General features: G+C 39.9%; 2 protein-coding genes across 7 annotated transcripts; one reads left to right on the top strand and one right to left on the bottom strand.

Moving 5' to 3' along the window:
- Positions 1-15,475: 15,475 nt before the first annotated feature.
- On the bottom strand, positions 15,476-34,459 carry LOC132480641 (zinc finger protein 543-like). Of its 4 annotated transcripts, none has more exons than XM_060085025.1 (5): positions 34,228-34,459; positions 33,737-33,862; positions 32,103-32,198; positions 17,723-17,823; positions 15,476-16,159 (listed from the first exon to the last, which is right to left on the bottom strand). In XM_060085025.1, the coding sequence occupies exons 2-5, from the start codon at positions 33,768-33,770 to the stop codon at positions 16,079-16,081; spliced, it is 312 nt and encodes a 103-aa protein (XP_059941008.1). In that variant the 5' UTR covers positions 33,771-33,862; positions 34,228-34,459; the 3' UTR covers positions 15,476-16,078. The 4 variants fall into 4 exon arrangements, 2 of the variants coding, with proteins under 2 accessions (XP_059941008.1, XP_059941007.1); XM_060085024.1 differs by lacking the exons at positions 15,476-16,159; positions 17,723-17,823 and adding exons at positions 24,233-24,397; positions 27,373-27,509; XR_009530661.1 differs by lacking the exon at positions 17,723-17,823 and having other exon boundaries at positions 16,072-16,159.
- An 18,035-nt stretch (positions 34,460-52,494) lies between these two features.
- LOC132480640 (zinc finger protein 181) lies at positions 52,495-61,945 on the top strand. 3 transcript variants are annotated; one of them, XM_060085022.1, is made up of 6 exons: positions 52,495-52,575; positions 53,306-53,381; positions 54,484-54,601; positions 57,904-58,024; positions 58,273-58,368; positions 59,709-61,945. In XM_060085022.1, the coding sequence occupies exons 3-6, from the start codon at positions 54,554-54,556 to the stop codon at positions 61,193-61,195; spliced, it is 1,752 nt and encodes a 583-aa protein (XP_059941005.1). In that variant the 5' UTR covers positions 52,495-52,575; positions 53,306-53,381; positions 54,484-54,553; the 3' UTR covers positions 61,196-61,945. The 3 variants fall into 3 exon arrangements, with proteins under 3 accessions (XP_059941005.1, XP_059941004.1, XP_059941006.1); XM_060085021.1 differs by having other exon boundaries at positions 58,270-58,368; XM_060085023.1 differs by lacking the exon at positions 54,484-54,601 and having other exon boundaries at positions 52,501-52,575; positions 58,270-58,368.
- Positions 61,946-72,089: the final 10,144 nt, after the last annotated feature.

The following is a 72,089-nucleotide window of genomic DNA, read 5'->3' as shown; positions in this document are numbered from 1 at the left end:
TTGTGTTTCTTGCCTAGAGAAGTTCCTTTAGTATTTGTTGTAAAGGTGGTTTGGTGGTGCTGAACTCTCTCAGCTTTTGCTTGTCTGTAAAGGTTTTAATTTCTCCATCAAATCTGAATGAGATCCTTGCTGGGTAGAGTAATCTTGGTTGTAGGTTTTTCTCCTTCATCACTTAAAATATGTCCTGCCAGTCCCCTCTGGCTTGCCGAGTTTCTGCTGAAAGATCAGCTGTTAACCTTATGGGGATTCCCTTGTGTGATATTTGTTGTTTTTCCCTTGCTGCTTTTAATATGTTTTCTTTGTATTTAATTTTTGACAGTTTGATTAATATGTGTCTTGGTGTGTTTCTTCTTGGATATCCTGTATGGGACTCTCTGTGTTTCCTGAACTTGATTAACTATTTCCTTTCCCACATTAGGGAAGTTTTCAACTATAATCTCTTCAAATATTTTCTCAGTCCCTTTCTTTTTCCCTTCTTCTTCTGGAACCCCTATAATTCGAATGTTGGTGCAGTTAATGTTGTCCCAGAGGTCTCTGAGACTGTCCTCAGTTCTTTTCATTCTTTTTTCTTTATTCTGCTCTGCAGTTGTTATTTCCACTATTTTATCTTCCACGTCACTTATCTCTTCTTCTGCCTCAGTTATTCTGTTATTGATCCCATCTAGAATATTTTAAATTTCATTTATTGTGTTGTTGATCGTTGCTTGTTTCATCTTTAATTCTTCTAGGTCCTTGTTAAATGTTTCTTGCATTTTCTCTATTCTATTTCCAAGATTTTGGATCATCTTTACTATTTGAATTCTTTTTCAGGTAGACTGCCTATTTCCTCTTCATTTGTTAGGTCAGGTGGGTTTTTATCTGCTGTGTGTTTTTCTGTCTTCTCATTTTGCTTATCTTACTGTGTTTGGGGTCTCCTTTTTGCAGGCTGCAGGTTCGTAGTTCCCATTGTTTTTGGTGTCTGTCCTCAGTGGCTAAAATTGGTTCAGTGGGTTGTGTAGGCTTCCTGGTTGAGGGGACTAGTGCCTGTGTTCTGGTGGATGAGGCTCAATCTTGTCTTTCTGGTGGGCAGGTCCACGTCGGGTGGTGTGTTTTGGGTGTCTTTTTTTTTTTGTGGTACACGGGCCTCTCAGTGTTGTGGCCTCTCCCAATGCGGAGCACAGGCTCCGGATGCACAGGCTCAGCGGCCATGGCTCATGGGCCCAGCCGCTCCGCGGCATGTGGGATCTTTCCAGACCGGGGCACGAACCCGCGTCCCCTACATCGGCAGGCGGACTCTCAACCACTGCGCCACCAGGGAAGCCCCGAGGATTTTTTTTGGGGGGTGTCTTTTTATGATTTTAGGCAGCCTCTCTGCTAATGGGTGGGGTTGTGTTCCTGTCTTGCTAGTTGTCTGGCATAGGGTGTCCAGCTCTGTAGCTTGCTGGTCGTTGATTGAAGCTGGGTGCTGGTGTTGAGATGGAGATCTCTGGGAGATTTTCGCCATTTGACATTATGTGGAGCTGGGAGGTCTCTTGTGGACCAGTGTCCTGAAGTTGGCTCTCCCACCTCAGAGGCACAGCACTGACTCCTGGCTGCAGCACCAAGAGCCTTTCATCCACACGGCTCAGAATAAAAGGGAGAAAAAGTAGAAGGAAAGAAAGAAAGAGGATAAAATAAAATAAAGTAAGATAAAATAAAATAAGATAAAATAAAATAAAGTTATTAAAATAAAAAATAATTATTAAGAAGAAGAAGAAAAAAAGGATGGACAGAACCCTAGGACAAATGGTGGAAGCAAAGCTCTACAGACAAAATCTCACACAGAAGCATACACATACACACTCACAAAAAGAGGAAAAGGGGAAAAAATAATAAATCTTGCTCTCAAAGTCCACCTCCTCAATTTGGGATGATTCGTTGTCTAGTCATGTATTCCACAGATGCAGGGTATATCAAGTTGATTGTGGAGCTTTAATCCACTGCTTCTGTAGCTGCTGGGAGAGATTTCCCTTTCTCTTCTTTGTTCGCACAGCTCCCAGGGCTCAACTTTGGATTTGGCCCTGCCTCTGTGTGTAGGTCACCGGAGGGTGTCTGTTCTTCGCTCAGACAGGACGGGGTTAAAGGAGCAGCTGATTCGGGGGCTCTGGCTCACTCAGGGCGGGGGGAGGGAGGGGTGCGGATGCGGGGCGAGCCTGTGGCAGCAGAGGCCAGCAGGACATTGCACCAGCCTGGGGCGCGCTGTGCATTCTCCTGGGGAGATCTCGGGACCTCGATCCCGGGACCCTGGCAGTGGCGGGCTGCACAGTCTCCCAGGAAGGGAGGTGTGGATAGTGACCTGCACACAGGGTCCTTGGTGGCGGCAGCAACAGCCTTAGAATCTCATGCCCATCTCTGGGGTCCGTGGTGTTAGCCATGGCTTGCGCCCGTGCTGGAGCTCCTTTAAGCAGTGCTCTTAATCCCCTCTCCTCGCACACCAGGAAACAAAGAGGGAAGAAGAAGTCTCTTGCCTCTTCGGCAGGTCCAGACTTTTCTCCTCTGTGGGGGAATCTCTCCGCTTTGCGCTACGCACCCCTGTTGCTGCGCTCTCCTCCGCGGCTCTGAAGCTTCCCCCGTCCGCCACCCGCAGTCTCCGCCCACGAAGGGGCTTCTAGTGTGTGGAAACCTTTCCTCCTTCACAGCTCCCTCCCACTGGTGCAGGTCCCGTCCCTATTCTTTTGTCTCTGTTTATTCTTTTTTCTTTTGCCCTACCCAGATACGTGGGGAGTTTCTTGACTTTTGGGAGGTCTGAGGTCTTCTGCCAGCGTTCAGTAGGTGTTCTGTAGGAGTTGTTCCATGTGTAGATGTATTTCTGATGTATCTGTGGGGAGGAAGGTGATCTCCGCATCTTACTCTTCCGCCATCTTCCTGAAAATCCTCTTATATGTTGATTTTGTATTCTGAAACTATCCTGAATTTGTATCTTAGTTTTGATAGTAAGGATTTTCTATACAAGATCATGTCATTAGCAAAGAAAGACAATTTTACTTCTTCCTTTCAAATTTTTAAATACATTTATTTATTAGTTTATTATTATGTTTTGGCTGCATTGGGTTTTCGTTACTGTTCGCGGGCTTTCTCTAGTTGTAATGAGTGGGGGCTACTCTTTGTTGCAGTGCACAGGCTTCTCATTGTGGTGGCTTCTCTTGTTGTGGAGCACGGGCTCTGGGCACATGGGCTTCAGTGGTTGTGGCTTGCGGGCTCTAGAGCACAGGCTGAGTAGTTGTGGCACACAGGCTTTCTTTCTCCGTGGCATGTGGGATCCTCCCAGACCAGGGCTCAAACTCATGTCCTCTGCATTGGCAGGGAGATTCTTAACCACTGTGCCACAAGGGAAGTCCCCTTCCTTTCCAATTTAAATACCTTTATTTTTTCCTTGCCAAATCACTCTGCTTGGACATCCAGTAGTATGTTAAAGAGGAATGATGATCATGTCTTTTCCCCTGATCTTAGAGCGATAGCTTTTAACCTTTCACCATCGTGTATAATGTTAGATGTGGGTTTGTCATATATTGCCTTTACTATGTTGAGGTATGTTCCTTCTGTATGCAATTTGTTGAGAGTTCTTATCATGAAAAGATGTTGATTTTGTCAAATGCTTTTTCTCCATCTATTGAGATGATCATAGAATTCTTTTCTTTCATTCTGTCAATGTGGTGTATTACATTTATTGATTTGTGTATATTGAATCATCCTTATATCCCAGGGATAAATCCTACTTGATCATGATATATGGTCCTTTTACTGTGCTCTTGAATTCAGAGGCTAATATTTTGAGAATTTTTGCATTTATATTCATCAGGGATATAGGCCTGTAGTTTTCTTTTCTTGTAGTGTCCTTATCTGGCTCTGGTATCAGAATAATGCTGGCCTTGTAAAAATGAGTTTGGATATATTCCCTTCTCTTCAGTTTTTTGGAATAGTTTGAAAAAGATTGTCATTAATTCTTTAAATGTTTAGTAGAATTCACCAATGACATAATTTGGTCCTGGGCTTTTATTTTGGGCGAGTATTTTGATTACTGCTTCAATATCCTTACTCACTTCTAGTCTCCTCATATTTTCTATTTCTTCTTGATTCAGACTTAATAGCTTGTATGTTTCTAAGAACTTATTCATTTCATAATTTGTTGGCACAGAATTCTTCATAGTAGTCTCTTAAACGTAGTAGTATATTCCTAAGAATTTATTCGTTTCACAATTTGTTGGCATATAATTTTTCACTGTAGTCTTCATAGTATTTTGTGGAATCAGTTGTAATGTCTCCTCTATCGTTTTTAATTAATTTGAAGTCCTCTTCCGTTTTTCCTTGTTAAGTCTACGTAAAAGTTGGTCAGTTTTATCTTTCAAAAAAATCGACTCTTGGTTTCATTGATTCTCCATTTTCTGTATTTTACATATTCACTCTGTTCTTTATCTACTTCCTTTTGCTAACTTTGGGTTTAGTTTGTTCTTTTTCTAGTTCTTAGAGGTGAAAAGTTAGATTGTTTATTTGAGATCTTTTTTTCTAGTGCAGGCATTACTCACTATAAAGTTCCCTCTTAGCACTGCTTTTGCTGCATCCCTGTTTTGGTATGTTGTGTTTTTATTTTCCTCTGTTTCAAGGTATTTTTTCAAATTTCCGTTTTGTTTTCATCTTTGGTTATTTTAGATTATATGTTTAACTTCCACGTTTTTGAACTTTTCAGTTTTCTTTCTGTTATTGATTTCTAGTTGATACCTTTGTAGTTAGAAAAGGTACTTGGGGTGATTTCAATCTTTCTGAATTTGTTGAAACTTGTTTTATGACCTAATATGTTATCCTGGAGAACATTCCATGTGCACTTGTGTATACACATTCCGTGTGTACAGTTCAAGTCCAATGTTTTGTTACTGATTTTCTCTCTGGATTTTCTATTCACTGTTGAAAGTGGGGTTGAAGTCCCCTTCTATTATTGTATTGTTGTCTATTACTCTCTTCAGTCTGTTACTATTTGCCTAATATATTTAGGTTCTCCAATGTTGGGTGCATATATATTTACAATTATTATATCTGCTTAATGAATGAACTGTTTACTATTACATAATGAACTTCTTTGATGTTAAACTTTTTGAATTAACGTCTGTTTTGTCTGATATAAGCATAGTTACCTGTGCTTTTAGTTTTCATTTTCATGGAATATCCTTTTCCATCCCTTCACTTTGAGTCTGTGTGTGTCCCTGAAGATGAAGTGAATCTCCTCTCTGCAGCACCTAGTTGGATCTTGATTTTTTTTTTATCCACTCAGCCTTTCTGTGCCTCTTGATTACAGAATTTAATATTTATATTTAAGTAATTATTGATAGGGACTTGCAATTGCCATCTTGCTTGCAATTGTTTTCTGGCTGTATTGTAGTCCCTTTGTTTCCTTTTTCCTCTCTGTTGTCACCCTTTGTGAATTTATGATTTTCTATAGTGGTATAGTTTGAGTCCCTTCTCTTTATCTTGTGTTTATCTACTATAAGTCTTTATTTTGTTACCTTGAGTGTCATGTGAAATATCTTATTGCCGTAACAGTCTGTTTTAAGCCAATGACAACTTAACTTTGATTGCATAAAAAAACTCTACCCTTTTACTCCACCCACCCATCATTATGCTTTTGATGTCACAATTTGTATCTTTTAATATTGTGTATCCATTACCAAATTTTTGTAGCTATAGCTATTTTTAATGTTTTTGTCATGTAACCTTTATACTACAGTTAAGTGTTTAACACACCACCATGATACAATATTAGAGTATTGTGACTCTTAACTATATACTTACCTTTACCAGTGTGTAATACTATTTTCATATGTTTCTGTTTCTACTTAGCAACTTTTTGTTTCAGCTTGAAGAACTCACTTCAGCAGTTCTTGTAAGGCAGGTCTAGTGGTCATGAACTCCCTCAGCTCTTCTTTTTTTGGGAAAGTCTATCTTACCTTCGTTTCTGCAGGACAGTTTTGCTGGGTAAAGTATTCTTGGTTGGCAGTTTTTTTCTTTCAGCACTTTGAATATATCATCTCATTATCTCCTGGGCTGAAAAACTCTGCTTAGATATTATTGATAGACTTATGGGGGTTCCTTTTTTTTTTAAGTGTTATATCCTTTTAAAAATATCTATCTATCTTCTATCTCTATTTGGCTGCACCAGGTCCTAGCCGGGGCACGCAGAATCCTCACTGCTGCGTGTGGGGTCTTCTTTGCAGCATGCGGGATCCTAAGTTGTGGTATGTAGCATCTTTTAGTTGTGCCATGTGGGATCTTTAGTTGTGGTATGAGAACTCTTAGTCGTGGCATGTGGGATCTAGTTCCCCGACCAGGGGTAGGACCCAGGCCCCCTGCATTGGTAGTGTGGAGTCCCAGCCACTGGACCACCAGGGAAGTCCCTGGGGGTTCCTTTGTATGAGAGAAAATTTTTTTCTCTTGATGCTTTGAAAATTCTCACTTAGTCTTTGATTTTACACAATTTTATGGTATTTTGGAGATGACTGTTTTAGAGTGAAATGTTTTGGTTTATCTATTAGCTTCATGAACTTGGATGCCAGTATTTCTCCCCAGGTTTGGGAAGCTCTTAAGACATTCTTTCTTTCTTTTTTTTTTTGCGGGACGCGGGCCTCTCACTGTTGTGGCCTCTCCCGTTGTGGAGCACAGGCTCCGGACGCACAGGCTCAGTGGCCATGGCTCACGGGCCTAGACGCTCCGTGGCATGTGGGATCTTCCCAGATTGGGGCATGAACCTGTGTTCCCTGCATCGGCAGGCGGACTCTCAACCACTGCCCCACCAGGGAAGCCGCTAGACATTCTTTCTTTTAAAGAGTCTTACTTTCTCTCTCTCTTCTCCTGGTATTCCAGTGATGCATGGATTGCTTCTCTTAATGGTGTCCCATACGTTCTGTAGTTCTCAATCTTCTTCTTCATCCTTTTTTTCTCTTTCTCCTTCTGATAGGATAATTTTAAATAATCTTCCTTTGAGCTCACCAGTTCTTTCTTCTCCTTATGCTATTTTGATGTTAAAGCTCTCTATTGAATTCTTCAGTTCAGTCATTATATTATTCAGCTCCAAAACTGTTTGGTCTTTTTATTTAAAGCTCTCTATCTTTGTTGAACTTCTCATTTTGTTCTTGTATTGTTTTACTGATTTTGTTAAACTGTTTAGCTGTTCTCTTGTAGCTCTCTGAGCATCTTTAAATCAACTATTTTGAATTATTTGTCAGGCAATTCATGTAGCGCCTTTTTGGTGTGAGTCAGTTATAGGATACTTACTGTGTTCCTTTGGTGGTATCATGTTTCCCTGATTCTTCATGATCTCTGTAGCTTTGCATGGGTGTCTGTCCACTCGAAGAAGAAGTCACTTCTTCCAGACTTTATGGACTGACTTTGGAAGGGAAAGAACTTCACCTGCAGGTGGAGGCATGCTGGAACATGTTGAGACCCTGGTTCTAGTGCTGCAAGGCATGAAGCGTGAATATGTGTGTTGTCTCTGGGTCTGGGTGGGAGTGGTGACTCTGGCTCAGGCTGCTGGGGTACAAGGCATCAACAACTTCATGGTCATTGGTGAGTGATGTAGGGGGTCCACAGAGGCTGCAAGGATTTTTGGGGTCCTTAGCAGCACCTCCAGGTCCAGTGGCTAGGGAACAAGGCATGGAGAAGTGGTAGCCAGAGCTGGTGGTGTGTATATGCTCACCTGTGGGGGCCAGCTGCAGGTGCATGTAAACTGTCAGGGGCCAGTTCCAGACACATGCATAGCGGTGGGGGCCGGGGTAAACTGTAAAGGCCAGGGTCAACTGTGAGTGCACTGGCAGTGTGCACAACCAGGGTGGTTGTGTCTTGCCATGGGTGCATGTAGTAGAGGCCTGGGGTTAAGAGTTAGGCTGGGGGTATGCAGGCATACAGCTAGAGGGGCTAGTTGAAGGTGAATCCAGTAGTGCAGGTCAGTGACATGAGATAGGGTCAAATCTGAGGCCACAAGGAGCTGTGGAGGCCCTGGCTGTTGACATGCACTACTGTGGCTGCAGGATCTCCCCAGCCATGTGCCACAGCACTGGAGGCCAGTAATGGGGGTTTGGGCCAGGCAGTGCATGTACATAGCTTCAGGAGGGTAGTTGTAAGTAAGCCCAGTGGTGTAGGCCTGTAACAGGAGATAGGGCTTAATTCAGGCCTACAAGCAACTGTGGGGGCCTTGGCTGTTAGCATGCCCTTTGGTAGCTGCAGGATCTTGCTACAGGTGTGCACAAAGCAATGGAGACTATTGATAGGTTTCAGGCAGGCAGTGTGTAAGTGCACAGGAAAGGCTAGCCCTGTGCATGTCACAATACTCTGATATTGTATCATGGTGGTGTGTTAAACACTTAACTGTAGTATAAAGGTTACATGACAAAAGCATTAAAATTCATTTTTACTTACCTGATTGGACCCCTTCATTAGCCTATAATTTTTCTTAAAACAAACTTCAGAATTCTTGGTCTGTCCCAAGTGCTTATCCAGAACCATCTGTCGATTTTCTTTCCAGTTTCATATCGTGCTGTCCTACCCATGTCTCTATTATTCTCAAAACATCAGATTTCTACCATTACCCTGAGGCTGCACAAGACTTCCATGAGATTCTTCCAGTTGGTTGTCCTAATGTCAGAAGCACCTGAACTATGCTTAGAAAATCCATCACAAACTTTCATAGTGAGAGGCTTCTTTCAGATCTCCAAACAAAAAAATTTCCTCTACCACACTATTTCAGAATTTCGTGAATTTCTTCATTGAAGAACCTAGCATAGTTAATTTGAGTAGTCTTTATATAATTAATTGTATGCATAATGTTAACGTGTACATCTGTTATAGGATTTATGAGTTCTGGGACATTATTTCTCCATCCACTGTTCGTTGAATCACAAATCCCTAGGGAGAATCTGAAACTCCTAAATATTAACAGATGATGGGAAGAATGATTGAATGCCCTTTAGAGAACAGAGTCATACAGTTACAGTTTCACTGTCCAGGAAGCAAAGCAAAACTGAGAGACATGGGTATCACTGACAATGACTATAAAAGGGCCAAATGTTGAGAAGCATGAAGCAACAAACAAGGTATGTTCACCACTCACTGGCCTAAAATAACAACAGAGTCCTCTAAACAGTCAAAATGAAAGAGTGTGAGGAAAAGGAAGCAACACCTCACTAGGTATAACATGATGTATGTGGCTCTGGTTTCATGGTTAGGACTGGGGGAAGGGCTGTTTTTTTGTGACTGGATTGGACTCATGGCTTCAACCTATGTAGGACGAAGACCATGTGGTGACACTACCCCAGACGATGGGGCCCAAACACATAGTCAACTGTAGGACTATAATTGTAAGTAGAGGGCTTAGAAATCTGTCTGGAAAGAGTAAGGAATATACCCATAATTTATTATTACACTTAAGCTTTGGCTGTTCAATGTACTACTTTCATAGGAACACAGGTATTACCAAGAGATTAAAGATCCAGAAAATAGAGGAAGCCAATGCACTTTTGGGAGCCAGTCTGAGCTCCATCCTCCCCGACTTACTGGGGAAAAGCTTAATGCCCTGGGAGCCACTCATGAGGCTGGTCGTGCTGAGGGGCACCCCTGTGCCCACTCTGTGAAAATACAAGTTGTCATCCTGTGTCATCCTGGAAATATTTCGATCCAAATGCTGCCACTCTCTGAGGCTACCTTGCCTTGTGTTCATGTCACATATATTCTTTCCCCATTCCTTTTTCTGCCTCTTAAAGTACTGACTTAGGTCTTTTTTAATATTGCATTTTATCAAAAAATTTTTGATACACTGTTTTTTAAAAATGAAGTGGTTCTCAACAGGTGACTGTGTTGCCCCAAGGGGACATTATCAATGTCTGTTGAAATATTTATTTACTTATTTAAAATTTAAAATTATATTGTGGTAAGGCTATTTAACATGAGATACACCTTCTTAACAAATTTTTAACTCTTAACAAATTTTTAACTGTATAATACAGTATTGTTGGCTCTAGGTACAATGATGTATATAGTAGATCCCAAGAATTAATTCATCTTGATGAACTGAAACTTTATGCTCATTGATTAGTAACTCTTCGTTTCCCCCTCCCCCCAGCCTCTGGCAACCATGGTTACACTCTTTGATTGTATGGATTTGACTATTTTAGATACCTCATACAATAGTGGAGTCATATAGTTTGTTTTTCTGTGATTGGCTTATTTCACTTAGCATAATATTCTCAAGGTTCATCCACGTTGGCACATACTGCAGAATTTGCTTGCATATATGTATATTTTCTTTATCCATTCATCTGTCAATAGGTTTTCACATCTTGAATATTGTGAATAATGCTATAATGAACATGGGAGTGAAGATATCTCAATACCCTGATTTTGACCCTTTGGGATAAATACCCAGAAGTAGGATTGCTGGATCGTATGGTAATTCTATTTTTCCTTTTTTGAGGAACCTCCACATTGTTTTCCATAGCTGCTCCAACACTTTGAATTCCCGCCAACAGTGTACAAGGGTTTCAATTTCTCCACATCCTCACCAGCTCACCAGCTCTTCTTGTCTTGTGGTTTTTTGATAATAGTCATCCTGACATTTGTGAGGTGGTATCTCCTTGTAGTTTTTATTTGCATTCCCTGATGATTAGTGATGTTGAGCACCTTTTCATATATACCTGTTGGCCATTTGTATGTCTTCTTTGGAGAAATATCTATTCAAGTCTTTAGCTATTTTTTATTTTTAGTGCTTTTTCTATGCTTTTTCAGGTGGATTGAATACCCTGTAAGACACTTTTTGAGTCTTTCCATGGCAACAGCAAGTCACATTTATTTATTTATTTATTTATTTTTGGCTGTGTTGGGTCATTTCTGTGCCTGGGCTTTCTTCTAGTTGCAGCGAGTGGGGGCCACTCTTCATTGCGGTGCACAGGCCTCTCGCTGTTGCAGCCTCTCTTGCTGCAGAGCACAAGCTCCAGACGCGCAGGCTCAGGAGTTGTGGCTCACAGGCCTAGCTGCTCCGCGGCATGTGGGATCTTCCCAGACCAGGGCTCGAACCCGTGTCCCCTGCATTGGCAGGCAGATTCTCAACCACTGTGCCACCAGGGAAACCCTTTAGCTAATTTTTAAATCAAGTTATTAATTTTTTAAAACTGTTGCTCTGTATATATTTTGGATATTAACCTCTTATCAGATATATGATTTGCAAATATTTTCTCTTCTGTAGGTTGCCTTTTCATTCTATTGATTGTTTCCTTTGCTGTACAGAACTTTAGTTTGAAGTAGTCCCACTTACTATTTTTGCTTTTGTCACCCATGCTTTTAGTGTCATATCAATGAAATCATTGTCTAGACTAATGTTGTGAATCTATCCCCCTTTTTCTTTAGGAGTTTTACAGTTTCAGGTCTTATGTTTAGGGGTTTGTGTTTGTTTCTATAGTGGATCTCCAGAACTTACTTATCTTGTATATCTGAAACTCTGTACCCTTTGACCAACATCACCCCATTTCTAAGCCCCTGGAAACCACCATTCTGTTCTCTGCTTTGGGCTATTTTATCTTTTTTCCCCAGGTTTACTGAGGTATAATTGATAAAAATTTTGTATATTTAAGGTATACAATGTGATGTTTTGATATATGTATACATGTGAAATGTTTACAAAATCAAGCTAATATTTTCCTCATCTCACAGAGTTACCATTTTAGTGTGTGTGGTGAGAACACTTAAGCTTTACTCTTAGCAACTTTCAAGTACACAATATTATTAACTGTAGTCACCATGGTGTACATTAGATCTCTAGCACTTATTCATACTGCATAACTGAAAATGTACCGTTGACCATTATGTCTTCATTACCCCCAAACTCCAGCACCTGGCAACCACAATTCTACCCCCTTCTTTTATAAGTTTGACTTTTTTAGATTCAACATATAAGTGATATTATACAGTATTTATCTTTCTCATTCTGGCTTATTTCACTTAACTAAATGTCCTCCTGTTTCATCCACGTTGTACCAAATGGAAGGATTTCCTTAGTCCTTAAGGCTGAATAATATTCCATTATATACAGGTTATATATTGGAACTGATTTTTTATATTGTGTGAAACTTCCTTATTCTGCACGTGGATACCCAGTATTCCCAACACCATTTATTGAAGAGTCTGTCCTTTTGCCATTTTGTGTTCTTGGCACCACTGGCAAAGATCAGTTGCCTGTAAATGCATACATTTATTTCTGGGCTCTCTATTCTGTTCCTTTAATCTATATGTCTGTTTTAATTCCAGAACTATACTGTTTTTATTAGTATAGCTTTGTAGTGTATTTTGAAATCAAGAAGTATGATGCCATCAGCTTTGTTCTTGTACAAGATTATTTTGGCTATTCAGGGTCTTTATGATTCCATATTAATTTTAAAATTGTTTCTTCTATTTCTATAAAAAATGCTATTGGAATTTTGATAGGGATTGCATTAAATCTAGGCATTTTAATAATATTAATTCTTCCAATCCATGAACACAGGATAAATTTCCACTTGTTTGTGTCTTCAATCTTTCACTTAGTTTTTAATTTATTTTTTAGAAAGTTTTTTTTTTTTTTTTTTTTTTTTTGCGGTATGCGGGCCTCTCACTGCTGTGGCCTCTCCCGCTGCGGAGCACAGGCTCTGGACGCGCAGGCTCAGCGGCCACAGCTCACGGGCCCAGCCGCTCCGCAGCACCCGGGATCCTCCCGGACCGGGGCACGAACCCACGTCCCCTGCATCGGCAGGCGGACTCCCAACCACTGCGCCACCAGGGAAGCCCTTTCACTTAGTTTTTACTTTCACTCTATAGTTTTCAGTGCACAGATCTTTCACCTCCTTGGTTAAATTTATTCTAGGTATCTTTTGGTTTTGATGCTATTGTAAATAGGATTTTCTTTTTCAGAATGTTCATTGGTGTACAGAAATTGAACTAATTTTTGTATATTAATTTTGTATCCTGCAACTTTACTGAATTTGTTTATTAGTTCTAACAGTTTTTTGGTGGAGTCTTTAGGATTTCTATGTATCATGTCAACTGCAGAGACAGTTTTTCTTCTTTTCCAATTTGGATGCCTTTTATTTCTTTTTCTTGCCTAATTGCTCTGGCAAGGACTTCCACTACTTTGTTGACTAGAAGTGGTGAGAGTTGACTAGAAGTGGTGACAGTGAGCACCCTTGTCTTCTTCCTGATCTTAGAGGAAAAACTTTCAGCTTTTCTAACTGAGTATGTTGTTAATGGTGGACTTGTCACATAGGGCATTTACTATGTTGAAGTAAGTTCCTTCTATACCTAATTTGTTTAATCTTTATCATGAAAGAATGTTAAATTTCATCAAATGCTTTTTCTGCATCTATTCAGATGATCATATGCTTTTTATCACTCATTTTAATGTGGTATATCACATTTATTAATTTGCATAGGTTGAACATCATTGCGTCCTAGGAACTGCCAGGGAAGTCCTGTAGTTTTCTTGTAGTAGCCTTATTTGGCTTTGGTATCAGTTTAAAACACTGGCCTCATAAAATGTATTTGGAAGTGTTTCTCCTCTTCAGTTTTTTGGGAGAGGTTGAGAAGGATTGGCATTCTTTAAATGTTTGGTAGAATTCACTAGTGAAGCCATCTGGTCCTGGGATTTTGATTACTGATTCAATCTCCTTACTCATTGGTCTGTTCAGATTTACTGTCTCCATGATTTAGTCATGGTACATGGTATGCTTCCCCAAATTTGTCCACTTCTTGTAGCTTATCCATAATAGTTGGCATACAGTTGTTCACAGTAGTCTCTTTTGATCCTTTTCATTTCATTGGCATCAGTTGTAATGTCTCCTCTTTCATGTACAATTTTCTTAATTGAGTCTTCTCTCCTATGTTCATGGTTAGTCTAGCTTAAGATTTGTCAATTTTGTTTATCCTTTCAAAAAGTCAACTCTTAGTTTTGTTGATCTTTTGTTGTTTTTCTAGTTTCTATTTATTTCTTCTCTAATAATTATTTCCTTCCTTCTGCTAACTTTGGCCTGTGTTCTTTTTTTTTAGTTCCTTGAGGTATGAAGTTAGACTTTTGAGATCTTTTTTCTTAATGTAGGCATTTATTGGTATAAACATCCCTCTTAGAACTGCTTTTGCTGCATCTCATAAGACTTGGTATGTTACATTTCCATTTTCATTTGTTTCAAGGTATTTTTAAATTGTCTTTTTGATTTCTTCTTTGATTGATTTTTCTCAACAGTATATTGTTTAAATTCTCCATTTTTCATTTTCTTTCTGTTACTAATTTCTAGTTTCATACAATTGTGGTCAGAAAAGATACTTGATATGATTTTAATCTTATTAAATTTCTTAAGACTTGTATTTTGGCCTAACATATGATCTATCTTGAAGAATGTTCTGTATGTATTTAAGAAGACTGTGTATTCTGCTGCTTGGATGGAATGTTCTGTATATGTCTCTTAGGTTTAACTGGACTGATAGTTCAAATCTGCTGTTTCTAATTGATGAGATTAGGATCATTAGATCATTTCTCTCTGAATGATCTGTCCATAATTGTAAGTGAGGTATTGAAGTCCCCCAACTATTATTGTATGGCTGTCTATTTCTCCCTTCAAACCTGTGAAAGATTGCCTATATTTTTAGGAGCTCTGATGTTGGCTATATATAAATTTTAAATTTTTATATTTTTCTTGATAAACTGACCCCTTCATCATTATGCAGTGACAAACTTTGTCTCTCTGACAGTTTCTGACTTAAAGCCTATTTTGTCTTATATAAGTGTAGCTACCCTCTGACCATTTTTGGTTACCATTTGCATGGAATATCTTTTTCCAATCATTCATTTTCAGCCTATGTCTGAGAGTAATTATTGATAGTAAGGAGTTACCATTGTGATTTTGTTGTTTTCTGACTTTTTTTTTTTTTTTTTTTTTTTTTTTTTTTTTGCGGTATGCGGGCCTCTCACTGTTGTGGCCTCCCCCGTTGCGGAGCACAGGCTCCGGACGCGCAGGCTCCGGACGCGCAGGCTCAGCGGCCATGGCTCACGGGCCCAGCCGCTCCGCGGCATATGGGATCCTCCCAGACCGGGGCACGAACCCGTATCCCCTGCATCGGCAGGCGGACTCTCAACCACTTGCGCCACCAGGGAGGCCCTGTTTTCTGACTTTTTAAAAGTCATTTTTTACTTCCTTTCTTCCTGTGTTCCTTTGTGACTTTTTTCTTGATTGTGGTATGCTGTGATTCCTTTCCCTTCATGTTTTGAATTGACTAGAGGTTTTTTTCTTTGTATTTACTATGAGGCATACATAAAACATAGATATAACATCTATTTTAAGCTAATGATGACAACTTCAGTTGCATGCAAAATTTGTAACATTTCACTTCTCCAACCCACATATTATTGATTTCACAATTTACATTTTAATATTGTTTATCCATATCAAATTACAGTAGTCAGTTATTTTAATAGTTTTGTCTTTTACCTTTTATACTAGACTTAAAAGTGATTTATGCATACCACTACTATATTGGCATATTCTTTTTTCCAGTTTTATTGAGATATAATCGACATACAGCACTGTATAAGTTTAAGGTATACAGCTTAATAACCTGGCTTTCATATATTGTGAAATGATTACCACATAAGCTTAGTTAATACCCATCATCTTACATAGATACAAAAAAAAGTTTTTTCCCTTGTGATGAGGACTCTCAGGATTTACTCTTTCAAATATACCATACAGCAGTGTTAACTACAGTCATCATGTTGTACATTTCCAGTACCTATCTAATAACTGGAAATTTGTAGCTTTCTGTATTAGAGTATTCCGAATTTGACTATATATGTGCCTTTACAGTATGATTTATACTTCCATGTTTTTATATTATTTTAAAAAATTTAACATTTATTTATTTATTTTTGGCTGTGTCGAGTCTGTTGCAACACATGGGATCTTCATTGTGGCACGTGGGATCTTTCATTGTGGCGTGCAGGCTTCTCTGTAGTTGAGGCGCATGAGCTCAGTAGTTGTGGCATGCAGGCTTAGTTGCATGTGGGATGTTAGTTCCCCGACCAGGGATCGAACCCGCGTCCCCTGCACTGGAAGGTGGATTCTTTACCACTGGACCACGAGGGAAATCCCTAAAATTTTTATTGAAGAATTCCATTAGGACTTCCTGTGAAGCAGTTCTAGAGGCGATAAACTACTCAGGGTTTTTTTGTTGTTTTGTTTTTTCCTCCTGGAAAAATCTGATCTTGCCTTCATTAAAAATTTTCTGACATATAACTCACAAAAAATAAATTTATATATATTATATACTTTAAATATAAATGTTTAAATTATACAAAATGATTATTTGATATAAGTATACACTGTGAAAATATAACTACAATCAACTTAATTAACACATCCATCACTTTTTTTTTTACAACTTTATTGTGGAGTATAATTGCTTCAAAATGGTGTATTAGTTTCTGCTTTATAACAAAGTGAATCAGTTATACATATACATCTGTTCCCATATCCCTTACCTCTTGCATCTACCTCCCTCCCACCCTCCCTATCCCACCCCTCCAGTCCATCACTTTTTTTGGTAAGAATGCTTAAAATCTCCTCTCCTAGCAAATTTCATGTATGTGATACAATACTATTAACTATAATCACTGTGCTGTACATTAGATCCTCAGAGTTTATAACGGAAAGGGTACAAACGTTTCTGAGAAGAAACCCACGACACTCCTCCAGAATCTCTTGTGTATAACAAACTGCTTTTTCTTTGCTGCTTTCAAAAATCTCTGTCTTTGATTTTGACAGTTTGATTATAAAGTGTCCTGTTGAAGTCTTCTCTGTGTTGAAACTGACTGGGGAACTCTGAGATTCATTTATCTGGATGGTCCATATCTCTCTATATATTTGGGATGTTTTCACCCATTATTTCATTAACTTAAGTTTATTGCCACTTCTCTTATCCTTCTAGAAGGACTCCCATAATGCATATATTGGTTCTTAAAAGTCTCATAGGCTTTCTTCACTCTTTATCATTCTCTTTTCTTCCCCTCCCCCAACTGTATGATTTCAAATGATCTGTCTTTAAATTCAGTGGTTCTACTGCATGATCAAATCTGTTAAAGCTCTCTATGGAATTTTTGATTCATCATTGTATTCTCAGCTCCAGAATATATGTTTGGTTGTATGTTAAAGTTTCTGTCTCTTCATTTAACTTATTTTGATCATGTATTGTTTTCCTGATTTTGTTGAGTTGTCTGTTTTAGCTCATACAGTTTTTTTGAAATGATTATTTTTCAATTCTTTGTTCATCTATTCATAGATCTCAATTTCTTTTTGACTGGTAACTGGAAAATTATTGTCTTCCTTTGGGGATATCATTTTCCTATTTTACTGTCTCTGCCTATACTCTGCATCCCACCCTTTTCCATCCATTCATTCATCTATCTTCCCATTTGTCAGATAGAAGCAATCCCGAGCTGCATTATCTTCCTGGCTCTCTACTGTAAAACCTCAAGATGACACTTGGCTATATGTCTGGCCCACATCTGGGCTGCTAAGAATAGTTGGAGTCATCAAGTGTCTAGATTGGCACCACTGCAGAGTAATGCTCTTGCCCCTCTCCTGCTTCCTTGAACAGCTCAGTTGATGTGTCTCTAACCCCCTCCTCAGCCCGACAGCCTCTTCCAGCTACTTACTTTTGCATTATATCCCACATGTTCCGTCGAATTCTTCATGCATAAGAAGGAAATCATGATCTTGCCCACTCTTCCATCCTCCACAGTTTCAGTAGATGGCCCTGTTTTTCAGAGAGTTGAGAAGGTGGGACCTTGTGCAAATTCGTAACACTGTGCCTCCATCTAACCCAACATTCAGCCATCATCATCCTGCTTATTTTGTTTTCCATATTGCATGAATCCATCACCTTTACCACCTCCATGGGTTCCACCACGAACATCCTGGTCTAAGCTCTCATCATCTTTTGCCAAGACGATGCCAAAAAACTTCTAACTGGTTGGCTCACATCTGCTCTGTGTTTCTTCTGATCAGCTCTCTCTCCTGCACCAGCTCCGCCACCCATGCAAGCATTGATCCGAACAGTCACCACTCACTCCGAGCCACTGATGTCTTGGCATACAACCTACTTCATGCCCTTCTTTCTTGCTGCTCAACCTTACAGAGCACCTCTATCTGTCTCATACCTGTAGCTTCCCTTCCCAACTTAGTGGAAGTGGTCTCGCCCCCTGCCATGGCTACTTCCTGCACCAGAGACTAAATCACAACTTCTCCTGAAACTTCGGAGGCTTCTCATGCTTCCTCCTAGAAAGGTAACTGGTATTTAGACTCTGTCACCATAGAGTAGCTTTGACTGTCTTGACTTGATGTAAATGGAGTCCCACAGTTTATTCTGTCATGTCTATCTTCTTTTGATCTTCATTATGTCATTCTTGTGGTTCTATATAGTTCAACTCTGTTCTTTCTCAGTACTCAGCAGTATCTCATTGTAAGGATGTCCATTCTCCTGATTGCCGTTTTTTCCCCCTATTTCTTGTATTATGAACATTCTTGTTCATGTTATTTTTGGAGATATATACCATGTATATATAATATAGTACTCATTTTTGCGGGGAATATACACAGAGAGGAATGACTGGGTCTTAGGGTATGTATATGTTTAGCTTGAACAGAAACTGCCAGACAGTTTTACAGAGTGGCTGCACCTTTTCACGCTCCCATGAGCCATGTGTGAGAGTGCCCATTGCTACATTCTCATCAGCAGTTGGTGTCTTCCCCTTTCCTTTCTGAGGCCCAGTGGTGAGGTGGCTCAGAACCACAGCACTGAAACCATTCTTGATGAGGTCATAGCTTTTATCCTAATTACCAAATGTAAGAACAGTACTAACAACAGTGGATAATGGCCCACAATATACTGAACATTCAACCTGTGCCGGGCACTCTGCTAAGTAATTTACAGGTGTGGTCTTGTTAACCCTCATGGCAGCTGGTGAATTAGGAACTGGGCATCTCCCAGTGTTTCAGGTTAGGAAATGGTCATTTACAGGTGGTTAATAACTGTCAAGATGACTGCTTCGTAGAGGCAGGGTTTGAACTGAAGTGACATTCTTCACCACCACGCTGTACTTGTTTTTGATACAGCAGAAACCTGTTCCACTTTTCTGCACCTGGGCTTTGGTAGCACTTGGTTCCAGTGGCCCCTCTTTTCCAATTCTGACTGTATTGTTCCCTGCGTCTTAGTCTGATTGCCCTCTCAATACTGGCTTTGCCTGGCGAACTCCCTGGCAGTCCACTGGTTAGGGCTCTCTGCTTCCATTGCAGGGGGCATGGGTTCAAAATCCCTAGTCAGGGAACTGGGATCCTGTATGCTGTGCACCACAGCCAAAAAAAAAAAAAAAAAAAAAAAAAAAAAAGGCTTTGCCTGGCATCTCATGGCCTTTTCTTCTTTTAACTGTAATTAGTTTCCCTGAATGATCCACCTCTACTTCGTTCTTCAGCTTCAACTCATGCATGTTGTGTTCCGTGTCCATGCTGTGATATAGACAGGATAGTTAACAAGTATTCATAGCTTTTTGGTCCTTGCACTGTAGGTGCAGTGTGATTCATCCTCACAGTGATTTTTGAGAGACTCTATTTGTACTGGTTTGTAGGTGAGGGGGCAGAAGCTTGTGGAAGTTGAATGGCTTGCTGAAGGGCAGAAAACTAGCAAGGGGGTGTTGCTGGGATTTGTTTCTGGGCTGATTCTCCCCAGGTACCATGATGTCAAACACAATACACTCTGTTGGCTTCTAAAATTTATAATTGACTACAGGTGTATAGGTTTGTATTAATCATAAACCTTAGTTTAATGACACGCTTTTGTCAGTGCACTGTCATGTTTATTCTTAAACTTTTTCCAGTCGTTTATTTTCTCTATAAAGATTATAGTGAACACCATCAGCCAATGCAAGAACAGGAGTATTACCAACCAATATCCTACCTCTATCTACACATTTCTTCTTTTTCCAATCCTCTCTTTTCCTGAATCACTGTCTTCAACTTGCTTTCATAATTTCATTACTTTATAATGGGAGTGTTTTTTATTATAAATTGAATTTCTTTTGTAGATGTGGTGCATTTCAGATTTTGTTTCTTGTGTTGGATGTGTTATTTTGCATCTTTCAAGCAATTTGTCTATCTCATCTAGTTGTCAGTTCATCGCTTGGTTTAATTATTACATCATACTTGCTTGTAAGTATATTTAAAGAAAATATAGTTTTCTGTTTTTTAATTTCTGATAAATAGTATCATTGTTGATTGCTATGGCTTGAATGTGTCCCCTACATGTTGAAATCCTTACATCCAAAGATGATGGTATTAAGAGGTGAGACTGTGTAAGTCATGAGGGTGGAACCCTCCTGAATGGGATCAGTGTTTTAACAGACAGGCTCCAGAGAGATCCTTCGCTCCTTCCACCATGACAGCGAGAAGGCACCAGCTATGAACCAGGAATAAGGCCCTCACCAGAATGTGACCATGCTGGCACCTAGATCCTGGGCTTCCCAGCTTCCAAAACTCTGAGAAACAAATTTCTGTTTGTAAGCTACCCAGGCTGTGGTACCTTGTCACAACAGCCTGAATGACCAAGACGTTACTATAGTCTTCTGATATATGCTTTTAAAAAAGTCAGTGTTAAATAACTAAGAATCACAATGTGTGCACTATAGCTTGCTTTCTTCTTGAAATATTCTGTTATGCCAGTATATCACAATGTATTTATCAATTTTTGTGGACATTCATTCACCTGTTTCCATAATTATATCCATAAATTCTGACTAGAGTATACTGTTCAGTTAAAGATACTCACTTGTTTCCTTTTTAGTTATTTAAGTTTTTTTGTGGTTATCCACCTTGCTGCTATATGCAGATTCTTTTTAAATTTAATTTTTTATACAGTGGGTTCTTATAGTTATCTATTTTATACACATTACTATGTATATGTCAATCCCAATCTCCCAATTCATCCCACCACCACCAACCCCCAACCCCTGCTTTCCCCCCTTGGTGTCCATACGTTTGTTCTCTACATCTGTGTCTCTATTTCTGCCTTGCAAACCAGTTCATCTGTATCATTTTTCTAGATCCCACATATACGTGTTAGTATATGATATTCGTTTTTCTCTTTCTGACTGACTTCACTCTGTATGAGTCTCTAGGTACATCTGGATCTCTACAAATGACCGAAGTTTGTTCCTTGTTATGGCTGAGTAATATTCCATTGTATATATGTACCACATCTTCTTTATCCATTTGTCTGTCGATGGGCATTTAGGTTGCTTCCATGACCTGGCTATTGTAAATAGTGCTGCAATGAACATTGGGGTGCATGCGTCTTTTTGAATTATGGTTTTCTCTGGGTATATGCCTAGTAGTGGGATTGCTGGGTCATATGGTAATTCTATTTTTAGTTTTTTAAGGAACCTCCATACTGTTCTCCATAGTGGCTGTATCGATTTACATTCCCACCAAGAGTGCAAGAAGGTTCTTTTCTTTTCTCCACACCCTCTCCAGCATTTGTTGTTTCTAGATTTTCTGATGATGCCCGTTCTACTGGTGTGAGGTAACACCTCACTGTAGCTTTGATTTCCATTTCTCTAATAATTAGTGATGTTGAGCAGCTTTTCATGTGCCTCTTGGCCCATCTGTATGTCTTCTTAGAAAAACGTCTATTTAGCTCTTCTGCCCATTTTTGGATTGGGTTGTTTGCTTTTTGATATTGAGCTGCTTGTATATTTTGGAGATTAATCCTTTGTCAGCTGCTTCGTTTGCAAATATTTTCTCCCATTCTGAGGGTTGTCTTTTCGTCTTGTTTATGGTTTCCTTTGCTGTGCAAAAGCTCTTAAGTTTCATTAGATCCCATTTGTTTATTATTATTTTTTATTTCCATTTCTCTAGGAGGTGGGTCAAAAGGGATCTTGCTGTGATTTATGTCATAGTGTTCTTCCTATGTTTTCCTCTAAGAGTTTTATAGTGTCCAGTCTTACATTTAGGTCTTTAATCCAGTTTGACTTTATTTTTGTGTATGGTGTTAGGGAGTGTTCTAATTTCATTCTTTTACATGTAGCTGTCCAGTTTTCCCAGCACCACTTATTGAAGAGACTGTCTTCTCTCCATTGTATATCCTTGTCTCCTTTGTCACAGTTTAGTTGACAGTAGGTGCATGGGTTTATCTCTGGGCTTTCTATCTTGTTCCATTGGTCAATATTTCTGTTTTTGTGCCACTACCATACTGTCTTGATTGCTGTAGCTTTGTAGTATAGTCTGAAGTCAGGGAGTCTGATTTCTCCAGCTCCGTTTTTTCCCCTCAAGATTGCTTTGGCTATTCGGGGTGCTTTGTGTCTCCATACAAATTTAAAGATTTTTTCTTCTGGTTCTGTAAAAAATGCCATTGATAATTTGATAGGGATTGCATTGAATCTGTAGATTGCTTTGGGTAGTACAGTCATTTTCACAATATTGATTCTTCCAATCCAAGAACATGGTATATCTCTCCATCTGTTTGTGTCATCTTTGTTTTCTTTCATCAGTGTCTTATAGTCTTCTGAGTACAGGTCTTTTACCTCCTTAGATAGGTTTATTCCTAGGTATTTTTGTTTTTTTGTATTCCTAGGTATTTTATTCTTTTTGTTGCAGTGGTGACTGGGAGTGTTTCCTTAACTTCTCTTTCTGATTTTTCATAGTTAGTGTATAGGAATGCAAGAGATTTCTGTGCATTAATTTTGTATCCTGCTACTTTACCAAATTCATTGATTAGCTCTAGTATTTTTCTGGTAGCATCTTTAGGATTCTCTATGTATAGTATCATGTCATCTGCAAACAGTGACAGCTTTACTTCTTCTTTTCCAATTTGGATTCCTTTTATTTCTTTTTCTTCTCTGATTGCCGTGGCTAGGACTTTGAAAACTATGTTGGCGACAGTGGACATCCTTGTCTTGTTCCTGATCTTAGAGGAAATGCTTTCAGTTTTTCACCACTGAGAATGATGTTTGCTGTGGGTTTGTTGTTTATGGCATATGGCCTTATTATGTTGAGGTAGGTTCCCTCTATGCCCACTTTCTGGAGCGTTTTGATCATAAATTGGTGTTGAATTTTCTCAAAAGCTTTTTTTGCATCTATTGAGATGAGCATGGTTTTTATTCTTCAATTTGTTAATATGGTGTATCACACTGATTGATTTATGTATATTGCATCCCTGGGATAAATCCCACTTGATCATGATGTATGATCCTTTAATGTGCTGTTGGATTCTGTTTGCTAGTATTTTGTTGAGGATTTTTGCATCTAGGTTCATCAGTGATATTGGTCTGTAGTTTTCTTTTTCTGTAGTTATCTTTGGTTTTGGTATTAGGGTGATGGTGGCCTTGTAGAATGAGTTTGGGAGTGTTCCATCCTCTGTAATTTTTTGGAAGAGTTTGAGAAGGATGGGTGTTAGGTCTTCTTTAAATGTTTGACAGAATTCACCTATGAAGCCATGTGGTCCTGGACTTCCGTTTGTTGGAATGGTTTTTTTTTTAATAAATTATTTTTTCCTTTTATTCTGAAGAAGTTACATATTTAACATATTGTGTGTTCTCACTTATGAACACGATGACTTCTCTCTCCATTTGAGGACACAGTGAGAAGGTGGCTCTCTGCACGCCAGGAAACTGAACCCCATAGGAATCTTGAGCTTGGACTTTCCTGACTCCAGAACTGAATGTAGAAAAAAGACACAATATGTGGCAAAAAAAGAAAAGTAAACAACTAGTGACAGTGAGAGGAAACAAGATGGTGGAGTAGAAGGATCTTGTGTTCAACTCTTCTCATGAGCACACCAAAATCACAACTAACTGCTGAACAACCATCATCAATAAAGATGACTGGAACCTACCGAAAAAAAATTCTATAGCCAAAGACATAAAGAAGAAACCAGAGCGAGATGGTAGGAGGGGCACACTAACAATATAATCAAATCCCATACCTCCCAGGTGGGTGAGACACAAACTGGAGAATACTGGAGGATAATTATATCACAGAAGTTCTGCCACAGGAGAGTTCTTAGCCCCACGTCAGGCTCCCCAGCCTGAGGGTCCAGCATCAGGAGGAGGACCCCAGAGCACTTGGCTTTTGAAGGCCAGCAGGGCTTGAATGCAGGAGCTCCACAGGACTGGGGAAAACAGAAACTCCACTGTTGGAGTGCACACACAGTCTCATGTACACTGGGACCTAGGGCAAAAGCAGTGACTTCATAGGGGTGTAGACCAGACCTACCTGCTGGTCTTAAGAGGGTCTCCTGGGGAGGCAGGGGGCAGCTGTATCTCACCTTGGGGACGTACACACTGGAGGCGGAGATATTGGTGAGTATTCATCTACATTAACTTGTTACTGAAGGTAGAAGTCTTTCTGGGGTCATTAGCACCAAGACCTAACCCTACCCAGAAGCCTGTAGGTTCCCATGCTGTGACGCTTTAGACCAAACAGCCAACTTGGTGGGAACACAGCCCCACTCATTGGCAGATAGGCTGCCTAAAGACTTCCTCAGTCCACAGCCACCTCTAGAGACACCCTTGACATGGCCCTGTTCAACAGAAAGCCAAAACCCAGCTCCACCCTCCAGTGGGTAAGCATCATCCCCTCCCACCAGGAAGCCTGCACAAGCCTCTTGACCAGCCTCACTTACCAGGGGCCAGTCCATAAGCAAGAAAACTATGATCCCTAAGCTTGTGTAACTAAGTCCTCAAACACAGGTCAGAAACTACCCTAGGACCAGCTGTCCTCTGCCCCTTGGGTGATGAGAAGGGAGTGTACTGCTGGGACAAATAGTCCATCCCCTATAGAGGGCCACTTCTCCAAGGTTGAAAAACATAATGAACCTAACACACACATAAAAATACAAATAGAAATTCAGACAAAATGAGACAGCAAAGGAATATGTTCCAGATGAAGCAACAAGAAATAAACCCACAAGAACAACTAAATGACGTGGAGATGGGCAATCTACCCAAGAAGAGTTAAGAGTAATGATTGTAAAGATGACCCAAGAACTCGGGAAAAGAAAGGATGCAGAGAAGGTTAAGTTACAAGGAGTTTTTAGCAAAGAGTTAGAAAATATAAAGAACAACCGAACAGAGTTGAAGAATACAATAACTAAAATGAAAAATACACTATAAAAGGATCAACAGCAGAATAAATGAGGCAGAAGAATGGATCAGTGAACTGGAAGAGTGGTGGAAATCGCTGCCACAGAACAAAGCAGAAAGAAAAGAAAAGAAATGAGGACAGTTTAGAGATATCTGGGACAACATCAAACACACTAACATTCACATTATAAGGGTCCCAGAAGGAGAAGAGAGAAAGGGCCAAGAAAATACTTGAAGAGATAATAGCTGAAAACTTCCTTAACATGGTAAAGGTAACAGTCACTCCAAGTTCACAAGAATTGCAGAGTCCCATACGGGATTAATCCAAGGAGGAACATGCCAAGACACATGGTAAGAAAGAAAATATTGAAAGCAACAAATAACATACAAGGGAATTCCCATAATGCTATCAGCTTTCAGTAGAAACTCTGCAGGCCAGAAGGGAATGGCATGATATATTTACAGTGATGAAAGGGGGAAACCTACAACCAAGAATACTCTACCCAGTGAGACTCTCGTTCAGATTTTATGGAGAAATAAAAAGCTTTACAGACAAGCAAAAGCTAAAAGAATTCAGCACCACCGAACCAGCTTTACAACAAATGCTAAAGGATCTTCTGTAGGCAGAAAAGAAAAGGCCACAACTAGAAACAAGAAAATTATGAAATGGGAAAGCTCACCAGTAAAGGCAAACATAAGTATAGGTAGGAAATCATCTATACACAAACTATGGAGGTTAAAAGACAAAAGTAGTGGGACTTCCCTGGTGGCAAAGAGATTAATCTGCTTGCCAGTGCAGAGGATAGGGGTTTGAGCCCTGGTCCGGGAAGATTCCACATGCCGTGAAGCAACTAAGCCCGTGTGCCACAAATACTGAGCCTGCACTCTAGAGCCCTCAAGCCACAAATACTGAGCCTGCGTGCCAAAATTACTGAAGCCCACGCACCTAGAGCCTGTGCTCCACAACAAGAGAAGCCACCGCAATGAGAAGCCTGCACACCACAATGAAGAGTAGCCCCCGCTCACTGCAACTAGATGAAAGCCCACGTGCAGCGACGAAGACCCAACGCAGCCAAAAATAAATAAAATAAAATATAAAAACATTAAAAAAATCCTTTTAAAAAAATAAATAAAGTTCTTGGTGAAAATGAAAAATGTGTCTTTTATTTTTACTTAAAAACCAAAGACACTTTTTAGCCAACCCAATATATATAAAACAGGAACAAGACTCATAGATATAGAGAACAAACTAGTGGTTACCGGTAGGGAGAGGTAAAGGAGGAGGGGCAAGATAGTTGTATGGGATTAAGAGGTATAAAATACTATGTATGAAATAGATAAGCAACAAGAATATACTGTACAGCACAGGGAAATAGAGCCATTGTTTTGTAAGTACTTTAAATGGAGTATAATTTATAAAAATATGGAATCACTATGTTCTACACATGAAACTAATATAGTATTGTAAATGACCTATATTTCAATTAAAAAGTGGCTATTTCTGGGCTCTCTATTCTATTCCACAAGAAGATACACACTGGCCAAAAAACTTTTAATGAGGATTTCAACCTCAGTGGTAATGAGGTAAATGCCAGTGAAGACCAGAGTAAGAAACCAGTTAGCATCTATTTAACTGCAAGAAATTATAGAGCCCCAAATTATCATATGTGGGACAGGATGTGGTGTATGAAATCTCACATTCATTGCTGGTGAAGTTAACAAATAGGTAACATCACTTTAGAAAACACTGGGCAACATCTTGTAAAGTTGTTTTCCATAGTCATTCCACTCATAAAGAGAATTACAACTAAAACTCCTGCACATGTGTGCAGCAAGGTGGATAACCACCAAAAGAAAAAGAAAAAGGAAAAGGAAACAAGTGGGTATGTTTCATTGAACAATGTAGTATAGTTAGAATTTCTGGATAAATTATGGAAATAGGTGAATGTCCACAAAAATTGATAAATACATTGTGATATATTGACGTAACAGAATATTTTGAGAAGAAGGAAAAAAAACCCTACAGCTCACACACAGTGATTCTTAGTAATTTAACACTGAATTCTTTAAAAGCATGTATCAGAAAACTACATCAATGTCTTGGTCCATTTGGGCTGCTGTAACAACATACCAAAGCCTGGGTAGCTTACAAACAACAGAAATTTGTTTCTCACAGTTCTGGAGGCTGGGGAGTCCACGATCAAGGCACCAGCGTGGTCACATTCTGGTGAGGGCATTCTTTCTGGTTCATAGCCAGTGCCTTCTTGCTGTGTCCCCACATGGTGGAAGGGACGAGGGATCTCTCTGGAGCCTATTGGATAAGACACTCAATGCTCATGACTTCTGCACCTCCCAAAGGCCCCAGCTCCTAATGCCATCATCTTTGGAGGTGAGGATTTCAACAAATGAATGTGAGTGGTACACGTTCAAGCCATAGGAATCAAGTATGATAACCATTTATCAGAAATTAAAAAACAGAAAACCATATAATATGCTGTTTAAGTATCCTTACAAACAGGTATGATACGATTTTAATTAAACCAATGAATTGACAACTAGATGAAATAGACAAACTGCTTTTAAGATGCAAAATAGCAAATCCAGCACAAGAAACAGAAAATCTGAAAGCCACCACATCTACAAAAGAAATTCAATTTATAATACAAAACACTCCCACATATAAAGTAATGAAATTATGAAGGCAAGTTCAAGACAGTGATTATCTTTGTCAGGAAGGGAGAGGATAGAAAAGGGAAGAAATATATAGATCAAGGTAGGATATTGGTTGGTAATACACCTGTTCTTGCATTGGCTGATGGTGTTCACTATAATTTTTTTTTAATCTTTTGGCCACGCTGCGTGGCATCTGGGACCTTAGTTCCCCGACCAGGGATTGAACCCACATCCCTTGTATTGGAAGCGTGGAGTCTTAACCACTGGACCACCAGGGAAGTTCCCACTATAATCTTTTTAGGGGAAATAAATAAATGACTGGGAAAAGTTTAAAAATAAATTAAACATGATAGTACACTGCCAGATGATGAGTGTGTCATAAACCAAGGTTTATGATTAATATAAACGTATACAACTGTAGTCAAATATAAATGTTAGAAGCCAACAAAGTATTGTGTTTGACATCATGGTACCTAGGGAGAATCAGCCCAGGCTCAAATCCCAGCAACACCACCTTGCTAGTTTTCTGCCCTTCAGCAAGCCATTCAACTTCCACAACCTTCTGCTTCCTCATCTACAAATCAGAGTACAAGTAGAGTCTCAAAAATCACTGTGAGGATGAATTGAAATAGCGTATATACAGTGTTTACAAGCACCAAAAAGCAATGAATACCTGTTAACTATCCTGTCTATATTATGGCATGGATATGGGACACAACATGCATGAGCCGAAGAACTAAGAGAAGAGGTGGATCATTCTGGGAGACTAATTACAATCAAAAGAAAGGGCCATGAGATGTCAGGCAAAGCCAATATTTAGGAGGCGATCAGAGTAAGAGGCAGAGAACAATCCAGTTAGAATTGGAAAAGAGGGACCACTGGAACCAAGTGCTACCAAAGCTGAGGTACAGAAAAGTGGAACAGGTTCTGCTGCATCGGAAACCAGTACAGCGTGGTGGTGAAGACTGTCACTTCAGTTCAAACCTTGCCTCTATGAAGCAGTCATCTTGACAGTTATTAACCACCTGTAAATGACCATTTCCTAACCTGAAACACTGGGAGATGCCCAGTTCCTAATTCACCAGCTGCCATGAGGGTTAACAAGACCACACCTGTAAATTACTTAGCAGAGTGCCCGGCACAGGTTGAATGTTCAGTATATTGTGGGCCATTATCCACTGTTGTTAGTACTGTTCTTACATTTGGTAATTAGGATAAAAGCTATGACCTCATCAAGAATGGTTTCAGTGCTGTGGTTCTGAGCCACCTCACCACTGGGCCTCAGAAAGGAAAGGGGAAGACACCAAGTGCTGATGAGAATGTAGCAATGGGCACTCTCACACATGGCTCATGGGAGCGTGAAAAGGTGCAGCCACTCTGTAAAACTGTTTGGCAGTTTCTGTTCAAGCTAAACATACACATACCCTAAGACCCAGTCATTCCTCTCTGTGTATATTCCCCGCAAAAATGAGTACTATATTATATATACATGGTATATATCTCCAAAAATAACATGAACAAGAATGTTCATAATAGGAAAAAATTAAAATGGCAATCACAGGAAAATGGACATACAAGGAAGAACAGAGTTGAACTATATAGAACCACAAGAATGACTCTCACAGGCATAACGAAGATCAAAAGCAGACAGGGCTTCCCTGGTGGCACAGTGGTTGAGAGTCCGCCTGCTGATGCAGGGGACACAGGTTCGTGCCCCGGTCCGGGAAGATCCCACATGCCGTGGAGCAGCTGGGCCCGTGAGCCATGGCCGCTGAGCCTGCGCGTCCGGAGCCTGTGCTCCACAGCGGGAGAGGCCACAACAGTGAGAGGCCCGTGTACCGCAAAAAAAAAAAAAAAAAAAAAAAAAAAAAAAAGAACTCCTCGGGCTTCCCTGGTGGCGCAGTGGTTAAGCGTCCGCCTGCCGATGCGGGGGACACGGGTTCGTGCCCCGGTCTGGGAAGATCCCACATGCTGCGGAGCGACTGGGCCCGTGAGCCATGGCCGCTGAGCCTGCGTGTCCGGAGCCTGTGCTCCGCAATGGGAGAGGCCACAACAGTGAGAGGCCCACATACCGGAAAAAAAAAAAAAAAAAAAAAGCAGACAGACATGACAGAATAAACTGTGGGACTCCATTTACATCAAGTCAAGACAGTCAAAGCTACTCTATGGTGACAGAGTCTAAATACCAGTTACCTTTCTAGGAGGAAGCATGAGAAGCCTCCAAAGTTGCAGGAGAAGGTGTGATTTAGTCTCTGGTGCAGGAAGTAGCCACGGCAGGGGGTGAGACCTCTTCCACAAAGTTGGGAAGGGAAGCTACAGGTATGAGACAGATAGAGATGCTCTGTAAGGTTGAGCAGCAAGAAAGGGCATGAAGTAGGTTGTATGCCAAGACATCAGTGGCTCAGGGAGTGGTGAATGTTTGGATCAATGCTTGTATGGATGGCAGAGCTGGTGCAGGAGAGAGAGCAGATCAGAAGAAACACAGAGCAGATGTGAGCCAACTAGTTAGAAGTGTCTTGGCATCGTCTTGGCAAAAGGTGATGACAGCTTAGACCAGGATGTTTGTAGTGGAGCTCACAGAGGTGGTGGAGGTGATGGATTTACCCAATGTGAAAACCATAAAATAAGCAGGATGATAATGGCTGAATGTTGGGTTAAATGGAGGCAGAGTGTTATGAGTTTGTACAAGGTCATTTCCCACCTTCTCAACTGTCTAAATGACAAGGCCATCCACTGATACTGTGGAGGATGGAGGAGTGGGCAAGATCATGATTTCCTTCTAAGGTATGAAGAATTTGATGGAACATGTTGAATGTAATTGAAAGGTAAGTATGTGGAAGAGACTCCATCGGGCTGTGAAGGGGGCTAGAGACACACATGAACTGGCTGGGGAGTGCAAGGAAGCAGGAGAGGGGCAAGACCATGACTGCAGTGGCACCAATCAACACACTTTGTGACTCTAACTATTCTCAGCAGCCCAGGTGTGGGCCAGACATAGCCAAGTGTCATCTTGAGGTTTTACAGTAGAGAGCCAGGAAGATAATGCAGCTCGGGATTGCTCCTGTCTGACAAACAGAAGGATAAATGAACAGGTGGAAAAGGGTGGGATGCAGCCTATAGGCAGAGATGGTAACATAAACTCTTTTATTCTGAGTCTAGGAGGACATGTGAGAGATTATGCATTGTGATTGCTATTACTACATGAAAGATCCTAACAGCTGACTTTTTTTGAGCTCGTAACTATAACTCAGGCATGGTGCTAACTAATTTCATGCATCAAATGATTACATCTTCAAACAGCCCAATGAGTTAGAAATTATTATCACTTTCATTTTTCAAGAGTAGGCTGAGTGCAGCAGACTGGTTTGATGTAAACAAAACCCAGAAACCCATCTGCTCTTCTCCTTGGACACAGAGCTAAACCTCAGTTCCCAGCTGCGTTGAAAGAGGGACATAGACTCACAGACATAGAGAACAAGCTTGTGGCTGCCAAGGGGGAGGGCGGGGCGGGGTGGGGATGGATTGGGAATTTGGGATTAGTAGACGTAAACTATTATATATATGTATAACTGAATCGCTTTGCTGTACACCAGAAACTAACACAACACTGTAAATCAACTATACTTCAATAAAATAAATTGAAAAAAAAAAAAGAGATGGCCAACTGCTGAATTCTTGTCAACAGAGTGTGAGGGGAAACAATGTAGGTGTGACTTCTATACTTCCTCTCATTTCCCCTCTGCCAGCAGAATGATGCCAAGGTAACCATAAAGCCAGACAGGCGACACCTGGGTCTCTGAATAACCGTGTGATACGATCTCACACTGACCCACATAAGCCCTGCCATGAGTGAGAAAAATCCTTTTCATGTGTTGAGCCACTCAGCTTTTGGAGACTATCTGTTACTGCAGTGAACATTAACAGCCGAAATTAGCTAAAGGAGGCCCGACAAAATCATGCAACTTCCCTACTGCCACTGGGCTGGTGACCAGCAAAGGCAGGTTTTAATACCAAGCAGTTGGAGCCCAGAGCCTTGCCCTTATACATAAAACAGGTTCTTTACCCTGTGGCAGAAAAGAATCTGTTGAGGTGGGAGGACAAAGGGACTTCGAGACAAAGTCCCAGGCACCCAAGGAGGCCACAACAAGAAGCTTCCCACGAAATTCCAGAGGCAGTGGTCCCCTCAGTTAAGGTTGCCATGACCCCTCCTGCCCAACACTTGGCCACCCACCTGGACAGGCACTTTGGGAGAGGCTTCTCTTCACCACCCACAGCTCCTGCCTGTGCTTCAGTGGGTGGATTAGATCTGGTTTGGGAACTGAATATCCTGTTTGTGGAGAAAGAAATAAGATATTCGTATTTTAGCAAAGACAAAAAGAAATGTTTCAGTCCTGTCTGGGACTTTGACATGGAGAGGAAACCTCGGAATGAGGCTGCTCTTGTCCAAACTGATCTGTGACCTGGGAACCAAAGCCAAGAACGTTATCATTAGGCCCTAAAGGCTGAGTAGGGTAGTGCTAGCTGTCTAGCGTGATCCATCTCCCTTGACCTCCATCCTAGAGGACCCCCCAAGCTGTCCAGATGCAGTCATGGGACCCAGATGCACCAGTGTTCATGGAACATTAATTATGACCATTGCTAATAACTGCCTTCCTTGACACTGACCCACTTTTTATTTAACTTTAATACATGTCTTCATAAAGGGAATCTTGTGTCCATGTAAGAAATGGAAAAAAACAGTTTCATTTGCCACAAATGCAAAGTTACTGCAAGAAAATCAAAACAGAACTATCAAGTCTCGAACTCACGCTGCCTGCTCAGGGCTGTGAGTCTGAGGCTGTCCCTTCTGTTGAAGAGAGAAATTGCCAACAGTCAAAGGGCCATTAAAAGAAAGCATGAAACAGCAACAGGAAAACAAGAGAAAAAGGAATGGCCTTCTCTGATTGTCCATCATTGCCACTTGCCATGTTTGTGCACCCTCTAAAATGATCTCCCATACCAAGAGACGATCATGGCCCAGACTTAAGTACACAAGGGGTGAGCATGTAGGCATCAGAGGCCAAAGAAGCCTTTTAAAGGAGATTCTGGTTTTTAGAATGACTGCCAGTAAGACTCACAAAGATGCCTCCTAATGTCCTGTCTGCTTCACTCACTTGCTGAACAACATGCCATTACCCAGGGGTTCTGCTGACTGGGCTATAAACCAATCAAGCTTGGCCACTCAGTCTCCATCTTGTAGGAATCTGGAGAAGGAACAAATTAGGGCCAGCCTGTGCTGAGCACTGGAGAGGTAAAAAGAAGTGTGGGCTCGGGTGGCTGTTTCCTGCCACTAGAACACCCATGCAGACGTAGAGACAGCCAGACGTAGAGAAAGACAGATATATGAGAAAAAAAAAAAAGTACAGCAAGAAGTAGAGACAAGGAATTGAGGGGTTTCTTAGATCAAGGGCAGGGGTGACCACTTCCGGCTATCAACTCCCTGCAGCAGAAAAAGCCAATCTGCTGAGAATGGCACAAGGAGACCCACAAAGAGACAGATCAGGAGACATCAAGGCCAGTATCTAATCAGGATTTCTTCCATTTCCTGACTTTAGTCTCTCATGGTGTCTGACTGGACCTCCTGCCCCTCAATATTATAAGACACCCATATTTCCTCCAACAAATCCTTCTCCTCTGCCATCTCAGCCGTTTTGAGGGAAACTATGTTTCTTGCTCCAAATTCCTTGTGGCAGACACAGGAGCCTGAAGATAAAACCAATACATGTCAGGACCGTGGGGAGGAGGGAGAGTGTCCTCGGAAGCCTCCTGAAAAGTGCAGCATGAAAGAGGCTGTAGGTCCCCACAGAAAGAGCAATGAGGCCTTACCCAGAGAGGTCAGCAGCCCACAGGTCTCCAGCATCACCTCCCAGTACAGGCTCCTCTGGGCAGCATCCAGCTGCTCCCACTCGTCCTAGGTAAAGGTCACTGCCAGTCCTTGAAGGTCATGGATGCCTGGAAAGTCAAGCAGGTAGCTTTGTTGGCCCTGGGACAGACAGATGTGATTAGAGCTCAACGTTCAGTCGTTGGTAAAGGACCAGAGGGCCCCAAGGTCAATATCACTCAGCACTTCCTGGGAGCCCAGCTCTGTGTCAGGCTCCAAGGGGAGGCAGACACTGCCTTTGGGCAGAATGTTACTGTATTAGAGCCAAAGGTCTTCTCTGCTGAAATCATTCACAAAAGACATAAAACGATGCCAAGGCCGTGTGGCCTGAGAGACATAGACAGCAAGCATTCTGGTAATGAAGGGGAGGGAACAGATGGCAATGATCACAGTACTAATCAGCAGTTGAGCATAATACTAATCAGCTGGTCCTCACCATGTGCCTACACCATGGCCTCGAATTCCCTGTGTGAGCGCGACCAAGAGGGGCGGCAACCGAAACGGGTCCCGTGGGCTCCCTCTGACCCCCCCACAAGGTCTTACAAGGCGCAGAGGTGGCTCCTGCCTCTTAATGGTGATTCTCTGGAAAGTTTTGAAAGGTCGCGGGCAAGGGAAGCCTGTGAGCACAAAAGAAACACGTTTCCAAAGAACTAACGCCCCCAGGACGCCGGAAGTCCAAGCCAACAACACAGGAAACGCCCGTTTTACCGTCCCTATTGGCCCAATTCTTACTGCTTCCTCCCGGCACAGACTTCTGGGTAGTGTAGTTTCCCTCCTGCAGGCAGCCTGGCCAAGAACCGGAAAGCCTTCAGGGAACCCTGGGTGGGGTGCTAGGAAAAGATGGCCTGAGGCTCTTAGGAAGGGGCGGAGCCTCGCACCTTCTTAAAGGGGAAGCACACAGATTTATCCGCCACCCGTCACAGATAACTTTAAAGATTTCAGATGCTCCAAACGTTACAAACCTAATCGGATACACCACACCAAACTATGACTCAGAAAGTGTGTCTCTGTATCTAAGAGGAAATATATGATATCTAGCTACTCTTCAAATACATGGAGATTGAAGCCTTAGAGTTGGTCCTGTGGACCACACACACACACAAAAAGCACAACAGAGAGTTGTGAGTTAAGTTTTATTCGGGGCAAAATGAGGACTTTAGCCTGGGACAGAGTGTCTCAGATAGCTCTGAGGAACTGCTCCAAAGAGGTGTGTGTGTGGGGGGGGGAGTCATATATATGTGGTTTTGGTGAAGGGAGATACATACAATCAAGCACACATTTTTGCAGAATGTTGCCACTAGTCCTGAGCAGCAGATGTCTCCATTAATGATTTTAGAGCTTTTCTAGATATGAGAAGATGTAAGAAATTGGGCTGATAAAACCTTCTCCTGAAAATATCTAACTATCTAAAGGCCTGTTCTGCCAGTTTTTCCTAGAGCACAGAGTGCCTCATTCCTGATCTCTGCTCTGAAATCCTCTCAAGGTGTGTTGAAAGTCAGCAACTGCAGTGGCTAGTAATCTAATCCTTGTAGAGGCAGATGGCTAGTGACAATTTTTATTTGGCAGTTTTGTAAATTTCAGTATGTTTTGTTAGGGGTAAGTGAGAAAAGTCTCCAGCAGGGATGGAAAGATGGAGGGGAAGGGAGGGGAGGACTTTCAGAGGCTCTGAAGCTGGTGAACATGGGTGGCACTCTGCTTCTGGTTGCCTCAGAAAAGTCTGTCCTGTTGGTATAATCAATGATGTGTCCAACCCAGCAAGCAACATTATTTTATCCAGATGCTGTTTCCTAATCTACATCCTAAAACACATTCAATTTCTTTTAGGAATCTGGAAAGGAAAGCCACTTACAAAATGTCATTTCCTGCCAGGAAAGAAGCTGTCACAACCCCTGCAAGTGTGCCAAAGGGGCCTCTGAAACCTGAGACAAATATTTGTGACTTCAGGGTCTCAATTCCTTACTAAGAAGTGAATATCGCTTCACCTGTAATTTCACAAACAGTAGTAACTGCATGCAGAGTGAGAGTATCACTGAAACACACTTGTAAATTATTTAAATTCCTGAAAGTCATTAATAATAATTAAGAATTCATTCCAAGATAGTGGCAGAAATACCCCTGGGAAAGCACACTGTGAGAAGTGAAAAAAGTTAACATCTTAAGGAACTCTGAGCATAAGAAACTGAAGTCTGAGGAGTAATAGTATGAGAAGTAATAGCCTGTGCTATCCTACAAGTTTTGCCACACTTGAGGATTTCTCTTCAAAACGTGTGCCTTTTTTATTACACACTGAGGCAAAACCCACTAGAAGAAAGTGGTAAAGAGGACATTTGGAAGGATTTTCCAGAATGGTGAAAATGAACAGGAAGGGGGGTTGTTGTCATGTTTATTCACTGCTCTAACCAATGTTCAGTGAGCAAATAATGGATTTTTTGGCACTATCATCAGTGTATGGGAGACAAAGGAAAGAAGAGACACAAAGAAACCTGCCCTCGTGATAGGTACATTCCATTTCAGAACGACAGGCAGGAGAAATGAAAAAAAAAAAGAAATACTAAATTAAATAGTATGTAAAACATGGTAGACAAAATGGGGAAAAGGAGAGAAGGTGAAGGTGCCAAGAAGGTGGTGGAACAAATGTTGAGTCAGGGAGTAAAGGAGAATAATTTTTCAAGTAGAAAATATGAATTAATTGGGCTTCCCTGGTGGCGCAGTGGTTGAGAGTCCGCCTGCCAATGCAGGGGACACGGGTTCATGCCCCAGTCCGGGAAGATCCCACATGCCGCGGGGCGGCTGGGCTCGTGAGCCATGGCCGCTGAGCCTGCGTGTCCGGAGCCTGTGCTCCGCAAATGGAGAGGCTACAACAGTGAGAGGCCCGCGTACCAAAAAAAAAAAAAAAAAAGAATTAATGATGCCATTTTTTAAAAAGAGCTTATGGTAGGTGTAGATAGAGTAGGAAGCACCAGGATTTTCTCTCCTAACACAGACAACAATTTCAGCAGAATCTGTCTAATGTAAGTATTTTGGAACTCTGTAGTCTACTGCAGTCAAATTCCATAAGAAGACTTGGGCAGTAAATTGTGGTTAATGTTAGTCAATTTCAGCCCTTAGCACAGTAGCAGCTACCAGTCCTCCACCTCCAGCCCTGTGACAGACCACTGTGCATGTGTTCCTGGAGCAAGCTATGTATAGCTTGTGCGAACCAGAGCAAAAAGAACCCTGTCCTCGAAACATCAGGGATCTGTTCTTTGATATCTGTTCTTGATTAGAGAGGAGCAGACAACTGAGGGCTGTGAGGTGCCTTGTTCCTGCACCTCCCCTCATTGTTGAGCCCCTCCCACTCTGGCTGATGTGACTTCTGGGAGGATTTAAAGGGCTAGAACCCTTTTTTCCTCCCTTCAGTTTTCTCATTTTCCCACTTTGGGAGCTAGAAATCAAGGACTAGGGCAGTGAAAAGCAACGTGCAAATATGAGAAAAATTAGAAAGTGATGAGGGAAAGGTGCAGGCCCAGAACACCTGAGAAGTCTGAAAGTTTAAACCTCAGGTGATCCTTCCCACAGAGTTAGCCTACAAAATCAAAATAAAATAAGCAAAAATAGCAAGCCCTGGAAAAAGGGGAGAGTCTGATTTCCAGAATTACCACATTATTAGATTTAAATGTCCAGTGTTCAACAACAACAACAAAATTTAAAAAAAGAGAGAAAGAAAGAAAAAACAGAGCCAAAGAGAACTTCCAGATACCATGTAGAAGACTAACACATGTTACAGGACTCCCAGAAAAGGAGAGAGAGAAAGGGGTAGAGAGAATATTTGAAGAAACCGTGGCTGAAATCTTTCCTAATTTGATGAAAGGCATAATTATAAATATCTCAGAAGCTCAACAAACTCCAAGTAAGATGACTGCAAGGAGACCCACTACAAGACACAACATAATCAAATTTTGAAAGACAAAAACAAAAGAGAGAGTTTTGAAAGTAGCAAGAGAGTAGCAACTTATCACATGCAAGGGATCAACATTAATATAATCAGCCTATTTCTCATTAGAAACTTTGAGGGCCAGGAGGCAGTGGGCCAATACATTAAAATGCTAAAACAAACCAACAACAACAACAAAACAAACACCCACACCATCAACCAACAATCCTCTATTTGGCAAAACTTGGAGCCAAGAAATTAAGACATTCCTAGATAAATAAAAGCTGTGGGAGTTTGTTACCACTAGAGCTGTCCTGTGTGAAATGCTCAAAGGAGTCCTGCAGTCCTGAAATAAAGGGAAACTACACAGTAACTTGAAGCCACTTGAAGGAGTAAAGATCTCAATAAAGGTAAATACATGGGAAATTATAAAATCTAGTATTATTGTAACACCAGTTTCTAACTCCACTTTTTGATTTCTACATTACTTTTTAAAATTATTAGTCTAAAACTAGTACTATTGTAACTTTGGTTTGTAACTCTGCATTTTGTATTCTACATATCTTAAGATACTAATGCACTTTAAAGAATTATTAGTTAATATTTTTAGTCACACAATGTAAAAGATATAATTTTATGATATCAAACACCAGGGTTGGGGATGGAGTTGTAAAACAGCAGAGTTTTTGTATGTTATTGGTTAAGCTGGGTAAATTCAAATTAGAATGTAATGACTTTAGTATGTTAAAAGTAACCCCATGGTAACCACAAAGAAACAGCTATAAAATATATACAACAGAAAATGAGAAAAGAATTTAGATGTTTCACTACAAAAAACAGACCAAACACAAAAGAATACAGTAATGCAGGAAATTAGGGATAAAAGAGCTACATCTTTGTTTTCTTTAAATTATGTAGAAAACAAAAAGCAAAATGATAGAAGGAACAAGATAAAACCCTAGAAGAAGAAGTGGAGATAGGCAATCTACCCCACAGAGAGTTCAAGGTAATGATGGTAAATATGTTTAAAGAACTTGGGAAAAGATTGGATGAACAGAGTGAGAAGTTAGAAGGTTTTAACAAAGAGTTAGAAAATATAAATAAGAACGAAGCAGAGATGAAGAATACAATAACTGATATGAAAAATACACTAGAAGGAATAAACATTAGATTAAATGATACAGAGGAATGGATCAGTGAGCTGGAAGACAGAGTAGTGGAAATCACTGAAGCTGAACAGAAAAAGAAAAGAGAATAAAAAGAAATGAGGACAATTTAAGAGACCTCTTGAACAACACCAAGCATACTAACATTCTCATTATAGGGGTCCCAGAGGAGAAGAGAGAGAGAAAGGGGCATAGAACATATGTGAAGATATCATAGTTGAAAACTTCCCTAACCTGGGAAAGGAAACAGACATCTAGGTCCAGGTAGCACAGAGAGTCCCAAAAAGGATCAACCCAAAGAGGACCAAACCAAGACACACTATAACTAAAATGGCAAAAATTAAAGATAAAGAGAGAATATTAAAAGCAGTAAGGGAAAAGTAACAAGTTACATACAGGGAACTCCCATAATGCTAACATCTGACTTTTCAGCAGAAATTCTGCAGACCAGAAGAGAATGGCATGATATAGTTAAAATAATGAAAGGGGAAAACCTACAACCAAGAATACTCTGCCCAGCAAGGATTTCATTCATATTTGATGGAAAGATCAAAAGTTTTACAGTGAAGCAAATGCTAAAAGTGTTCAGCACCACCAAACCAGCTTTACAAGGAATGTTAAAGGGACTTCTCTAACTAAAAAAGAAATGGCCACAACTAGAAACATGAAAATTATAAAAGGAAAAATCTCATTGTAAAGGCAAATATACAGAAAAGGTAGTAAATCAACCACTTATAAAGCTAGTAGGAAGGTTAAAGACAAAAGTAGTAAAATAATCTATATCCACAATAAGTAGTTAAGGGATACAAAAAACCAAAAAGATGTAAAATATGATGTCAAAACATTAAAAGTGGTGGGGAGAGTAAAAATGCAGGTTTGTTAAAGTACATTTGAACTTAAGACATCAGCAACTTAAAATAATTGTATATCTATACTGCTATCTAGTTGTAGATAAAGATATAGATATAAATTGTTATATGTAAACATCACAGTAACCACAAGCCAAAAATCTATAATAGACAATACATACAGAAAAAAGAAAGGAATTCAAACATAACACTAAAGATGGTCATTAAAGCACAAGGGAAGAGAACGAAGAAGAAAGGAACAAAAATAACTGCAAAAAGAACCCAAAAAACAATTAATAAAATGGTAATAAGTACATACCTATCAATAATTACTTTAAATGTAAATGGACTAAATGTCCCCATCAAAAGACATAGAGTGGCTGCATGACCTGTATATAAGCTGCCAAGAAGAGACTCACTTCAGACCTAAGACACACACAGACTGGAAGGGAATAGAAAAAGGTATTCCATGCAAATGGAAATTAAAAGAAAGCCAGGGTAGCAATACTTATATCAGATAAAATAGACTTTAAAACAAAGACTATACAAAGACAAAGAGGATATTACATAATGATCAAGGGATCAATCCAAGAAGAAGCCATAACAATTGTAAATATATATTCACACAACATAGAAGCATCCAAATACATAAAGCAAATATTAACAGACATAAGGGGAGAAATCAACAGTAACACAATACTAGTAGGGGACTTTAACACCCCACTTATATCAATGGACAGATCACCCAGACAGAAAATCAGTAAGGAAACACTGGCCTTAAATGACATGTTAGATCAGGTGAATGTAATAGCTATATGGAGAACATTCCATCCAAAAGCAACAGAATATAAATTCTTTTCAAGTGCCAATGGAACATTCTCCAGGGTAGATCACATTCTAGGCCACAAAACAAGCATTGGTACATTTAAGAAAACTGAAATCACATCAAGCATCTTTTCTGACCACAATGCTATGAGACTAGAAATCAACTATAACTAAAAAACCCCTGCAAAAACCACAAACACATGGAGGCTAAAAAGTATGCGAACAACCTATGGGTCACTGAAGAAATCAAAAAGGAACTAAAAAAATACCTGGAGACAAAGAAAATGAAAACACAACACAAAATCTATGAGACACAGCAAAAGGAGTTCCAAGAGGGAAGTTTATAATGACACAAACTTACATCAGGATACAAGAAAAATCTCAAATAAACCACCTAACCTTACACCTAGTGGAATTAGAAAAAGAAGAACAAACAAAACACAAAGTTAAAGAAGGAAAGAAATCATACCTCTCAGAGCAGAAATAAATGAAATAGGGACTAAAAAACCCACAATAGAATACATCATTGTAACTAAGAGCTGATTCTTTGAAAAGATAACAAAAATGGTAAACCCTTAGCCAGTATCATCAAGAAAAAATGAGAGAGGGCACAAATAAATGAAATCCTAAGTGAAAAAGGAGAAGTTACAAATGATGCCACAGAAATACAAAGGATCATAAGAGATTACTACATTTATATACATTTATATATTTAGATACTAAAATTATATGCCAATAAAATAGGTAACCTAGAAGAAATGGATAAATTTCTACAAATCTACAATCTCCCAAGACTGAATCAGGAAGAAATAGAAAATATGAAAGAACCAATTACCAGTAATGAGATTGAATCAGTAATAAAACAACTCCCAACAAACAAAATTTCAGGTCCAGATGGCTTCACAGTTGAATTCTACCAAAAATTTAGAAGACAGTTAACACCTATCCTTCTCAAACTATTCCAAAAAATTTCAGAGGGTGGAACACTCCCAAACTCCTTCTACGACACCAGCATCACCCTGATACCAAAACTAGACAAAGATATCACAAAAAAAGAAAACAGGCCAATATCATTGATGAACACATATGCAAAAATCCTCCACAAAATATTAGCAAACGGAATCCAACAGTATATTAAGGGATCATACACCATGATCACTGGGATTTATCCCAGGGATGCAAGGATGGTTCAATATCCACATATCAATCAATGTGATAAAACACATTAGCAAACTGAAGAATAAAAACCATATGATCATCTCAGTAGATGCAGAAAAAGCTTTTGACAAAATTCAACATCAATTTATGATAAAACCTCTCAACAAAGTGGGCATAGAGGGAACATACCTCGACATTATAAAGACCATATATGAAAAGTCCACAGCTAACATCATACTCAATGGTGAAAAGCTGAAGGCATTTCCTCTAAGACCTGGAACAAGACAAGGATGCCCACTCTCACCACTTTTATTCAACATAGTATTGAAATTTCTAGCCATAACAGTCAGACAAGAAAAATAAATAAAAGGCATCCAAATTGAAAACGAAGAAGTAAAATTGTCATTGTCTGCAGATGACACAATACTACACAACACATAGAAAATCCTAAATATGCCATCAAAAAACTACTAGAACTCCTCAATTAATTTGGTAAAGTTGCAGGACACAAAATTAATATATAGAAATCTGTTGTGTTTCAATATACTGATAATGAACTATCAGAAAGAGAAATTTAAAAAAACAGTCCCACTCACAATCACATCAAAAAGAATAAAATACCTGGGAATAAATCTAGCTAAGGAGGTAAAATACATGTACCAGAAAACAATAAGACACCGACGAAAGAAGTTTAGGTTGACAATGCATATGGAAAGATATACTGTGCTCATGGATTGGAAGAATTAATATTGTTAAAATTTCCATACTACCCAAGGCAATATACAGATATAATGCAATCCCTATCAAAATACCAATGGCATTTTTTTTTTTTTTTTTTTTTTTTTTTTTGCGGTATGCGGGCCTCTCACTGTTGTGGCCTCTCCCGTTGCGGAGCACAGGCTCCGGATGCGCAGGCCCAGCGGCCATGGCTCACGGGCCCAGCCGCTCCGCGGCATATGGGATCCTCCCAGACCGGGGCACGAACCCGTATCCCCTGCATCGGCAGGCGGACTCTTAACCACTGCGCCACCAGGGAGGCCCCCAATGGCATTTTTCACAGAACTAGAACAAAATAGTGTAAAATTTGTATGGGGACTTCCCTGGTGGCACAGCGGTTAAGACTCTGCGCTCCCATTGCAGGGGGTCCGGGTTCAATCCCTGGTCAGGGAACTAGATCTCACATGCATGCCGTTAACAACTAAGAGTTCGCATGCCACAACTAATGAGCCCATGTGCCACAACTAAGGAGCTGGTGAGCCTCAACTAAGGAGCCCTGGAGATGCAACTAAGACCCCACGCAACCAAATAAATAAATAAATAAATATTTTAAAAAATGAAATTTGTATGGAAACACAAAAGAACTCACAAAGCTGGAGGTATCAAGCTTTCTAATATCAAACTATACCACAGAACTACAGTAATCTAAACAGTATGATATTGGCACAAAAACAGACACAGAGATCAATGAAACAAGATAGAGAGCCTGGAAATGAACCCACACTTATAAGGGCAATTAATGAATGACAAAGGAGGCAGGAATATAAAATGGGGGAAAGATAGACTCTTCAATGAGTGGTGTTAGGAAAACTGGACAGCTACATGCAAAAGAATCAAACTGGACTACTTTCGCACACCATATAAAAAATAAATTCAACATGGATTAAAGACTTGAATGTAAGACCTGAAACCATAAAATTTCTAGAAGAAAACATAGGCAATATGCTTTTTTACAATGGTCTTAGCAATATTTTTTGTATATGTTTCCTCAGGCAAGGGAAATAAAAGCAAAAAAATAAACAGTTGAGACTACATCAAACTAAAAAGCTTTCTCACAGCAAAGAAGCCATCAATAAAACTAAAAGACAACCTACCAAATGGGAGAAGATACTTGCAAATGATATATCCAATAAGGGGTTAATATCCAAAATATATAAATAACTCATAACTCAAAAACAACAACAACAACAAAAACAAACAACTCAAAAAATGGGCAGACGAGTTGATTTGATATTTTTCCAAAGAAGACATACAGATATGGCCAATAGGCACATGAAAAGATGCTCAGCATCGCTAATCACCAGGGAAATGCAAATCAAAACCACAATGAGATGTCACCGCACATCTGTCAGCATGGCTATTACCAAAAAGACAAGAAATCACAAGTATTGGAGAGAATGTGGAGAAAAGGGAACTCTTCTGCACTGTTTGTAGAAATGTAAATTGGTGCAGCCACTATAGAAAACAGTATGGAGATTCCTCAGAAAAAATTAAGAATACTACCATATGAACCATCTGTGTCACTCGTGAGTATTTATCCAAAGAATGTGAGAACACTAATCAAAAAAGATTTGCAAACCCCCATGTTCACTGCAGCGTTATTTACAATAGCTAAGACATGGAAACAACCTAAGTGCCCATCAAAGGATGAATGGATAATGAAGATGTGAGATACACGGACACAATGGAATATTCATACTACTCAGCCATAAAAAGATGAGATCTTCCCATTTGGGACAACATGGATGGACCTTGAGGGTATTATGCTAAGTGAAACAAGTCAGACAGAGAAAGACAAATACTGTATGACTTCACTCCTATGTGGAATAAAAAAACTAATAAACAAACAAAAACATAATAAATGAACAAACCAAATCAAACAAAAACAAATATATAGATACTTAGAGAACAGAGTAGTGGTTACCAGAAGGCACAAGGGGGAGGAAGGGCAAAATTGGTAAAAGGGATCAACTGTATGGGGACAAAGGGAAAATAAATGATTGCATTTATATGAAATGCCCAGAATAGACAAATCTATAGAATCTTAAAGTAGATTAGGGTAGGGAGGATGGGAAGATTGCATAGACTGGAAAATGAAGAAGCATATAAGATGCCTTTCTTTCTTCCTTTCTTCCTTCCTTCCTCCCTCCCTTCCTTTCTTACTTATAAAGTACCTTCAATACCCCAGTACTGATCTTCATGTTGGAGGTGCATTGGTGAAAAGAGACCTGTATTCTTTCAGTAAGTTTCAATCAAGTGCTTGCTGACAAATAAACAAACCATAGTGAATTACCATAGGAGTTACAAAACTTGATGAGTGTTGGGTGAATAATTAAAATAGGATGGTATACAGAGGGACTAGATGGCACCTGCCGAGAGAGTGGTGAGGAACGACCCATTTGAGAAGGTGACAATCGAGCAAGGATCTAGAAGACAAGATAGAACAGCAGTGAGGTCATGAGGAGGAGCCTCCAGGCAAAAGGCTTGTTTAAAGGCTTAAAGATGCATAAATGTGGCTTATGCGAGGTAGAGAAGGCAGGTCACTGAATTAACATGTGTGTCTTTTTTTTTTTTTTTTTTTTTGGTATGCGGGCCTCTCACTGCCGTGGCCTCCCCCGTTGCGGAGCACAGGCTCCGGACGCGCAGGCCCAGCGGCCATGGCTCACGGGCCCAGCCGCTCCGCGGCATATGGGATCCTCCCAGACCGGGGCACGAACCCGTATCCCCTGCATCGGCAGGCGGACTCTCAACCACTGCGCCACCAGGGAGGCCCAACATGTGTGTCTTTGTGAGCAAGGAGAAGCATGGAAGGAGGCAGAACCAAGTCAGGTAGGCCTGGATAGGCCAACATAAAGAATTTGGATTATATTCTTTGAGAGATCAGAAGATATTAAAAGATGTTACAAAATGGAATTCTATTTATGTAGTTTAGAAATCATCTAATTTCTGTATAGAGAATGGACTATATGGTTGCAAGCATGAAAGCACAGGACTGGTTAAGCAGTCCTTGCAGTGCTTCAGGTGAGAACTGGATGCAAATAAATGAAGGCTGAGGCCCCATCACTTTGAGGCAGCATTGAAAACAACACTGTCTGCTGGAATGAATGTGCAGGGAGGGTAAGTGAGGACAAAAGAGGGATACAGGAAAATGTCTGGATGTTCAGCTTTGTCTGGTGGGTGGATGGCGATTCCATTTGCTAAGTGTGGGGGCTTGAAAGAGGAGGAGAATAAGGAGAAAATCAAGACGTCTGTGTGGGCCCCATGAAGCATGCGGAGTTTGAGTTGACAATGAACAACCAAAATGAGCTGGGAGGTAAAGAGCTGGATGTATGGATAGAGAGTTCCAGGGAGAGGCAAGGCTGGGTTTTAGACAGACTTGGGAGTCTTTTTTTAAAGGATGAGTTATAAACACATGGAAATGCAAAAGAAAACATATGTAGGAAATGTGGAAATGGAGGCCAAATATGGTCTTGGGTCCCTTTAACATTTAGAGATCAAAGGAGAGATGAAGAACAAGCAAAAGAAACTGAGAAGCAGCAGCCATTAAAATAAAAATTAAGAAAAATGTAGTGTCATAGAATCAAGAGAAGAGATTGAAGAATGAGGAAGTTGTCAATTGCGTCAAATGCTAACAGGTCAAGAAACATAGTGACAGAGAGGGACTCAGATTTAGCAATGTGGAGATCACTTTGACCTAGAGAAAAGCAGTCTCAGGAAAATAATAGGAATGTTCTCTGATAGGACATAGTTATGGAGAGATTGTGAAGTGAAAATTAAAGAAAATTAACATAGAAAAAATTTCCAAGAAGCTTTTCTACTGAGAATAGAAGTGGTGTACTTGCTGGAGGGGGTTTTGGGAAAAGAGAGGGTTTTTAAAAGGTGAACTATTCTAGATATCTAAGCATATCTGAAAGATGATGGAAAAGATCTAGTAAAGGCAGAAAAAAATGTTGATTAAAGAGAGAGAAGGGATAATGGCAGGAAGCACATGTGTTCCTATGGATATTATTGTCTAGGGGTCAATAAAAGTTATTCTTAAGAAAGAATTTTCTAATAGTGATGACCCAGAATAGTAAAGCTTGAGTTATCAGTAGAGAATGGTGACAGTCCATAGAATAAGCTCTGTGAGATGGCAGCTGTGTTTGTCAGGATTCTCCAGTGAAAACAGAACCAATAAGGGGTGTGCGTGTTTGTCTGTGTGTGTGTGTGTGTGTGTGTGTGTGTGTGTGTGTGTGTAGATTAGATAGGTAGACACTTAGTTAGATAGACAGAGATAGAGATACTTATTTTAATGAACTGAGTTACAGAACTGGAGGGGATGGCAAGCCTGAATTCTTGCCAGCAGGCTGCAGACCCAGGGAATAGTTGATGTTGCAGTTTGAGTCTGAAGGCAGAATTCCTTCTTCCTCAGGGTATCTCAGTCTTTTTCTCTTTGGATCTTTGACTGGTTGGATGAGGTCCACCCACATTATAGAGGGTAATCTGCTTTACTCAAAGTCTACAGATTTAATGTTATATGTTAATCTGATCTAAAAAATATCTTCACAGCAACATCTAGACTAGTGTTTGACTGAAAATCTGGGCACCATAGCCTAACCAAGTTGACACATAAAATTAACCATCAGAGCAGGGTACATATAACATTTACTGAGTACCAACTTTATGTCTGTCACAGAGGACATGAGACAGATAAAAGAATGTTACTGGGATTCCTCCTTCACTGAACACTGACGAAGGTGCTGTGGCAGAGAGGGTTCTGGAAATAGGACTGAGTTTAAGTTGGCAGGATCCTCTGACAGTGGAACCAAACTGGGGGTCCTCTAAAACCTGGACCAGGGCAGCTTCTCAAGGGCACTGAGGAAGAACATTATGCTCAACTTCTTTCTGACAATGTCCTTGTGTCCTTTTCCCCACTTAGGGAATGTGCTGAACCAAAAGATGCCTCGGTCCCCCCTAGTAGGTACAGATCACTACAGCCTCAAAAGATGCACCAGAGGAATCTTTCATGCCTTTAGTATTGCCTTCAGGAGCATTTCTTAAATGATAGGGACCCACTGGCAGCTCAGAGGAAACACCCTTATTTCTGTTTGTGGCCCTAAATCCCCACTCAGTACAGGTAGCCCAGAGCCCCACATGCTCTTTCCCTCTTACAGTTTGGATGGAAGAGAATACATTGAAAAGGGGTTCCAGAAACAGGTAGATCCCTTTACCAGTTACCTGAAATCTTGGAACTAGATTCTAAAAAGCTCCAGACTTCCTCCTAAGGCCAAAATATGGAATAGAATAGCCTTCATAGAGGCACTCTGTTGATATGTATTAAAGAAGCCTAGAAACAGGTAAATTATTTGACCAGTAGCATAGAATCTAGTGATTTACCACTTAAAAAAACCAAGTACATATGCAATGATGTATGTACAAGGATATTCTTCACAAATTTAAGTAAAAACTTGAGCACAAAGCAAATGTTCATCAAGGGGAGAGCACTTAAATCTATTACTTTTATGATTCCTGATATGGAACTGTGGACATTCTAATGATAATGTAGGTTGTATGTTGCTAGTATTGTAAGACATTCACAATGGATTGAGTGAAAAAGAATATGAGTGTACATGTAAAATAAATCTGTATTTTAAAATAAATGATACCTTTCTCTGAATAGATTAGCATGATAAATCACTTTCTATGGGTAAACAGAATGAGTTAAAATTTTCTTTTTCTAAATTTTGCAATAGTGTTTATTGAAGTTTTGTAAAAAGAACAGTGACACTTTACTTCCATCCACATACTTTCCCAGACTAACATACATATTGGACTTCACCTCCCATAAGCCATTTTTTTTTGAGAAATCATGCAAAATCAACAAATAGGAAAAACTTGAGCTCTCTACCTAGTAAGCCCCCGAGGGTATTCTCAGGCTTAAAGTCTAAATGAAATCCCTTCTTATGGAGCTAAAACAAGACTTATTCCAATTCCTCCATAATCTAAGAGGGAGGAAAGGAAGTGAGATGGGCACCCTCCTCCCCATCATAGCCAGACAGTGCCCTTGATACCTGTCTTTAGTTTTCTCAGGGAACCCAGCCAACCTATCAAGCAAAGGCTTTATACTATTGGTCAAACATATGCACACCTGACACTTCATACTGAAGTGTCTGGTGTTACCTGATACTAGTCACATAAATAATCAGAGATGTGGGATATCAGAGGTCCTCTTGGACAGAAGGAGAGAACACAAACGTCTTGTTGGAGGCTCTGCACAGGTTCTACATTGGGCATTCCAGGGTCAGGCTTAGGCCAGATAGGGAATGGACAGGTCTTCAAACCAGTGACAGGAGAACCAGGACTAGGCTCTTGGATTTAAAACTTTGGTCCATAGTGGGATGTGTAGGCTTATTACAAAGTGATAGATGGAGAATGAGCCAGGAACAAGGACAAAGATTTCTACCAGAGGTCTCAGCAGGAGTTTCTCCCTGTGGCAAATACATATGATTTATTTTGATGTCTCTGGAAGCTTAGAGTTCCAAACTTCCTTATCACCCTGAGTCTTGGAACAGTTTCAGCATCAACATGAACTGGCTTTTCTTCTCCCAGCTCATATTCTTTTTTTAAAAAAATTAATTTTTATTTATTTATTTATTTATTGGCTACATTGGGTCTTCGTTGCTGCGCGCAGGCTTTCTCTAGTTGCAGTGAGTGGGGGCTACTCTTTGCTGTGGTGTGCAGGCTTCTCATTGCTGTGGCTTCTCTTGTTGCGGAGCATGGGCTCTAGGCGCAAGGGCTTCAGTAGTTGTGGCACGTGGGCTCAGTAGTTGTGGCTCATGGGCTCAGTAGTTGTGGCTCATGGGCTGTAGAGCGCAGGCTTAGTAGTTGTGGCGCATGGGCTTAGATGCTCCACAGCATGTGGGATCTTCCCGGACCAGGGATGGAACCCTTGTCCCCTGCATTGCCAGGCTGATTCTTAACCACTGTGCCACCAGGGAAGTCCCTCCCAGTTCATATTCTAAAATGCGCCCTTGGGCTTCCCTGTTGGTGCAGTGGTTGAGAGTCCGCCTGCCGATGCAGGGGACACAGGTTCGTGCCCCGGTCCGGGAAGATCCCACATACCGCGGAGCGGCTGGGCCCCGTGAGCCATGGCCGCTGAGCCTGCGCGTCCGGAGCCTGTGCTCCGCAACGGGAGAGGCCGCAACAGTGAGAGGCCCGCGTACCGCAAAAAAACCAAACCAAAACAAAACAAATAAAATGCGCCCTTGAACAGATAAATTCCAATAGCAAAATCATTTATTGTAAATATTGCCTAACAGAAAAGGGAACGAAGGCAGCTCAGGGCTAGAGGAAGGGGGAAGGTTCAGTATGGCACGTAAAGTATTTTCCTGTCTCCTTATTGATCTCTCTTGGCCCTATTTTCTTTCTCAAGTGACTGGCATATTTGTTTAAAACTGGTTTACTTATGCCCAAGTCCCCACTCCATCTGCCCCTGGATTTCTTTTTCTTAGTCTTGCTATTCATCAGAGTGCCTCTATCCTTTCTGTTAAAAATGCAAATCATAGAGCACTTACATGTAAGGGGTTCAGCTTTGAAGTAATGTTCCTTAAGCACTGGTCATAAATAGCTACTGAAATAGAAGCTATTGAAATAGCTTCTCACCTCTGCCCCCAGTCACATCTAGTCCTTTAATGTTAACCCCCCTTCGCCATGAACTTAATTTATGTCCCAAACATCTGAGGGCCCATAATGGGAAGGCTTCATAATTCTTCCAAGAAGCTCATGAGGAAAAGCAGCAACAATGAGGAATTCCTATATAAGATTTTCTGGAAGGGCTGAGCGGGGACTTTATGTCTTGGATTTAGTTTAAAGTGGTTCCAGAGTGGTAGTAATCCCAGATCTTGTCTGAAAATAAAACTATATAATCTCTAGAAAAGAGAGGCACTTTCATCCAAGGATATTGGGGAGCCCAGTAAAATCTCTTTTCAAGGACTGAGTGGCACACAGATAACCAACCAAAAAAGGAAACAAAGCAAACTGAGTAAAGAAATTAAAAAATAAATTTACAAAGGTTCATAAGATCCTCAATTATTGGTATTATCAAATGTATATTATGAATCAACTGTGCCTACCATGTTACAAAAATCTTTGAAAAACTGAAAATTAAAAAAAAAAATCCCCTGGAAAGGGAATTATGAATGTTAGATAAATAAGAATAAATCACCCAGATTGCAATACAGAGACTGAAAGATGGAAATTACAGAGGATAGAATGGAAAAACCTACCTAACAGCTAATTGGAGTTCACAAGAAGAGGAGGGGAGAAGAGGCAATGTATGGAGAAGAAAAATTTGCTGAGCACAAGAAGATGCCACTTCATAGGTTCAAACTGCTCAACAATCCCAAGCAGGAGAAAAATCAAAGAATTTCACACTCAGAAACATTATGCAAAAACTGTAGAAAACATATTTGGTTACCGAATCCAGTTCAATGCCCGGGGTTCTCAGGGGAAAAATTTTAGTATCCTAGTCTCTGCATTTTTCTGTGTAACTTGTATTTTAATATTAAAAAGGTCATTGTTCTAAAAGAACATTGGCCAAGAGATGTGCAATTCTCAGAGAAGGAAATACTAAAGCCAACAGACATGTGAAAAGATTCTCAATCTTATTAACAATAAAAGAAATGCAAATTTAAGCCACAATGAGTTATAATTTGACACCTAGCCAATTTGTAAAATTTGAAAGTTTCACAAAAATCAAGTGCTGGCACTAACAGTTGCCAACCAAAATAACTATAAACTATGGCAGGAGTACAAATTGGTACAACTTTGAAAAAAATGTCACTGTTTAATAAAGACATAAAAAGACATAAATGGGAATATACTTTGCACTGGCAAATCTTTCCTTGTTACATACTCTAAGCTTTGAGAGGAATCCAGCTGATGCCACAATGTTTTTAAAAACCACTGCTGCTATAGGGACTGAATACCACAATCACAAGATATACCAAGGTGGAAGCATTACCTCGTGAATCTTATGCATATAAGTACTTGACATACGCAAGAAAATTCATAGTGATACTATTTATAATTTTTAAAAAATAAGTAAAATTTAACTTATTTAAAAAAGAAAGTAAAGGCAACAACACAAACTCACAGCAGTAGAATGCTCTGGCCTAGATACATCTTTATCCAGGGCCCGTGTGGGTGGGCTGGGCAAAGTCAGAGACTAAGAAGCGCTTCTGGGGCCGGAGGAGGGTCAGAGGAGTGTTTTTTCCCAGGATTGAGGGTCTTTGTCCTCAGTGCCCTCACTCGAGTCCGATAATCCTGAGTCCTTCGAGGACGTGTAATGCACATCACAGCGGCAGTCACTGTCGTAGCGAAGACGTGACCCCTCGAACTTCCGGTAAGTGTCATTGGTGCGTGGACAGCTAATGTTGTTAACAGCCCGGACACAGGGCATTTGGGGAAATACAGTCCTGGGCAAGTGGGCGACAAATACTCAAGACCTATACGAGCTGGACAGCGTGGCAGCAAAGTTTTGGATGAGAGGAGACCTTCGGCTGGTAGAGGCCACTTCGTATCCCGCACTAGCAAGGTTGCCCTTCTCCGGGCCGGACAACATCTGTGCGAGCAGAGGAATGACCCGAAAGACGTTTCGCGGCCGCATAATTTTCTGGGAAGTGTAGTTTCGACGTTCGGGCGCCATTGTCTTCACAGTGCATGTAGACGGCTGCCGTTGGTTCCGGAAAGCAGAGTTCGCCAGGAACGACTGTTGCCCTCTCGGTACTTAGCGTGTGTCCCCGGTGGAGCAGCCCTGCTGTGTAATTTCTCACACAGCCCAGGCTGTGGTCTCGCGGTGCGCCGAGATCGCGCGGTCGCAGAGCCTCCTGGGAAGTGTGGTTTTTGGGAGGCGACCATGCGACGCACCGGCAACTTTTGTCTCTGACGCGGGGGAGTCTGAGAAGTGCATCAGGCCGTGGACTCCGCTTTTGGCCTGCCCCGCGGTGGTCTCCGGCCCTGCAGCGGAATTCTCGGTCCTGGAATCGCGGAGGACTCTGGGCAGCGCAGTTCCCGCAAGGCGGGAGGCCATTGTCCGCTGCAGCGACCCGGCGCGTTAGGTACGCGGAGGTGCCCACTGTGGACGGCCGCGCCCGTCTTCGGTGCCGGCGGGCTCCGCTGAGGAGTAAGGCAAGTGTGGGTCCCGGGAGAGCGGCCGCGGGCCTCGGGCTGATGGCACCCGGGCGCTGGGCATGGCAGCCACAACGTCGCTGGTCCCAGGGTCTGCCCCGCGGTGTGAGCCCAAGCAGGCCCCTAGCTTCTCTGGGCCTCTGTCATGCTTTGTAAAAGGGGAGTAAGGATGGCGCTTACCTCAGAGCTGTTGCGAAAAGGAAAAGGGAGAGCCAGTGTGCGTTGTACGCACTGAAAGAAAACGCCATCTACATTAAAAAAAAAAATCCAGTGTGTAAACCTTGAACAAATTGCTTCAATATCGCCGTTTCAGTTTTCTCACAGTTTAAAAAAAGAAATCTGGAATAATGTGAATGCCTACTATGCATAGTGGTGAAGATCGAAAGAGCTCTTATTTAACAGTGTTATTGCTGTTGTTTTATGAGTTTGTCACTTATGTATATGATAGTTGATTTACACGCAAATGGCACCTGGTGACCTCTTGCCTAGGGAAAGGTTAGAGCCCTAGAAAGTGATTCCCAGGTTACGTCTTGCCTAGGGAAAGGTTAGCGCCCTAGAAAGTGATTCCCAGTGTGATTCTCCATGCAGGTGTGTCCAGAGCTGCAAGATAAGCCTGATTTTTCATGACTGCTTTTTCCTGTTCTTGATCTGCCTTCTCAGGCACTGCCCTTCTATAAGAAGAGAGCCTGGTAAGAGGACTGTGTTGACTTTTGGAAATTGCAGAGTCATGTTTCAGGTAAGTTGGTATGTCCCCAAATCTTCCTGAAACACCTACTTATCAGGACTCTTTGAGTGTTTGCTTTGCCTTTCCTACCAGTTCCCCCACCTCACAGAGTCCTTTTAGGGGCTGGACCTATGATTCCTTTCATTATAGCGAAGGATGTAGACTGCAGAACTCCAAAGTACTGTCTTCTCTCAGTGCTCCTGTTTTCTACCAGTTTCCTGCTAGAAGCCTCTGAAGAGTCTTGAGCAAAACTTTTTTTAAAAATTACAATTCAAAGTTCAAGTTTGGAATTATTTGCTTTGTAGTTGTCCAGACTGTATCATGTGGTCTCAGTTAATGGTGTATGTCAGTCCTTTCAGTTCTTCAAGTCAAGAGAGGTTTGGAGTCATCCTTGAGACCTTTCTCTTATAACTCACATTCAGACACTGTACTTGGATCTAAAATATACACAGTATATCTACACAATCTGACCATTGGTGACCCCATCACTGCCACTACCACTGCCACCCTGGTCCAAGCCACTTATATTATTGCAGTAGTCACCTTGCTGGATTCCCTGCTTCTGCCCTTGACCTTCTTCAGTCTCTTCTCAATACAGCTGTCATAGAGATCCTCTTGTTATATAATATCCTGTCATTCCTCAGCTTAAAACTCTTTGGTGGCCCTAACTCATAATGGAAGTCAGAGTTGGGTCGTGACATAAAAAGCTTTGTACAGTTAGGCTCTCTTATTACCTCCCTGATCGCATCTTCCTTCTCTGTCTCTTTGTTCCCTGTGAGCTCCAGCCACACTGGCTACTGCCTCCAGGCCTTGGAATTTGCTGTACCATCTACTTGGAATATTCTTTCCCTGGATATACACAAGCTTGCATTCTTACCTCTGTATCTTTGCTCAGGGGTTACTTTCTCGGTAGAGCCTCCCTGAACACCTATTTAAAATTGCAGTCACCTTCTCTCGACTGTCACTTCCACTCCTCCATCACTGTGTTGTTTTTCATAGCACTTATCACTCACTAGCTGCTACACTATGTGTTTAGTATATGCAGACACTCATTGTTTGTCTCCTCCCACTGGAAGGGATTTTTTTTCTTTTTTGTTGACTGTTTTATCTTCAGTGTCCGGAGTGGTATCTGGCATAAAACAGATGCTTAGTAAATAGCTGTTGAGTGAAGGAGTGATGAGAAAATGATGGGACAGGATCATGGCGTGGAAGTGAAGCCTGCACAGGAGAAGGTATGAGTGTTAGACATGTGTGTTGGGCAGAGTCTGTTTCTTGGGTACATTAGATAATTAGAATTGAAAGAACTTTTTTTTTTAAGTAAAAGCTAAAGTGAACTAATTGCCAAAATCACTCATGGATTCATTTTCTAAACACTTAGTGAAGTACCTGTTAGGAAGACTCTTACATAGGTTTGGGTGTACACTGACATGCAGGATTTCGTGATCTCGTGCAATACTGTCCAAGAGAACTTTCTACAGTGGGGGAAGTGTTCTATTTGTGTCCTGTCCAATATGGTAGCCACCAGTGCCGTATGACTATTGAGTGCTAGAGTGACTGAGGAACTGAATTTTTAATTTTATTTAAATTTTATTTAAATTAATTTAAATTTATATAGCCAAATATGGTGGCTACTGTACTGAACAGTACAGGACTGATAGAAAAGTAAGAAAGCATAAGAAATTAAGGTATTTATTCAATATCCTAAGTTCTGGGGACAAAGGTGAATTAATATCCCAGGCTGCTCAGGCAATTGAAGGGGAAGAAAGAGTTGAAGCATCCCTGGGGAAGCAAGGCTGGAGTTGTTTCAGTGTCTCATAGTACCAGGGTGGCAGAGGTAGAAGTGAAGTTATACCAAACTGAGAAAACACCTTGCGTGTAGGTAGAGAGGCCTAAGAGAGTCTTTCAAGGAAGTGCAAAAATTTTGTACAGCAGTGGTTTTCAAAATGGGGTGACTTTATCCCCCTTAGTCCCACTCATAGGGGACATTTGATAATGTCTAGAGACATTTTCAGTTATTATAACTGGGGGTGGGGGTGGTTAAGGGGAGTTGCTCCTGGCATCTAAAGGGTGGAGGCTAGGGATCCTAGGATTTTAGGATCCTAAACATCCTAAAATGCACAGGACAGCTCGCACAATAAAGAACTGTCCAGCCTAAAATGTCAGTAGTGCCAAGATTGAGAAACTCTGATTTAAATAAAGATCAAAGAGTATCTATTAGATTATGTGGAGTTTCTTTTCTAGACTGTTAATACAATGATAGTCATTAATATCAAAACTTAAAATGTAAAATATCTTTGCATTGGTGGAATAAAACATAGTGTTTTATTCATTTAATGTAGTGTTGATTTTTTAATTTGGCTTATCATTTGGGATTTGTAAAAGCGAATCATTTAAAGACCACTGTGGGGGACTTCCCTGGCGGTACAATGGTTAACTTCACCTTCCAGTGCAGGGGTTATGGGTTATGGGTTCGATCCCTGGTCAGTGAGCTAAGATCCCACATGCCTCACGGCCAAAAAACCAAAACATAAAACAGAAGCAATATTATAACAAATTCAATAAAGACTTTAAAAATGGTCCACATCAAAAAAAAAAATCTTAAAAAAGAAAAAAAAAAAAGACCACTGTGGAAAATAGGAGAAGATGGAAATTTTCTCAGTTCATATGATAAGGCTAGCGTAACCCTAATACCTGGCTAAGAGTAAATACAAGTGGAAAAAAGAATTTTCCCTGGTGCCAAAAGAGAGACCTTCTCCCCCTCCCTTTTCTTAGAGTGTTTCCTTGAGAAAAATCTGTAATTGTATATCCTTTCCCTGTCCCTTTGAGATGCTTGTTCATCTTTTTCAAAGCTAAATAAGCCTCTGCCAGTTTTGCAAAGCATTAAAGTCTTTCTTAAGGGCCTTGGAGCCATCTCTTCAAAATGGAAACATGAAGGAAGATGCACCCCTATCTCCCTATCTGTATGGGAGTTTAGCCTAGACTCCTGGCTGCAAATTCTAACTACTTGCTTGTCATAAAGATATGAGTTATAAAATTTTTCTTTGGGGGTAAAGGCAGTTAACACAGATGACTACCCCAACTACCAGGTGAATTTAGGATGAACAATGTGTAGCAAATGATGCTGTCAAGTCTTACTTAAGGACAAGGTATCATTTACTTTGAAAACATGTGTAATGGATTGTATCTGTCTGAGTTTGTAAAAGGGTGAAATTGCTTTCTGTCCTTGGAGTCTCATTAGTGATTACCTGTGAAGTGCATTACAGTCTGGTTTAATGCTTACTCAGTAATAAAACTGTTTTTTTTTTTTTACACCGTAGAGAGGATTTTCTGCTTGGTAGATTTGATTTTTTTTTTTTTTTTTTTTTTTTTTTTTTTTTTTTTTTTTTGCTGTACGCGGGCCTCTCACTGCTGTGGCCTCTCCCGTTGCGGAGCACAGGCTCCGGACACACAGGCTCCGCGGCCATGGCTCGCGGGCCCAGCCGCTCCGCGGCATGTGGGATCTTCCGGGATCGGGGCACGAACCCGTGTCCCCTGCATCGGCAGGCGGACTCTCAACCACTGCGCCACCAGGGAAGCCCCGGTAGATTTGATTTTTAATTATTTCCCCAACACCTGATGAAGGTAAATTCCCTCTTTAAAACCAAAGACCAGTGTCACTGGTGAACACATGTATTAATAAAATATCCAAATAAAGTAATAGAATATTGAATCTACACTTGGAGTGAAAAATTGACAATAGCCAAACAATGTCTATTTCACCAGTGAAAGGTAATAATAATGACATTTTAAATGCATACTTTGTTTGCACATATTTTGACTAACCAGTAAGCTATTATTAAACATTAAAATTTTTTCTAAAATTTTGCTATTTTAAATAATACTGTGAATGAGTACTATTGGGAAGAAATCTATTTTCTTAGAATATTTTCCTTGAAATGTGTTTTTTTTTTTTTTCTTTGCCCTTCCTTTAAGGTTCTATTCAAGGACTACCTATGGCATGAAACCACCCTTCAGTCTTCTTGCCCAGGGGTCTCAAATTATTTTAGATTATGAATATGAGGTTTAATTATGTACCATAAATGTTTTTGCTTTTTGTTTATAAATTGGTTATGTATGTGGTTATGAATGTGTCTATCTTTAATATAAAGGTGTCTTTTTATTATGAACCTATTGGATTCTTCTTGTTTTTTGAAACTTAATTCATGTTCTATTATTTACCTGGCATGTAAACTATAAAAAACACAGCTAAGCACTTGACTATATGCCAAAAGTTGAATGCTGATTTTGAAAAATTTTATCATTCTATTCCCTACTCTCCTGAAGCAGAGCTCTTATATTTATCTCTTATTCTTATTGTATAACAATGCCAAGCACATAATTATCCAGTTATTACTTAACTTAGATCAGATTCCTGATCATTGTCACAACTGCTGAATCTTGTTCCCTTTCTTCCACCCCAGGGTAATTTTACCCCTTAACCAGTGACAAAAGAGGCCAGGGCTATGGTTGAGCCTAAATGTGTTTGCTATTTCAGGTGACATTTAGTGATGTGGCCATAGACTTCTCTCATGAAGAGTGGGGATGGCTAGATCCTACTCAGAGGAATTTATACAAGGATGTGATGGTACAGAATTATGAGAACCTGGTATCTCTAGGTAAGCATATCTCTGCCTCCACCCCAATGAGGGAGATCTTTCTTCTGCCACTCCAAATTGCTAGAGATCCTCCTTAGTAAATGTTCTGAGGAAATGTATAGCTCTGTTGTGTCCTGCCTGAAGCTTAAATCTTCCCGTTTCAGTGAACATCCTTCAGACCTTTCTTCGGTCCCTTTTTTGATGATAGTCTCTCCTCCATGAAGGCCACAGCTTAAACAATGTTTGTTCTATATTTTTCCTGTAAGCAGGTCTTTCCATACCTAAGCCATACGTGATTGCTTTATTGGAGGATGGCAAAGAACCTTGGATGGTGGAGAAAAAGCTGTCAAAAAGTTTGTTTCCAGGTAAGTCATGGTGAATCAGGCAAAGGAGATCTTTGTTTAAAGATGCTTGTAGAAAGTATGGAGGCATTTTAGTATATTTTAGGGATACTGTCATCAGAGATTCCAAATATAACAAAATTGAGGGATCCTTAGCCTAGATTTCAAAACCACCATTCCTCTATTCTAAATTATTATTTTTCTGTATTGCTCATGTCATCTCATCAAAAGTGGAGGGTTTTGGCGTCATAATAATTCAAATTGTTATTTATTTGAAATGAAAATAAGGCAATTATTCTTTTTGAGTCCACTTAAGGAAAAATATACAAATGGTTTTAGGCTGAAAAAGCTGTCAATTAGATGGAAAATCACTTTTCCCCTAAGGCAGAACTTCAAAGAACAAATATGAACATAAGTGTTAGAGGAAGTAAGGGATATATAAGGTTTCTGAGAACATTATTTTCTTTTTTTTTTTCTGGCTGCATTGGGTCTTCATTGCTGCGTGCGGGCTTTTTCTAGTTGCAGTGAGCGGGGGCTACTCTTTGTTGTGGTGCATGGGCTTCTCATGGCAGTGGCTTCCCTTGTTGGGGAGCACAGGCTCTAGGGCGCACGGGCTTCAGTAGTTGTAGCACACGGGCTCAGTAGTTGTGGCTCGTGGGCTGTAGAGCGCAGGCTCAGTAGTTGTGGTGCAAGGGCTTAGTTCTGCAGCATGTGGGACCTTCCCAGACTAGGGCTCAATCAAACCTGTGTCCCCTGCATTGGCAGGTGGATTCTTAACCACTGTGCCACCAGGGAAGTACAGAACAGTATTTTTTAATGTCAATAAATATGATTTCACACAGATCCTATATAAACTCACAAAGCTTAAGTCTTTCTGAGCCTAAAGAGTATTTAGATTATTTTGTTTTCATTGTAGCTGTTTAGCACAGTGCTATAAATTCTTCATATTAAGCATACTAATCTGACAGCAAATTTAGATTAATCAAACGCTGGAGAACCAAGGCTGTGTGAGATAAAATGTAGTCTTTCACATAAGTATAGGCACAAAATGTTGGCTTGGGATCCAGAATGCCTTCTGCATTTTCTTTCTGATAGTTTCCTTTTTTTCCCCCAAAACTGATTGCCTATATTAACCCATTTTCCTTATTATACTCTGTTCCTGCCTCTGTGAGCTGTCTGTATTCTCTGTGCTGCATTTGAACTTTGTTCAGAAATCATTGAATATATGAAGAGTTGTCAGAGCCATGTGTCTTGGGGGTTAGAGGGGAATGACTTTATTTTTTATCCAGTTCTCCTATTTCTACCATAGAAGTTTCTTTTCAAGAAGTTCAGAAAAAGTGTTTTGCTGTCTTGATATATTACAGATTGGAAATCAAGATGGGAAAGCGAAGAATTATCAACGAAGGAAGATATTTATGATGAAGATTTTCCCCAAATGGTAATAATGGAAAAAACTATAAAACAAAGTCATGAATTTTCAAATTTTAACAAGGACTTGGATTATATAGAGAAGTTGGAGGGGAAGTGTGAAAATCAGGTAGAACATTTCAGACCAGTGACCCTCACCTTTAGAGAAAGTCCCACCGGGGAAAGTGTTTACAAATGCAATACGTTTAGAAGCATCTTGCCTTTAAAGTCTATTCTTTCTGAACCACAGAGAATTTCTGCTGAAGGGAAGTCACATAAACGTGATATATTTAAGAAGAGCTTACCAGCAAATTCAGTTATAAAAAATGAGAATATCAATGATGGAAAGAAACTTTTGAATTCTAATGAAAGTGTGGCAGCCTTCAGCCAAAGCAAATCTCTTACCCTTCACCAGACTTTTAATAGAGAGAAAATCTATACATGTAGTGAATGTGGGAAAGCCTTTGGGAAACAATCAGTCCTTAATCGCCATTGGAGAATTCACACAGGAGAGAAACCCTATGAATGTCATGAATGTGGGAAGACTTTTAGCCATGGCTCATCCCTTACTCGACATCAAATAAGCCACAGTGGAGAGAAACCTTACAAATGTATTGAATGTGGGAAGGCCTTTAGCCATGTCTCATCACTTACTAATCATCAAAGCACTCACACTGGAGAGAAACCATATGAATGTATGAACTGTGGAAAGGCTTTTAGTCGTGTTTCACATCTCATTGAACATCTGAGAATTCATACTCAAGAAAAACTCTATGAATGTCAAATATGTGGGAAGGCCTTCATTCACAGGTCATCTCTCATTCACCATCAGAAAATTCACACTGGAGAGAAACCTTATGAATGTAGCGAATGTGGAAAAGCCTTTTGCTGTAGCTCACACCTTACTCGACATCAAAGAATTCACAGTATAGAGAAACAATTTGAATGCAACAAATGTCTGAAAGTCTTTAGCAGCCTCTCATTTCTTATTCAGCATCAGAGTATTCATACTGAAGAAAAACCCTTCGAATGTCAAAAATGCAGGAAATCCTTCAGCCAGCCTGAATCACTGAATATGCATTTGAGAAACCACACTAGATTGAAACCTTATGAATGTAGTATATGTGGGAAAGCCTTCAGTCATAGGGCATCCCTGTTTCAACATCACAGAATTCATACTGGAGAGAAACCCTATGAATGTATTAAATGTGGGAAGACCTTCAGCTGTAGTTCAAACCTTACTGTACATCAGAGAATTCATACTGGAGAAAAGCCGTATAAATGTAATGAATGTGGGAAAGCATTTAGCAAAGGCTCAAATCTTACTGCCCATCAAAGAGTACATAATGGAGAGAAACCCAGTAGTACAGTAAGTGTGGAAAAGCCTTTAGGCCATATAAATTACTATACATGTGAAAGATCATATAAGAGAGAAACTGCATAAATGCAGAATTTGTCATAATATACTGTAGCCATAGATCCTTCCTGATTCAAAATCAGAAAATCTATACTGGAGAAAATTCTTACGAATGTAATGAATATGGGAAGCTGTTTAGCAATGATACAAGCCTTACTGTCTATCACAATTCACACTGTAGAGAGACTATATGAAGGCAATAAATGTGGGAAAGACTTTAGCCAGCATTAATCCCGTATTTGACATAAGTAAATCCGCACTGGGGAAAAACCCTTTACATGTTACAAGTATGGGAAAGACATTAGGTGATATGAATCTCTTAAAAAACATTAAACACATACAGGAGAGAAGCAATATGAATATAAAAATTGTGGGAAGTCCAGTTAAAATGCATCCCTCATTTTACATCAAAGAACTCACACTGGAGCAAAAGCTTATGTAAGAAATGTAGCAAAGTGTTCACTAAGCATTCTTAGCTTGCTAGACGTCAGAAGATTAATGCTAGAAAAACCTAAAGGATTTAGGAATTATGTGTAAGTCTTTCTTTGCAATGATGCTAATTTGTAAACAATTCTACAGGAGAGCAAACAAGCATATTATAAATGAATATGCATATCTTATAGTAGCAGCATGCATTTTACTCAAGAGTCCTACATAGAAATTATCTTTAGCTAATGGGCATGTGAAGATATTTAGTCACCCAGTGGATCCAATAAATGTTATAATTGAAAATTAAAGTTGCAACAGAAGTAAAAAGTGGTGTGAATAAAATTTTTGGTCTCTAGTAAAATCATTTTGTATATATTGGACTCTTTCACTGACACACTGATATTTCTTACAAAATTTTCCACTACTTTCCTCTTGAAGAATTAGGATCAGCTTTCCTGTATAGCCTTCAGTGGGAGACTAACAAACCTAGAAAAAAGTGGCCTGATCTCTGAGCTAAGAATGTCACTATTTTGGTAAGGATAATCCACAGTCCATTTCCAGTTGGCTTAATTGACACATTTTAATTTTTACAAGTGCTGTGAGAACATAACCAAGAAACTATACATACTATGAGGGATTAGAGCAGAGAGGATGTGCTTTTTAATCCAAATCCTAAGGAATGAGTCCTAATTACAGTGATCCTCCATAACTGCAGATTCTGCATCTGCAGATTCAACCACTCGCAGTTGGAAAATGTTAAAAAAAAGTTTTTATCCAGAAAGTTCTAAAAAGAAAAACTTGAACTTACCAGCTGCAGGCAGTTATTTACATGGTATTTACATTGTGTTTACAACTATTTACATGGCATTTACATTGTATTAGGTATTATAAGTAACCTAGGGATAATTTAAAGTGTACAGGAGGATGTGCCTAGGTTATAGAAAATACTATGCCATTTTATGTAAGGGATTTGGAGCACCTGCAGACTTTGGTATCCGTAGGGGGTGAGGGAGTATGTTGGTCCTGGAACCAGTCCCTTGCAGATGCTGAGGACAACTGTATGTAAGGCACACACGCTCTTGTTGGAGTTCATTCTAGGCAAAGCAGACAAGCAAGTTCTGTCATGTTTTCTGCAGCCGGAATACATTATTCAGTGTCTAGTTTCAAGTTTTGTGGCTTTGAGGTACTACTGCTGGCAGCAACACTAGTAACAGCAGCAGTCATTTCCCCATCCCTTGATCATTGTTATGGGAGGTTGGAATTTACTAGTTAAGAGTTTTTGTTTTCTACACTGAACCTTGACAGATAATTATAAGGGGGATGGCTTCAAATATAAGTTTCAGATAAGAAATGGAATAGCCTTACTGGCTTCACAGTTTCCTTCCTTGTGACTGGAAAGGTGATACAGATCAGTGATTAGGATTGTATGGACACAGTTGCAAGTAAAGGGCAGTTATATAATTTATATTTCAGATTATGTTCTCTATGGCATTTGATAGTTGTAAGACATTTTAAGGAAGAATATTATATTGCTGATATAATTCTGGTATGGAATGAATGATAGCGTTTCCAACTTTAGACAAAATATTCTCCTACTCTGGTACATATGCTACTTTTAACAGAAAGCTAAGAGGTGAAGGCACATAGCAATTCTCACCAGATATAGTGGGTTTGGAATGGAATGGTGAGGCTTTAATATTAAGCAGAAATTTATCTTTCCTTTGATTTAGTTTTAGTTATAAGATTTATTTTGACATTCTATGGCATGTTGAAGGATCTTCGAGAGATTTATAATTAAAGGAATATGGGATGGTATCAAACAAGGATAAGAACATTTATAATTATGGACAGATTGGCCCCTAGAATTATATTTAGTTGTGCAATAATGGCGGTAGCTTTTTGGTTCTCCCGTGCTCTGTCCTCTGCTCTCCTAAGCACTGATACAGCAAAGACAAAGTAGTCCTTTAATCTCCCAGATTTTATTTGCTTTCACTACACATAGTTTTATGCCATCTTGTTATTTTGTTATGAGGATTCATCCAAATACTCATACTTTGTCATTTAAAAAGCATGAGCATACACATGATAATGTTTTACAATTCTTGATTTAAAGTGCCTTCACAATAATACTGAACTAGGAAAAGAAAGCCAGAGACTTAAATATTTGAGATAGTGAAGGTTTTAAGAAAGCAATAAGAGTATATACCTGAGGTCATAATGATGTTATAATGTCACCAATGGAGAATCATGCTCAGTCTTACCTCTTAACCATTTCTTGATGTGTATGAAGAGCACAGGCTCTGGAGTCATGTTACCTGGGTATAAAACCAAGTTACGTGTATACTGGCTTTGTATGACCTTGGACAAATTACTTTGCTGCACCATGCCTCAGTTTCTCCATCTGTAAAACGATGATAATAAGTTCTCAGGATTATTATGAAGATTAAGTGGGTTAATTGATGTAAGATGCTTATAATGCCTGGTACCTCAAAAGCACTAAAATAAATGTTAGCTATTAATTTCATCATCATTATCTTCACATGGCTGCTTCATCATTCTGGTCTCAAATGTCACATCTTCTAGTGGGTCTTCCTAATCACCTGTCACCCATCTACTTACTGTTTCACCTTTTGGGGGGCTCTTACAAGACACTCCCATTTGCTTCCAACAAATCTTCCTTTGGTGTTTGAACCATCTTGCAGGGGAATATATTTATTATCCAAAATACTCTGAGGAGACACAAAGGACACTGGATAGGAAAAAGTGAGACAAGAACACAGCAGGGCTGCAGGAAGGTGGGAGGGTGTACTACACATGTGTTTTGGAGAAAGAGCAGAATGAAGGAGGCTCCAGGTCCCTGTGGAGGAGAAGTGAGGCTTTGCCCCGTGAGACCAGAAGCCTAAAGGTCTTCAGCATCACCTCTCAGTACAGGGTCCTTTGGACTGAGTGCAACTGCCCTCAGTGTTCCTGAATAGAGTTTACAACCATGTTATTGAAGGTCACTGATGCCTGGAAAGTCAGAGTAGCTTCAATAGCCTTGGGCTAGTCATATGTTGCTGGAGACAATTGTGCAGTCATTCGTAAAGATCCTGAAAGAACCAAGGCACACATCATTGAGCACTTTGTGGGAGACTAGCTCTGTGTTGGGCACCAAAGGGGAGCCAGATACTGCCTTTTAAACAGGATGCAATTGTGTTAGAGAAAAAAATGCCCATGATTTCGTTGATGAAAGACAATGACAAGGCTGTGTGGCTTGAGGGGCACAGAAAGTAAGTTCTGGCATTAAAGATGAGAAAAAATTATAATGGTAACAAACAATATCGCTAGCAGCAGTATTTTAGTCTCATGGCTGTATACAGTGCACTGTATACCTGCACTGTATGCTGAGAACTTTGTATGCAGCATTCAACAATTAAATATTACCAGCTCTGGACCCAAATTCCCAGGTTTGAATCAGCCTATTGGTACTGACACTTGCTTTTCATTAATCTTAGAAAAGTTACTTCATTTCTTAAGCTTTGATTTCAGCATCAAAACAAAAATAATTCCCACTTCACCATGTGATTGTGAGAATTTATTTATTCATAAAGCAAACAATGGAGTGATTGGCACATGTAAGTTGTTTGGTGTGTTTTTCTTACTTTTATTAACCCTCCCACAGACTATTAGGCAAATGCTATAATCTTTTCTGTGGCACAGTCAGCAACCTGAGACTCAGGCAGCACTAGCAAATCTCCCAGAGTCACACATCTCAGGAACACAGGCTGAATTTGAACATCCAGTGAAAGACATACAGTTGCCTCCTGGTAATATTGTCTCTCAGAAGATCAGGGTTCTCTTTGCAATCTCACAGGTCCTCTCATGCCTCCTTGAACAAAAAATATTCCCTTTGACCATGTGGTTCGCTCAGCCTAGAGTGTTTCCAATATCTATCAAGTTCACCTGCCAGAAGGACTACTGCCTACCTTACAAAGTTCACTTTAGGTGTCTGACAATAATTCCTCAGGCAAAAATGGAGAAAATGAGAGAGAAAAAAGTAATAAGGCACTTGGAAAACAAAGAGCAAGTTGGCAGAAGTTCCTCCTTTCCAGCAATTACTTTAAATATAAATGGATGAAACTCTCCAATCAAAAGACAGAGACTGGCAGAATGGATTAAAAAGCCAAACATTATCCAGCTACATGCTGTCTATGAGTGACTCACATTAGATCCAAAGACACAAATAGGTTGAAAGTGAAACAGTGGAAAAAGCTATTTTATGCAAATAGTAACAAAAAAAGAGCTGTGGTGTCTATACTAATACCAGACAAAATAGACTTTAAATCCAAGATTACAAGTGACAAAGAAGGTCATTATATATTAATAAAATGTCAATACAGCAAGAAGATATAGCAATTATAAGCATTTACACATCTAATAACAGATCCATCAAAATATATAAAGCAAACATGGAAAGAATTGAATGGAGAAACAGTTCTACATTAATAATGGGAGATTTCAATACCCCACCTTCAATAATGGATAGATCAACCACATGGAAGGTAAGTAAAGAGACAGAGAACTCAAACAAGTCAATAAACCAACTACATCTAACAGATAAATGACACTCCACCCCCAAAGTGCAAAATACACATTCTTCTCAAGTGCATGTGAAACATTCTCCCAGGATAGATTATACATTAGGCCACAAAACAAGTATCAATAGATTTTAAATGATTGATATCATCATACAAAGTAACTTCCTTGACTACAGCCGAATGAAATTAGAAATTAATAGGAAAACTGGAAAATTCACAACTATGTGGAAATTAAACTGCACACTCTTAAACAACTGCTATGGTCTGAAAATTCATATGTTGAAATCCTACTGCTCAATGTGATGGTATTAGGAGGTGGGGCATTTGAGAGGTGCTTAGGTCAGGAGGGCGGAGCCCTCATGAAGTGGATTAGTGCTCTTATGAATGAGAGCCCAAAGAACTTCCTAGCCCATTTTGCCATGTGAGGACTCAGTGAGAAGTCTGCAACCAGGAAGAAAGCCTGACAATTCTGGCACCCTGATCTCAGACTTTCAGCCTCAAGAACTGTGAAAAATAAATTTCTGTTGCTTATAAGCTACCCATTCTCTTGTATTTTGTATAGCACGCTGAATGGACTAAGACAACAATCCATGTGTCAAAGAAGAAATCACAAATTATATCAGAAAATACTTAAAGACTAATGAAAATGAAAACACAACATACCAAAATTTATGGTGCACAGCAAAAACAGTGCTAGGAGGGAAATTTATAGCAGTAATCACCCACATAAAAAAGAGATCTGAAATCAATAACCTAACTTCACACCTTCACAAACTACAAAAAGGACAAACTAAACCAAAAGCTACAGAAAGTAGGAGATAACAAAAAACAGGGTAGAGATAAGCCAAATGGAAAAAGAAAAACAACAGAGAAAATCAATGAAACCAAACGTTGGCTCTTTGAAAAGATCAACAAAATTAATAAACCTTTACCTAGACTGACAAAGAGGAAAAGAGAAAACACAAATAACCAAAATCAGAAATGAAACTGGAGATACTACCACCAACCTTACAGAGATAAAGAGGATTATAGTACAATATTGTGAACAACTATACACCAACAAATTAGATAACCAAGCAAAAATGGAAAAATTCCTTGGAACAGAAATTACCTATACTGACTCAAGAAGAAATAAAATATTTCAAAAGACCTATAAGAAGTAAAGAGATTGAATCAATAATCAAAAACCTCCTGACAAAGAACAGTTCTGTACCAGACTGCTGCACCAGTGAATTCCACCAAACATTTAATGATGAATTAACACCAGTCTTTCTCAAACTTCCAAGAAATTGAAGAGGAGGAAACACTCCATAACTTATTCTATGAGGCCAGTATTTTTCTGATACCAAAGCCAGATAAAGACATCACAGAGAGAGAAAATTACAGACCAATATCCTTTATGAATATAGATGTAAAAATCCTCAACAAAATATTAGCAAATTGAATCCAACAGCATATTAAAAGGTTTACTCCCCACGACCAAGTGAAATTTACCCCAGCAATACAAGGGTGGGTCAACACAAGAAAATCAATGGAATCCTTCCCACTAATAAAATGAAGGAAAAAAACCCCATATGATCATCTCAATTTATGCAGAAAAGGCATTTGACAAAATCCAATGAACTTTCAGGATAAAAATGCTCAGAAAACTAGGAATAGAGGGAAAATTCCTCAGTATGATAAAGTTATTGGTGAAAAACCTACAGCTAACATCATACTCAAAGGTGAAAGACTGAAAAATCAGAAAAAGACAAGGAAGGAGACCTGCTTTCACAGTTGCTATTAAGCACTGTACTTGAAGTTCTACCCAGAGCTATAAGACCAGAAAAAAAAAGTCATCCAAAGTGGAAAGGAAGTTGTAAAATGATCTCTTTTTTTTTTGCAGATGACATTATCCTCCTATACATTAAAAATCCCCAAGAACTCACAAAAAATAATAAAGCTAATAAATGGATTCAGCAAAGTTGCAGGGAAAATCAATACCCCAAAATCATTTGTGTATCTATAGAATAGTAGTGAACAACCCAAAAAGGAAATTAGGAAGCTCCTTCTATTTACAACAGTACCTACAAGGATAAAATATGTAGTAATAAATCTAACCAAGAAGGTGAAAGATTTGAATGCTGGAAACTAAAAATACATTGCTGAATGAAATTAAAGACCTAAATAAATGGAAAGATGTCTCATGTTCAAAATAAAACAGGAAGACTTAGCATTGTTAAGATATCAATATTACCCAAAGAGATAACAGATTTAATGTAATTCTTATCAAAATTCCAACAGCCCTTATTGCAGAAATGGGAAAGCCAATCCCCAAATTCATATGAAATTGCAAAGGACCCCAAATAGCCAAAACAATCCTTTAAAAGAATAAAGTTGGGGCCTCCCTGGTGGCACAGTGGTTGGGAGTCCGCCTGCCGATGCAGGGGATACGGGTTCATGCCCCGGTCTGGGAGGATCCCATGTGCCGCGGAGCGGCTGGGCCCGTGAGCCATGGCCGCTGGGCCTGCGCATCCGGAGCCTGTGCTCCGCAGCGGGAGAGGCCACAACAGTGAGAGGCCCGCATACCGCAAAAAGAAAAAAAAAAAAAAAAAAAAAAAGAATAAAGTTGGAAGACTCATATTATCCAACTTCAAAACTTAACAGTGTGGCACTAATATAAGGACAGACATACAGACCAATGAAATAGATTAGAGATCCCAGAAATAAACTCTCACATATATGGTCAATTAATTTTCAACAAGGATGATAGGACCATTCAAGGGGAAAGGACAATCTCTGAAAAAACTGCAGAGGAGGAAACACTTCCTCGTTCTATAATGCTAGAATTGCCTTGATACCAAAATTAAACAAAGACACCATAAGAACACAAAAACAAAACCAAAACTATAGACCAATATCTGTTATGAATATGGATGCAAACATACTCAGAGCACTAGCAATAGACGCTTCTCCAAAGAATATATATAAATGACTAATAAGCACATGAAAAAATGGTTAGCATAATTAGTCATTAGGGAAATGCAAATCAAAACCTCAGTGAATTGCTTCTTGGCCTTTTGGCTAAGATCGAATGCAAAACCACGAGACACCAGTCAACACTGCCAGGATGGCTATAGTAGAAAAAAAAAAAAGAAAGAAAGAAAGGCAAGTAAGTGTTGGTGACGTTGTGGAGAAATTGGGACCCTTTGTGCATTGCTTGTGGGAATGTAAAATGGTACAGCCATTGTGGAAAACAGTATGGTGGTTCCTCAAGAAGTTAAATATATTTATAGAATTATCATATTTTTAAGCAGTTCCAATTCCAGATATACATTCAAAAGAGTTGAAAGCAAAAATAAAAACAAAAAACAAAAATTAAAAAAGAGTTGAAAGCATGGACCCAATTGCTTAGGACTCAGGTAACTGCTCATGGATGTTTATGGCAGCATTATTCACAATATCCATAAAGGCAAAAAACAACCCAAATTTTCGTCAACAGATGAATGGATAAACAAAATGTGGCATATACATACAATGGAATATTCTTCAACCTTAAAAGGAATGGAATTCTATACAGGCTACAATACAGATGAACCTTGGAAACATTATGCTAAGTGAGATAAGCCATACACAAAAGGACAAATGTTTTATGATTCTATTTATATGAGATACCTAGAATAGGCAAATTCATACAGACATAAAGTAGAATATAGGTTACCAGAGACTGGGGGCAGGGTGGGAAGGGGAGTTATTGTTTAATTGATACAGAGTTATTGTTTGGGATGATGAAAAGTTTCTGTAAATGGATAGTGCTGGTGGATGCACAACATTATGAATGTATCAATACTTATTAATACTATTAAATTGTACATTTAAAATGGTTAAAATGGTAAAATTTATATATCTTGCAATAAAAAATGAAAGGAAAAAAATCCCAATACACAATACACAGCTAGCCTTCTTTATTCTTGGGAAATTAGATGCTACACCTTAGATTCTAGCAGAAGTATGGCAAAAGGGAGAAGCCCAAGCAAATTATCTAAATCCCATATGAAATCATATATATTTCAGGGTAATTTTCAGAGTGCCACAAACCATACCTGCCAGCTTTTATCTCCAAAAGAGATACTTTTGTAACTGAGCTAACCTATCTCTATTAGGACTCACTAGTAGACAAGTTAATGGAAATTACACACCAAGACTGAACATGTAAAGAAAGAGACAGAACAAAGTTTGTAAGCGCTCACCAATTACACTGAGAAAAACCTGACTTTCTAAAAGGGTGGCAGGTTCCAATATGTAATGACATTGCTTAATTGTTTATAGTTTTATTTCTTCTTTAAAATTATTTTTGTAAGAATAATAGTCTCATACAGGATTACTCATTAATAATTAGTATTTATGTGAGAAAACAACCAAGTCTGCAACCATTTGTTGATGACCTTAGTTTGCTATATAATGATTTAAATTTTGTAATTGATATGGAAGATAACAACCCATTTCCTAGTTGTAAATCATGTGAGAATTGAGGCAGTAAAAATAAGGCCCAAAACAAGGACACAGGAAATGTTAGGATAATATGTGAATTTTTAAATGAATGAATCGGTAGTTTACAACATGTGGCCCCTGGACCAGCAATATCAGCATCACCTGGAAACCTGGGAGAAAAGCGAATTCTCAGGAGATTGTTCCTGGCAGAGAGGAACATCTGAGCATCTGATAACTGGATAGACTGGGCTTTAGGGAGAGAAAAAAGGTCTGTTGAGTAGAGGTAGTTTGGGGTGGCTGGGAGTATATTCATCAAAACAGAGCAGGGAGGGATTGAAGCATAAGGTATCTTTGCTGACGTAACAGAGGTCTGGATTTCATCCTAAGAACAAAGGGGAACGTGGAAACAAAGGGGCACCCTCCTCATGCACCAGGGACAGACTGGGTCATTAATAAGGGAACAAGTGCTGGACATGGCTATGGTACACTGAAGAGTGGATCCCACCTCCAGGAGTTACTGTTGCAGGCATCCAGCTTCTACTGCAAGGTCTTCCAGTTTCTCCAAAGAAGCCCAGGCTCAGAGACAGTGTAAAACTGCACAGATTCTCCATGGTGGGAACTGTTTCATATTTTTTTAAAAAACAAACCCTTTGGGGAGCCTTAACCTACACCTCTAGGCCCCATGTAGACTCCCAGGTAGTATCTGATTAAAGACAGAACTGAGGGGCTTGGTCCTACAAGCAATCCAGTTATGTTTCCATATATCAGACCAATGCAAATAGAAGAAACATGGATAGATTACTATTTGTAACTGTACAAATAGTGTAGCCTTGATAAGGTTTCATTTTATTAAGACATAAAAGCTGATCACAGTGATCACTTGAGCCCCTAGGAGACATATATGAGGGCAGACCCACAGGTGCCTAAATGCAGAGGATTGAGAGAGGTCTTGATGGTCCTTCTGAGGAGTCCACCTTTCACAAGCATTGTCAGAGGTGTCAGTTTACATTTGTTTATGTAATTTTTTTTGCAAGAATGCCAGTCTCCCTACTAGAATATTTACAGAAATACAAAAATATTCCCAAATCACAATGTCTGACATCCAATCAAAAATAAACAGTGATACACAGGAGCAGGAAAATATAACCCAAAATGAGAAGAAAAATCAATCACTTAAAACAGGCACAGAACATGAAAACATGCTCATCATCACTATTAGAGAAATGCAAATCAAAAGTACAATGAGGTACCACCTCACACTGGTCAGAATGGTCATCATTAAAAAGTCTACAAATAATAAATGCTGGAGAGGGTGTGGAGAAAAGGGAACAATCTTACACTGTTGGTGGGAATATAAATTGGTGCAGTCACGATGGAAAACAATATGGAGGTTCCTCAAAAAACTAAAAATAGAGCTACCATATGATACAGCAATCCCAATCCTG

This window comes from Mesoplodon densirostris, chromosome 19 (genome assembly GCF_025265405.1).
Source record: "Mesoplodon densirostris isolate mMesDen1 chromosome 19, mMesDen1 primary haplotype, whole genome shotgun sequence".
Lineage (NCBI taxonomy): Eukaryota > Metazoa > Chordata > Mammalia > Artiodactyla > Ziphiidae > Mesoplodon > Mesoplodon densirostris.
This window is presented reverse-complemented; position numbering and strand designations above follow the sequence as displayed.

Excerpts from the sequence above, each read along its gene's own strand:
- LOC132480641 (XM_060085024.1), bottom strand. The coding sequence starts at position 33,770 with ATGCTGGAGACCTGTGGGCTGCTGACCTCTCTGG. Across the intron at positions 32,199-33,736 it reads TGGGCTGCTGACCTCTCTGG|GATATTCAGTTCCCAAACCA; the intron begins GTAAGGCCTCAT and ends CTCCACAAACAG. Across the intron at positions 24,398-27,372 it reads ACTCCCCAGCCTCCAGAACT|TGTGTACGTCCCCAAGGTGA; the intron begins GTGAGAAACAAA and ends CTCCGCCTCCAG.
- LOC132480640 (XM_060085021.1), top strand. The coding sequence starts at position 54,554 with ATGATGGGACAGGATCATGGCGTGGAAGTGAAGCCTGCACAGGAGAAG. Across the intron at positions 54,602-57,903 it reads TGAAGCCTGCACAGGAGAAG|GTGACATTTAGTGATGTGGC; the intron begins GTATGAGTGTTA and ends TTGCTATTTCAG. Across the intron at positions 58,025-58,269 it reads TGAGAACCTGGTATCTCTAG|CAGGTCTTTCCATACCTAAG; the intron begins GTAAGCATATCT and ends TTTTCCTGTAAG.